We start from the raw sequence: 72,089 nt of genomic DNA, 5'->3' as shown, positions 1-72,089 counted from the left end.
CTCTCAAGCCCGAGTTATCGGGTTTGATTCCCGGCGGGGTCAGGGATTTTATCTGCCTCGTGATGGCTGGGTGTTGTGTGATGTCCTTAGGTTAGTTAGGTTTAAGTAGTTCTGAGTTCTAGGGGACTAATGACCATAGATGTTAAGTCCCATAGTGCTCACAGTCATTTGAACCATAGTTGTCTAAAACTTGTAATTATAGGAACTCTAGTTTTAAAACTAGTAGGTTCCAGGCCCATAGGATAAGGTTTGTAAAATACGTAAAAACTTGAACCAAATTAAATGTCTCTCATCAAAAAGTTTTACTATATACCTCTGTTAATATTTATCTTGTTACCGCCAAAGGTCCATATACAAAATATTGCAAAAGTCTATTCGTTATATTTGCTTCACGACTGTCAGTGTTAACACTATTTTGGCCACACGTGGCATCATCAAGATTCTTTATGCATGATGGATCTCGTATAGGTTTCGTCTTTGCTTATCTCCATGAAATGATTGCCATATCTCTATATTTCCAGATAATACATCCACCACTGTCAACTGTGTTTCATACCCTCGTGCAGAAGACACTGTTGAATAACTTCGAGGTTAGCTTTGTATGTCGGGATACAGTCCGCCATCGAAAGGTATTTGTTTTATCACTGCCGGCTTCTATATTTAAATATAAGAAAGTTACACTTTCATGCAAATTGTAGGAAACGCCGGCTACAAAGTAAGATAAACGGGCAAATTATCTCCATAATTTATCATCTGGGGTAGAATAAGCTTTGCCGTTATTGTGCGTTGAAAGGTAAATCTCTCAAATACACCCAAAGTGTTTCACTAAGCGAGTGCTTATTGGGGGCTGTTGACTTTCCCAGCTCTTATAGGTGGAACAACAACTTAACGTGGCCTATAAAACGAGGTGGAAGTAGATGTTTTCCTTGTAAACTCATTATTACCACTAATGACCGACAAAAGCAGAAGACCCATTGGGCTTGGAAAACTTAGTGCTTGGGCTTGTAGTCTATTACTTAACCAGTCGACCACACAGTTAAAACCAGTAGGTGAATAAATAAAGTTGTAGTTAGTTTACAAAAATCTAAAAGTTCCATTCAACGCCTGGAATCATCATTCTCGCCCACATAGGTGAAAATGCCAGGCGAATATTATCTCTGTTACATCTTACGATACTTGCAATGATGATCGAAGTATTTAAAACTTTCTAGAAAAATCTGCGGAAGCAGAATATTTGGAAATAAAACTTAAAATTCAACATTTCGTATTTAAATATAATAGTGATACTCTGAGAAGTCTCATGTATGTCAACTCCACAGAGAGCTGTAAACTAGCAGTTTTTTGGAGAGCGAGCACTACCTAACTCACCTGTTTGTACATGTTGCTTGCTTGGTGGCTACTGGTAACCCTGTGCCTGCCACAGGCCGCCTCGCCTTTATATACAGAGTCTGTGGGCCCGGCGCTCGTCCAAGTCACGTCCTGCGACGTCGATTACGAAGCCAAGGAGACATGAGATGGCATTGTACGAAGCCAGGAGACGGGTTCCCTGTTAGATGTAGTGAAAGGTATGGTGTATCTAGTTCTAAATAGAATATACCCAAGCGATCAATATGATATCTAGTAAATTTTGCTTACATGCATTAATTGTTAATCCTGCATCATATACGTGATATACATATAACACGTCTAGAAAACGACGCATCGTACGTAAAAAAATTTTCTAGGTGAAAAGTTAATATTAATAAAAGGACAACTGTATCTCTGTTCTTCCTTTCAACTGCCCACGTCCTAACCAATCGTCCTGTGTGGGCGGAGTCAAATCTGAGTTTTTCAAATGGAAACGCTCCCACCCCATCCACGTTTATTGTATATTCGGATTCTACGCCAAAAAATTCTTACGGTTTACAGAAAATTGTTTCCCATTCGTGCTAAATGGTACTGTATTCAACAAATAACAAGTGTGCCGGTTTCTGCGATTAAGACGATAAAAATCTGATTCTCCATTTCATTTACGATGTAAATATGAACTATTGCGTTCCAACGGTTGATACTTTTGTTTTATATATACTTTAGTACCACAAATTAGATAGTACGGTACAATATGATTAGCCATTATGGTATCTGGTTAGAAACTAGGTTTAGCATTGTACGGGAGTAGCGACCTGGCTGTACTATTTTCAATTTAGATCTCGACGGTTGTGTGTCACTGAGTCCCCTTTCCTCTTACTTTTGAGTGGCTGGTGCTAATCCGTTCGCATCGCTTCTGGCCGAAGACCAATGTGGAGGCTGCCCTTCTGGCATCGTCCATTCATCCTGTGAGCTGACAGGTGGCCGCTCCTCAGCATGGTCCGACAAGCACATGAAGGCACATGGAGTGAAGGGTTAACTAGTTGTCGGGAGCTCCAACTTCAGCCGCGTTATGGAGTCCCTTAGGCTGACAGCATTCAAGGCAGTAAAGAAAACCAATGTGCCACCGATATCTCTGCCAGGCTGGGACGAGACGAGGGGGGTGGCCGGGGAAGGGGGGGGGGGGGGAACGTATGGTCATCCGAGATGTTGAGAAGGTAGAGCCTGCGACTACAGCGCTTACAGGGTGCATTCATCTGCAAGTTGCGTCTCACGCTAGTTTCTTGAGTCCTGAGGTCAAAATGGTTCAAATGACTCAGAGCATTATGGGACTTAACTGATGTGGTCATCAGTCTCCTAGAACTTAGAACTACTTAAAAATGACTAACCTAAGGACATCACAAATACCCATGCCCGTGGCAGGATTCGAACTTGCGATCGCATCGGTTGCGCGGTTCCAGACTGTAGCACTTAGAACCGCTCGGCCATTTCAGCCGGCTCCTGAGGTCATCCTCTGATCATACAGGCGAAGGTGCTGAAGGATGCTGGCCTTGAGCGAGCGGTGCAAGCATAGCTCGCAATACGTAGCATTCTTCCCTGAGTCGCGCGTGGTCGTTTCGTTCGGAGTCGAGAAGAGGGTCTAAAAGAAATCGCTTCACCCACTCTGCCCTGGGCTTCGGTGAATATTTCTGGTCCTGCTTTATTGGGTGGGGAATTATAGGTCGCACCGCGATAGTTCAGGTATGCACTACACAAAAAAAAGTAGCTCCTTGGGTAGCAGAATGCTTGTGGAGAGCTCGTGGGCGTTTTTTCGGCGAGGAATTAGGTTGAGATTCTCCGATGAACAGCCGCCAGACTCCTCGTAGATTAGACAACAATGAGGGGATGCGTTCATTGCTGTTGACAAAAACATTGTCTCTGTTGACATCGAATTTGACTGTGATAGGGAAGTTATCTAGCTATCTGTGACAGGTCTAGGTGAAGCCAAGTTAAATTTTATGATCATATCGGCTACCCTATTCCACTGGGACGGTTTTAGATTCAGTCAAATAAAGTAGTGCTGAAATAGCCAGATCACGCAAAATTTGTTAAATAAAAATGAAAATGTTTTTCGATTTGACGCCACTTCGGCGACTTGCGCGTCGATGGGAATGACATGATGATGATATGGAGAAAATCCCAACCCAGCCGGGAGTCGAGCCCGGGCCCTTAGGGGTGACATTCTGTCACGCTGACCACTCAGCTACCGGGATGTACGCAATATTAGTTGGAGGTATATTTAACCTACCGCGTGTACACTCGGACGATTATTGATTCATTACACAGGGAGAAGATAGACAGTTTTCTTTTGAAGTGTATTCTGTAAACTAGCTTGAGCACATAGGGTGACAGCCCATAATGTATGCGAATGTTTTAAACCCTTTATCTACAAACAGACCCGACGTAATCGACGATTTCAGTACAAAGACAGGGACTGGTGACCATGATTGCCATGACAACGGCTTTGGTTACTAATGTTAATAAATCAAACAAGACACTTAGCAGAGTATTGTTGCTAGAAAGAGCAGATAGATATATGGAGGTTTTAGCATCTCCCTCGCAGGAGAGCTTCTGTAAAGACTGTAGGAGACGAGATACTGGCAGAAGTAAAGCTGTGAGACCGGGCGTGAGTGGTGCTTCGGTAGCTGAGTTGGTAGAGCACTTGCCCGCGAGAGGCAAATGTCCCGAGTTCTAGTCTCGGTCGGTCACACAGTTTTAATCTGCCAGGAAGTTTCACAATACCAATCGTTCCTACAACTACCTTACTGTGTTTTACCTGCCCACTTTTAGACGAACGTCCCTTCTGTGGTTCCCTGAAACTCTCTTACCTAAAAAACCGCCCAGTCCCTTCCACCCAGCTCCAGCTACCCGTGTAACCGCCTCCTGTGTGTAGTGGACTCCTGACCTATTAAGCGGAACCAGGAAACGCACCACCCGATCGACCAAGTCCAGGAATCTGCAGCCTACATGGTCACAGAACCGCCTGAGCCTCTGATTCAGACCCTCCACTAGGCTCTGCACCAAAGGACCAGAGTCGGTTCTATCGACCATGCTGGAGATGGTGAGCTCCACCTTGACCTCAGAAGCAAGACTGGCAGTCTTTCCCACTTCCGCTGTCCTCTTGAAACCATATCGAATTTGCTCCGATCCAAAGGGACACACGTCATTGATACCGACGTGAGCCACCACCTGCAGTTGGCTGTACCCTGTACTCTTCGTGGCATCCGGAAGCCCCCTTTCCTCATCTAGAATGACTCCCTCTGGAATGCACACGGAGTACACACTGTCTTCCTTCCCCTCCTTGGAAGCCATGTTCGTAAAGGGGCCCCATTACGCGCCTAATGTTGGAACTCCCAACTACCAACAAACCCAACCTCTGCGAACGTCCAGACCTTGCGGGCTGTGAAGCTTCCTCTGAAACTGGGTGGACGACTTCATCCGGCTCAGAGACATCGTCAGCCACAGATAACGCCCGAAACCTGGGAAAGTTTTTCGCTGCCTGCGGGACTTTGGAATGATCTCCCTCTCGACCACGGGTGAGGGGTCAACCTCAGTGCTGGCAGTACCCAGGGCGGTTACATTAGTGGACCGATCGGAGCACACGTGGGACGTGCTCGACGTCGTTCGCATCCCCCACAGTGACGCCCCTTCGCAGCAGCCTCAAGCTGTTTGACGGAAGCCAAAGCAGCTTGAAGCTGTGAGCGAAGGGTCGCCAACTCAGCTCACATCTGTACACAACAATCACAGTTCCTGTCCATTACTGCAGTTGCTACTGTTCGAAGCTCATAAAAATATGCAACAAACGAATGGTGTTCTCGCCTAATTAGCAGTGAGAAATAGATGTGCTCTCTCACTGACGGTCTAACCGACACTGAGCTGTTCTAACCAAACAAACAAAAGCCTGTGCGATACGAGGGTCGATAGCACCGGCGGTACTGTACACTACACTGTTCAAAAATGGTTCAAATGGCTCTGAGCACTATGGGACTTAACATCTGTAGTCATCAGTCCCCTAGAACTTAGAACTACTTAAACCTAACTAACCTAAGGACATCACACACATCCATGCCCGAGGCAGGATTCAAACCTGCGACCGTAGCAGTAGCACGGTTCCGGACTGCGCGCCTAGAACCGCGAGACCACCGCGGCCGGCAAGCTTGAATTAGGGGACTGTACGAAAATAGCATACGAATGTAAAAAAGTATTTAACGTCTGGTCCTCGGTAATCAACATCGAATCTACATAAGATCAAAACTGGAACTAACTACACAGTTATTGAAATAAAATATTGTGCCTAGTAAGCTCTCAAACACGCAACTAATTACAAAAATAAACTAGTAACTGAAAATAGGTCGCTCCTGTTTGAGGCTTGTAAAAATATGTAACAAGCGAACGGTTTAATCGCCTTATTAGTAGCATGAACTAGCGGTGCGCTCTCGATGGCGGTCTAACCAGTTTCGGTGGCTCAATACGCTACCTTCAGGCCTTACATGATGTTGAGGGTGTGATCTCCATTCACATACACAATCCCATCAGTAACCAACATCCATGACCTGCCTTCCGCAGAATACTGTAAAAGCGGTGTTCTGTTTGCAATCATCAACGAGCAACTACCAACTTTTACGTAAAAGACAAGGCTGCAAAATTACTCCATAGCTAACAATACCGATGTTTGACTAAAGGGGTCTAACATCATGTCACAAGGTACTTTCTCGTAAATCAGAAGGCACCACTACTTATACCCTCTATTCTGTGAGTAGAAACAATTATTTTGTTTGGCACTACTCTGAATAGAAAGTAGGTAGTTCAATAAAGTTAATTTATGCATATTCCCGTAACTCTTCTCCAAGTCTAAGAAGAGCGCTTTGAAATTAGTAACAAGTTACTCTCGATTTTTCATCTTCCTCTGCCTCAGCTAAAAGCATGGACCCTTTTTCGCAAGGAAACGGTGCCCCCCTCCGAGGAAACTGCATCGTTACCTAAATATTCTGGAAAATATTACTGTGCCAAAGTTCAGGACACTTCCCGACCTCCAGCGGCCTCGCTATAGTATGCCAGCTTGATGTGTTGTTAAGTCGACCATATCGACTTTCATTGTTCTGTGCGTAGCCACTCATCTGCAGTACGATTCGAGATTACAATTGTTTATGAAATCGGTCACGTGCAAAACAAGTACGAAGGGGTAACCAAAAAGCAAACGTGCAGTCGGCGGAGCTTGTGTAGTAAACAGTTCTGCCGTTAGGCGTATATAGCGCAACTCAGTTCAGTGAGGCCTGTGTTTTCGACCTGGGTTGTTCTGTTCATCTACAGTGTTTGTTTTTGCTTGCACTGTTTTGTTCTTGTTTCATTTATTATCGGGGCATGTTTAAATGAACAATGTGCAGATGTGAAATTTATGTTTTTTCCTCCGTAAAACTCTTTAAACTAGCATCTCTCTCATCTGCTGGTGTTGATTTTGGTATTACTGGTAATCTTATTTTATTATTTGTAGTGAATGAAAATGATAAAGCCGATTAGTGCATTCTTTGCTCAGCACTGGATTGAATCGAGACTTAATTTCAAAACTACGGCGTTTCCTATACAAAAATATTGAATTGGTATGAAAGTTTAAAAATCAAATCGAATAAATGGTCGCATGTAACTATGAAATAGTAGTTCGAACTGATAAGGCAGAGAATACACAACGCCATTAGTGTTAGCTGTGCAGAGTCTTCATTAGTTAGCATTACAATATTTACGTTCATGATGAATTATTTTAAGTTTTCGAGGCAATATGCACGAACATCTAGCATGCTGCATTAGCTTGGGTCATCAACTTCAGTTAATTATTAGAACGAAAATCCTTTCCAAACTGCAGATTTCTACTTTTTTTTCGTTTTTTGACTAGTTTCGGGCCGAGACACATTTTCAAATCCTGATGAGAAATCAGAAAATATCATTTCCGAAGATGTCAAAAATGTGAACATTTACAGTGCATCTTTAGTTCTTCGTATGTTTTAATATCCGTAACTGATTTATCAGTTTCTGAATAAAGAATTTTTCATTTTACCGAAGAAAAGTTTGTTTAAGTTTAAAGTAGACCTGTGGTCTATACACGTCATATGCAAAATATAGAAGCTCGATGTGCCCTTCCCCATCACAACGGCATTTGAACCCGATGGAACCAATGTAGCGAGCGAAACGCCAGCTGTCGCGTGGGGGGATGGAGAGAATAATATGCCACTATCTTAGCAACACAGTTCGTTCATCATTTCCTTTTCAACTGAATTTATTGGTCTTAAGCTTAAACCACACAGCTCTCTCACAATTACATAAAATATGCAGGTGTTGACAGAAAATTATTGTCATGATATTTATTTACATGCACATGGAAGTCGCAGATAAAACATACGTAGTTACAGACCACTGCTAGCAGAACTATTTTGTACAGCCGACTGTCAGCGATATGGTGGCCTTGGATGCAAATACCTGCTGCAACAGTGAATCTATTCATCTCGTAGAAAATAGTGGGATCCTGTCACACTGGCAAACCCCAACGGAAGTTTGCAACGGATGACCAAGCTGCACCGGTTCTTGTAAAAGGATTACGGTACTTCCAAGTAGTCTGGATCACACAAAGGAAAGGTGATCTGCGTCCTCTTCTTCTCCACAAGAGCAGAGAGTTGTCCCTATGATGTACAGGCTGTGAGATGTTTACGGAAACATCCGCAGTTAAATTTGAATCTATTAGAATGGCGAGATGCGTAACCAAAGAAATCCACCGATAGTCGATTGTTGCGTACTTCTTTCCTTTATGTCTTGTTACAGCTCCCCCTAGTACCACGGAAATTATTCCCGCTATGTCTTAACATATGTCCTACCATCCTGTCCAATATCTTTGTCATGCTTGCTAGCAGTTACATTCTTGGGTGTTTCTGTGGAGAATTTCCTCATTCCTTATAGTCTATCTAATTTTCAACATCTTTCTGTAGCACAACTTCCAAACGCTTAATTTATTTTCTATACCGATTCTCCCACTGTTCTCCCTTTCCCTGTGCAAGTCTGCTTTTATGTGCCACCTGCTTGCCCTTCATGGGCTAGTTTCTTGCCAGGTCAGCAGAATTCCTTAACTTCGTCTACTTCGTGACCACCTGTTTCGATGTTGAGTCTCTCGATACTCTCATTTCTTCTACTTCGCACTACTTTCGCATTTACTTTGATTATTTTCAATCAACTAGTTTCTTTTTGTATAGTAATTAACCTTTACTTCTGCCGAAGAATGCCACCATAAAGAGCCACTTTTATTCCGGCAGAAGCCTTATTAAAACGGGTTTGACACGTTATTTTGCGTTAAGCGCTGCGTCTTACTCTGATGGAGGTAACCTGCCGATGATGACAGAACAAATAATCAGCGGCTTGAGTATACAAAAGCAACCAGTCATGAAAATAAACATAATGTATGTATAATATACTAACTGATCATGCAATTCATCTGATGTACGAAAGTCAGTTAACACCAACTAGTTTCTCCCCTCCCCCCACCCCAAAATTTTCAAACAGAAGACGAGGAATTACAATGAATGATCAAATGCGTGAAAGTGTATGAATATTATAACTTCCAACGCCAGTGGACAGCTATTGTATAGGAAGGAACAGGACACAATATTATTGGAGAAAATTCACCAAGGGAAATCAAAGAGAAAAGAACCTTTTACTCTTCTCCTACTGCTTTTATGAATTACATAGAACACCACGTTTCAAAATTACATTATAATGAGATATACATTTTTTTTAAAAAAATCGCACTACGAAGAAATTATCCACATGGGACGGAAATCGCTGGATGTGACAAAAATGAATTTATAAAAAGAATCACTCCTTAGTGGTTTGACGAGGCCTGCAGGAATTTCTGTCCTATGCCAGCCTCTTCATCTCAGAGTACCACTGGCAACCTGCGTCCTGGATTTTTGCTATTCTCGGTTTCCCTATACGGTTTTCATCCTTTACAGCTCCCTCTAGGAACATGAAAGTTATACCACCATATCCACATATATCCTGCCATACTTTCGCTTCATCTTGTCAGCGTTTTCCATAAGATTCTTTCCTCGCCGATTGTCTAGAGAAACTTCTCATTCCTTACCTTATGTGTCCACCTACTTTTCAAACATTCTTCCGTAACACCAAATCTCAAATGCTTCTGTTATCATTTGTTCCGGTTTTCCAAAGTCAGTGTTTCACAAACATAAAAAGTAGTGCTCAAATAGACATTCTCAGAAATTGTTTAATCACACTAAAACCTATGTTTGATGCTAGTAGACTACATTTAGCCAGAAATGCCGTTTATGCCAATACGAGCCTGCTTTTTTCAGTACTCTTTGCTCTTTCCGTCGTGGATTATTTCACTGCCTAAGTAGATGAATTCCTTAGCTTAATTTGCCTCTTGATCGCAAATCCTGATGTTTCCTTGCTGATATGATTTCTGCTACTTCTCACTATTTTCGTCTTTCTTCGATTTACTCCCAACCTATATTTTGTACTCATAAGACTGTTCATACCATTCAGCAGATCATGTAATTCTTCTTCACTTTCAGTGAGGATACCAAAGTCATTAGTGATATCTTTTCACTTTGAATTTTACTTCTACTCCTGAACCTTTCTTTTGCTTCCCTCTTTGCTTCTTCGATAAGTATATTGAACAGTAGGGGTGAAAGAAAACATCCCTATCTTATACCTGTTTTCATCCGAGTAAGACGTTCTTAATGTTCTACTCTTATTATTCCCTCTTGGCATTTGTACATTTTGTATATTTCTCATCTCTCCTTATAGTTCATCGCCATTTTCCTGACAATTTCGAACATCTTGCACTATTTGACATTGGCGAATGATTTTTGTAGGTCGACAAATTCCATGAAGTTGTTTCGATTTTTCTTTAGTCTGGCTTTCGTTATCAACTGCAGCGTCAGAACTGCCTCACTGTTGCCTTTACCTTTCCTAAATCCGACCTGATCGCCATCTGCTGCATGTTCAATCTTCTTTTCCAGTCTTCTATACATTATACTTGTCAGAAACTTGGACGGATGAGTTGTTAAGCTGATTGTGCTATAACTCTCGCACTTTTAAGCTCTTGAAAGCTTTGAAACTGTGTGAACAGACTTCTCCGGAGGTCGGATGGTATATCGCTAGACTCGTACATTCTACACCCAAACGTGAACAGTCATTTTGTGGCTGCTTCCTATAACGATTTTAGAAATTATGATTGAATGCTTCTGCCTTACACGATTTTAAGTTTTTCAAAGCTCTTTTAAATTCTTATACTTAATCATAACTTGAATAGTAATTTTGTTGCAGCCTCCTCCAATGATTTTTGAAGTTCTGATTGAATGTTATCTATCACTTCTGCCTTATTCGATTTTAAGTCTTCCAAAAGTCTTTTAAATTCTTATATTGAACCCTATATCCCTACTATATTGACTCCTGTTTCTTCTTGTATTACGTCATCAAACAAGTATCCACCTCATAGAAACCTTCAGTGGACGCTTTCCCCTATCCGCTCTCTCTTCCCTGGATTTAACAGTGGAATTCCCATTGCACTCTTAATGTTACCAACCTTGCTTTTTATATTTTCATGCTGAGAAGTACATGTACCGACAAACAGATGATTACAATCTCAAATAAACTGCTTCATGTATTCAATAGGAAGAGATTCACAAATTGAGCTGGGCAGCTTAGGCCCTTATACAAGTAATTATTCGGCTTGCACTTGATTGGAAGGGTTGTTGGACGTCCTCCTGAGGAATATCATGCCAAATTCAGTCCAATCATCAAAATCCCGAGCTGGTTCAGTGGCCCTGCTCGTAATGCTCCGAACATTCTCAACAATGGAGAAAACCGAAAACATCGCTAGGCATGATTCGGTTTCGCAAGGACGAAGGGAAGCAGCAGAAACCCTTGCCATTACCTTGCTGGAATGTAAGCTCAGGATCGCTTGCCATGAATTGCAACAAAACGCTCTGTAGAATATCGTCAACGTACCACTGTACTGTAAGGGTGGCCCGTATGATTACCAGAGGAGGGGGGTAGAGAAGGAGATAAGTGTTTTAAGTCAGACCTACCAGAGAAATCCTATTATTAACAGAAATGGCCAACCAGACCATTATTCCTGGTTGTCGTACCGTATGGCTGGTGACAAATTGGTAGCCCACAACTGTCTAGGGCCTGGAAATAGAATCGTCTTCACGGATCGAGCTACGATGGCCAGCGAAGACGTGTCTGCAGACGCTTTGGACGCCGGTAGGACAATAACCTGACACTGACCATCAAACATTCTGGGTGGTGTCTGTTAGTTCCAAGCCGTGTATCCCTACCACTTTCGCGCAACGACGCTCTGAGCGTTTTTTTTTTTTTTTTTTTTTTTTTTTTAAGGGAAATGATTATTTTGAACCTGGGACCTGTTGCTGGTAAGGAGACGCCAGACCACACATGACATGTAGGGTGAAGACATCGAAAAAGATATGATTGTCGGAAGGACAGACTCAGCACACAGGAAAGTCAAAACAACCTTCTGGTGACATTAAAAGCAACGGTGGTAACATAAAGAGTGCAACGGTAATTTTTAAATGCAGAGGAGAGGGCAGATAGAAAGAATACGTTGAAAGCCTCTATGAGGGTGAAGATTTGTCTGATGTGATACAAGAAGAAACAGGAGTCGATTTAGAAGAGATAGGGGATCCAGTATTAGAATCGGAATTTAAATGAGCTTTGGAGGACTTACGGTCAAATAAGGCAGAAGGGATAGATAACATTCCATCAGATTTTCTAAAATCATTAGGGGAAGTGGCAACAAAACGACTATTCACGTTGGTGTGTAGAATATATGAGTCTGGCGACATACCAACTGACTTTCGGAAAAGCATCATCCACACAATTCCGAAGACGGCAAGGGCTGACAAGTGCGAGAATTATCGCACAATCAGCTTAACAGCTCATGTATCGAAGCTGCTTACAAGACTAATATACAGAAGAATGGAAAAGAAAATTGAGGAAGCGCTAGGTGACGATGGGTTCGGATTTAGGAAAAGTAAAGGCACGAGAGAGGCAATTCTGAAGTAACGGCTAATAATGCAAGCAAGGCTAAAGAAAAACCAAGACACGTTCATAGGATTTGTCGACACGGAAAAAGCGTTCGACAATATAAAATGGTGCAAGCTGTTCGAGATTCTGAAAAAAGTAGGGATAACCTATAGGGAGAGACGGGTCATATACAATATGTACAACAACCAAGAGGGAATATTACAGTGGACGATCAAGAACGAAGTGCTCGTATTAAGAAGGGAGTAAGACAGGGCTGTAGCCTTTCGCCCCTACTCTTCAATCTGTACATCGAGGAAGCAATGATGGAAATAAAAGAAAGGTTCAGGAGTGGAATTAAAATACAAGGTGAAAGGATATCAATGATACGATTCACTGATCACATTGCTATCCTGAGTGAAAGTGAAGAAGAATTAAATGATCTGCTGAACGGAATGAACAGTCTAATGAGTACACAGTATGGTTTGAGAGTAAATTGGAGAAAGACGAAGGTAATGAGAAGTAGTAGAAATGAGAACAGCGAGAAACTTAACATCAGGATTGATGGTCATGAAGTCAATGAAGTTAAGGAATTTTGCTACCTAGGCAGTAAAATAACCCATGACGTACGGAGCAAGGAGGACATCAAAAGTAGACTCGCCATGGCAAAAAAGGCATTTGTGGCCAAGATAAGTCTACTAATATGAAATAAGGGCCTTAATTTGAGGAAGAAATTTCTGAGGATGTACGTCTGGAGTACAGCATTGTATGGTAGTGAAACATGGACTGTGGGAAAACCGGAACAGAAGAGAATCGAAGCATTTGAGATGTGGTGCTATAGACGAATGTTGAAAATTAGGTGGACTGATAAGATAAGGAATGAGGAGGTTCTACGCATAATCGGAGAGGAAAGGAATATGTGGAAAACACTGATAAGGAGAAGGGACAGGACGATGGACATCTGCTAAGACATGAGGTAATGACTTCCATGGTACTAGAGGGAGCTGTAGATGGCAAAAACTGTAGAGGAAGACAGAGATTGGAATATGTCAAGCAAATAATTGAGGACGTAGGTTGCAAGTGCTACTCTGAGATGAAGAGGTTAGCACAGGAAAGGAATTCGTGGCGGGCCGCATCAAACCAGTCAGTAGACTGATGAAAAAAAAAAAAAAAAAAATGCGCGGCAGCATACGGCGAGTCATTCTACTGCTTGTCTTCGTGCTTACCAAATCCTGTCTCGAGCAGCAAGATCACGTGATCTCTCTATAGTTGAGAACACTTGGAGCACTGTGGGCAGAAGCCCTCTGACAAGCTCGGGATATGCTGAGTTTCGTCCCATTCGCATAATCCTTCGTGGTACGTCGACCTTCCTTGGTTTAGAGCGTATTTGGAAAGTATCAACAGATGTTAGCTTTATCAGTATGTCTAGTGATTTAAGATTTAGAGTTTAAATGATAAGTAAAACATCCAGATTAGTTCAGTAAAAGAGAGTTGAGATGTAAAACAAAGGAAGTCATTGATTCAGAACTGGTCAGCGCAGGTATAGCGTGCTTTCGTAAGAGGTAAAGAGGAGAGGTTTTTACATATTGATTGTTATCGGTTAGTCTCTACTCATAGTGTTGATAACAGCCATTGACCCCATTAACATTAAAAGTGACACTAACATACAAAAACATTGTTACTTTTATTCTATTTTCATGCTGTAATATGGCACCAAATCTTAAACCTGACAATGGCATAGAAACCGAAACTGCAATAGCGCAGAAAATAGTTCCTAGTTAAAAAGCCAATATTTTATTTAAAGAAATCCTGGAGTATATACAGTTAATCCATTCATAGCGAATAGTTTATTTCATTCAGACATTATAGCTCGTTATGTATTAAGTTTGAGAGCTCTAGCTTCTTCATCTTAACTGATAACAGAAGTACTTTGGTAACTGTGTCGTTATTTTACTAATATAACGATAAGACAGAATGGTCTATTGTCGCAGACATCTGGGAGTAAAAACATTTAAAATTACGCTTACGGAAAAGGTGTATATGTTCGTGCCGTTACTTGGATAAAAGAAAGAAACAAAGCCGGTTGTAGGAACATTCCATGCATCCTTGAATGATGCGCAACATTAAGTACTGCAAAAGAAACGCTGGTTGGGATACTAATGGATATTTCCCATTCAAATTTCAAGGAGCATACAACTATATGTTAAATGTTTTTGTAATTAGTTTTCTTTCTGTCTTTTAGACAAATCATTCCGCAAAGAGTGTAACTGTTTCCTTATTTTAGTTTTAATTTCCAAGTCTTTTTTTCAGAAAGCATGAAACATCAAACAGTTCAATATCGTTCGGTATTCTGTTGCTTTCATCATTGCGCTGATTACTTTCAGACTTGTTTTCCATCTGTTGGTCAGTTTGATTAAAACATTAGTCCATGTCTCATCCTTTGTTTGGCTACGAAAATTTTGCTTAGAATTCATTGGTAAATCTTTTGGAATCCTGTTTTGGCTCTGCTCTCATATGTGGCCATTAACAAATTTTATGTGAGTTCTGTAACTTGGTTCTAATTTTAATGGCTTAAAGACTATGATTAAAACTCCTGACAAACTATAACTATTTATAACATTATGTTCATCACAAATTTTTTGACAATGTAGTCTCTATGATAAACGAACATATTCTTCATAGTGGGGCCCCATCGATAAATTTATCAAAGGAATCTGGAATTTTTCCACTAGCCTTCTTTTTTATTGCCCCACAGCTGTCCGAACCATTAACAACAACAAACATTATTCCATTCCATTGTGGCAGGGTGCTAAAGCATCCACTTTCCAAATATTTCAGAATAAAAACTTACACATTTGAACCAAAAGGAACGGAGACTCCTACTACGAACACGTGGTCATTTATGTAAAGATGACACTTTTCTTTGTTCAGGCTAGGTTATGGCCTAAAATCGGGAACAATTAGAGGAACAAAGTATTACAGCCCAAGTGGAAAAATGGCGCATTGCTTTAATTACCTAATCAAACTGTAAGCTGTGGCCTGCCGCGGTGACCATGCGGTCCTAGGCACTTCAGTCGAGAACCGCGTGACTGCTACGGTCGCAGGTTCGAATCTTGCCTCGGACATGGATGTGTGTGATGTCCTTAGGTTAGTTAGGTTTAAGTAGTTCTAAGGGACTGATGACCTCAGACGTTGAGTCCCATAGTGCTCAGAGCCATTTGAACCATTATCTAAGCTGTGTTCAGTTAATCAATGTGTGGCGCAATGGCGGCAAGAGACAGAGAACAGTTTCGAGTCCCGGTATAGCAGATAGCAGCGGAGAAGTATGTAGGCTAACATCTGCATTACGCATTTGTGGCCATCTAAAATTGTTTCCAAATCAAAATTTCGTACGCTTTTTGTTTCGAAGTTAGTAAGTATTTAAACTGTCATGTACACAGAATGTTATGTTGCAAGCATAGGTATATGGAATTTTATTTCTTTTTAAAATGATTCAGGTGCCACTGATGGTGGGCCTTATGCCGAAAAATCGGTTTTTAAAATTAAATATTTTCACTTGCAACCTAGATGAACAGCAATACCTCTTTTAAGAGATATTACCCAAGCTTTAAGGTACAAGTGTGATGGAAACCATAGAATAAAACCTCAAATATAACATCATAATAGATTTATTTCATTGAGTATCACAATATACGCCATTAACGCTGCCGTCTTTGATAGTTGGCCAAGTTCATCCCAGGATGGCTGCGCTGTAGGCGGCATGGTACGGGGCAACGTAAGCTCCTGAGTAGGGTGCGGCGTAGGCCACGGGGGCTGCGGCAGCGGTGTAGGCGACGGGGGCAGCGACTGCGTGGGCGGTGTAGGCGGCGGGGGCGGCGGCCACGTAGCTGGCCAGCAGGCCGGGGGCCGGCTTGGGGCCGGGGGCGGCCAGGCAGGCGGCCACCACGGCCAGGACGACGATCACCTGCAGGTCCAACACAGGGACTAGCGTAAACACTCTGTTCTTGTGAGCGTGCACTGATATTCACTCATGGAGATACATAGCTATGTAAAACTTGCCCTTAAAGGAAATCCAGTATTAAAACTAGTAAGTTTCAGACCTATAGAATGGTGTTTGTAAAATACGTAAAAAACTAAACCAACTTAAATGTCTCTCATCAAAAAAAGTGTTATTGTCTACCTCTGCTAATTTATATCCTGTTACCTCCAAAGGACTATATACACAATATTGTTATAATCTATTAGTTATATTTGATTCGTTGATGTGCGAGAGTTCACGACTGTTAGTGTTAACACTATTTTAGCCCCACTTCGCATCATCAAGATTCTTTATGAATGATGGATCTCATATAGGTTTCCTCTTTGCTCATCTCCATGAAATGATTACCATATTTCTATATTTCCAGCCAATACGTCCACCACTGTCAACTGTGTTTCATACCCTCGTGCGGACGACACTGTTGAATAACTTCGAGGTTAGCTTTGTATGTTGGGATACAGTCCGCCATCGAAAGGTATTACTGTTATCACTCCCAGCCTCTGTATTTAAATATAGGATAATTCCACTTTCATGCAATTTGTAGGAAATGTCGGCTACAAAGTAAGGTAAAAGGACAAATTATCTCCATAATTCATCATCTGGGGTTGAATAAACTTTGTCGTTATTGTGCGTTAAAAGGTAAATCTCTCAAATACATCCAGAGTGTTTCACTGCGCCTGCCTATTTGGCGTGTTAAGGTGTTGCCATACCCAACTCTTGTATAAACTTTCCCAGCTCATAATAGGTGGACCAACAATTTAACGTGGCCTCTAAAACGATGTTGAAGTAGACGTTCTACTTGTCTACGCATTACTATCGCAAATGACCGACAAAAGCAGAAGACCGTTTCGGGATGGAACACCTAAAGCTTGGATCTGGAGTCTATTACGTACCTAGGCAACTACACATTTCAAACCAATAGGAGGATAAATAAACTTCTAATTAGTCTACCAAGATCTGAAGTTTCTATTCAATGCCTGGTGTCATCACTCTCGCGCACATAGGTGAGAACACCAGACGAATATTGTCTCTGTTACATCTTACGATACTTGCAATGATGATCGAAGTATTTAAAACTTTCTAGAAATATCTGCCGAAGCAGAATATTTGGATATAAAACTTAAGGTTCAGCATTTAGTACTCCAGTGTAACACACACAGTCTGAGAAATCTCATGTATGTGAACTCCAGAGAGAACTGTAAACTAGCAGTTTTAGGAGAGCGAGTACTACCTAACTCACCTGTTTGTACATGTTGCTTCCTCGGTGGCTACTGGTAACCCTGTGGCTGAAACACGCAGTCTCACCTTTATATACAGAGTTTGTGGGCCCGGCGCTCGTCCAAGTCACGTCCTGGAACGTCGATTACGAAGCCGAGGCGACATGAGATTGCGGCGTACGAAACCAGAAGACGGGTTCCCTGTTAGATGTAGTGAAACGTATGGTAGTTCAAATTAGAATATTCCCGCGATCAATATGGTATCTAGTAAACATTGCTTAAATGCTTTAGTTGTTTAGTCCTACATCAATACGTGACATACATACTGCACATCTAGAAAACAACGCATCGTACGGAAAAAAAGAAATTCTGGGTGAAAAGTTAATATTAGTAAAAGAGACAACTGTTTCTCTGTTCTGCCTTACAATTGGCCAAGTCCTAACCACTGGTACCGTGTGGGCGGAGTGTAATTTGATTTTTTGAATAAAAACGCCCCCCCCCCATCCCATCCACGTTCATTGTATACCCGGATTCAACGCCAAAAAATACATACGGTTTACAAAAAAATTGTTTCCCATTCGTCGTAAACGTCAATGTATTCGACAAATAAAACGTGTGCCTGTGTTGGCAATTAAGAACATACACATCTGATTCATCATTTCATTTACGATGTAAATATAAACCATTGTGATGCAACGGTTGATATTTTTTGATATATATTTTAGTACCACAAATTAGGTAGTACAGTACAATATGGTTAGCCAATATGGTATCTGATTAGAACCCACGTTTAGCATAGTACAGGAGTAGCGGCCTGGATGTACTATTTTTCTATTTCCATGTTTGTGTGTCAGTGAGTCCCCTTATCTCTCACTTCTGAGTGGCTGATGCTAATGCGTTCACATTGCTTGAGGCCGAAGGCCAATGTGGAGGCTGCCCTTCTGGCTTGATCCACTCACTCTGTGAGCAGACAGGTGGCCGCTCCTTCAGCATGGTCCGACAAGGAACATGGAGTGTTGGGTTAAATGGTTATCGTGAGCTCCAACTTCAGACAGTTTTTGGAGCCCCTTAGGCAGACAGCATTCAGGGCAGGAAAGAAAACCAATGCACACTCGGTCATCAGCAAGTTGAGCCTCACGCTTGTTTCTTAGGTCCTGAGGTCATCCTCAGATCACACAGGCGAAGGTAGTGAAGGATTCTGGCCTTGAGCGAGTGATGCAAGCATAGTTCGCAATACTCGCAATACATAGCTCTCTTCCCAGAGCCAACCGTGGTCGTTTCATTCGGATGAGAGGAGTGTCTCAAAAAAAGGCTTCACCCATTCTGCCCTGTTCTTGGCTGAAGATTGTTTATCCTGCGTTATTGGGTGGGGAATTCTGGGTTTCACCTCGACAGGTCAGCTGTGCACCACACACAGAAAGCAGCTACTTGAGTAACGGGTTACTTGTGGAGGACACTTGGTCGCTTTCTCGGATAGGAATTAGGTTGAGGCTCTCCGGAGAACAGCCATCAGACGACTCGAAGATAAAGAACTCTTGCGGTGTTCAGAGTAAAAACACTTCGACTATAAAAATTTTATGAGTATGTTCATGACAAAGGTACCTAATTTACTTCCCTCTATAAAACATATCACTCTCACATTACTCTCGTGGCCAAGACATGGCTGTAGCCCAAAGCAGAAAGCTCTTAGACATTTAGCATTTGACGGAACAGTCATCGAAAATACAGATTAGACATCATAGAAGGGGGTGTATTCATTGCTGTTGACAAAAACATTGTGTCTTTTGACATCGAATTTGACTAAGACAGGGAAGTTACCTGGCTATTTGTAACAGGTCTAGGTGAAGGCAAGTTAATTTTCATGTTGATACCAGCCACCCTATTGTGCTGTGACGGAATTAGTCAGTCTAAGAATGTAGTACAGGAATAGCCAGATAATGCAAAATTAGTTGGAGGTATATTTAACCTACCGAGTGTAGTCTGGGACGACTATGGAATCGTTACACAGGATGCAGACAGACAGTCTTCTTTTGAAATGTTTTCTGTAAACTATCTTGAGCACATAGTGCGTCAGCCCATAACGTATGGAACCTAATCGACGATGTCATTACAGAGACAGGGTTTAGTGACCATGACGTTATCACAGCGACTTTGATTACTGAAGTTAGTAAATCCTTTAAGAAGGCTTCCAGAGTATTGTTCTTAGAAAGAGCAGATAGACATGGCAAGGTGTTAGCATCACACTTACCCAATGAATTGACGCCATTTAGTTCCAGTTCGATGGACGTAAACGAATTATGAGCAAAGATTAAACAGATGACGTATCGTACTCAGGAAACGTATGTACTATGTAAATGGATTAAGGACAGGAAAGAACTTCCGTCTTTTGATTCGAAAATTTCTGAGCCAGCAAAAGCAGTTGTACTCGAGGTTCAAAAGAGAACGATCAAATGACGGCAGTAAAAAGTTAATAAAAATTCGTACGTCTGTAAAAAGAACTATGCTTGAAGATTACAAGAACTACTACGGTCATACCTTAGCGAAAGATTTTGCCGAGGACCAGAGAAAGTTCAGGTCCTAAGAAAATCGCTAAATGGGTCTAAGGGTACTCTCCAATCAATCGTTGACCACACTGGTGTGGCAGTAGAAAGCAATAAAAGTAATGTCGAATTTTTAAGTATCGCAGTTAAGAAATCCTACCAACAGGAGAATCGTGTAAACATACCGTCGTTTGAGTACCGCAGTGACGTCTGTATGGAGGACTAAGTAATAAGAATCCCTGGTGTTGAAGAAAGTGTTGACAGCAAGTAAGTTGCCAGGTCCAGTAGTAATCCACATAGCGTTTTACAAACAGTACGCTGCATTTATTGTGAATCTCTCACCCACTGCATAGTCCCATTCGACCGGTACAAAGGCGCAGGTGACTCCTGTATATAAGAATGGTAAAAGGACTGATCTAAAAAATTACAGACCAACTTCTGATCGCTGCACAATTCTTGAACATATTTTCAGTTAGAATATAATACATTCCCTTGAGAGGGATAAACATCTGTCCACAGTTTAGCAGAGTTTTCGAAATCATCGCTTGTGTGAACTCTGCTTGCCCTTTTCTCACATGTCACCCTACGAACTATTGATGGGGGCAACAGGAGAATTCCATATACCTAGATTTCCGTGGAGCATATGACAGAGTGCTACAGTGACGACTATTAACGAAGGTGCAAGTGTGCAAGTATACGGAATAGGCTCCCTGTTTTGTGAGTGGCTCGAAGAACTCTTAATTAACGGAACGCAGTGTTCCGTTCTCCATGGTGAGTATCATCGCCAGGAGTGTCGCAGGGAAGGGTGGTAGAACCGCCGTTATGGCGGTTATGATTGATAAGTAGGAGTCTGCGGCTATTTGCTGTTTTGTGTGGGAAGGTATTGTCACCTTGATTGAATGCAGGAGGATACAAGATGACCTAGACAAATTTATATCTGTGTAAGTAGGCTGTTTAAGTTTTTTTATTGGTAACGCCGCCGCCACGTAGCGCTCTGTATGAAGATCACTGGCTGTGCCATGTGCAGTCTGTGGCTGGTTTGCATTGTTGTCTGCCATTGTAGTGTTGGACAGCGGCAGCTGGATGTTAACAGCGCGCGTAGCGTTGCGCAGTTGGAGGTGAGCCGCCAGCAGTGGTGGACGTGGGGAGAGAGATGGCGGAGTTTTGAAATTTGTAAAAGTTGGTGTCATGAAGTGATATATATTATGACTACTAAGGTAAATACATTGTTTGTTCTCTATTAAAATCTTTCATTTGCTAACTATACCTATCAGTAGTTAGTGCCTTCCGTAGTTTGAATCTTTTATTTAGCTGGCGGTAGTGGCGCTCGCGGTATTGCAGTAGCTTGAGTAAGGAAGATTTTTGTGAGGTAAGTGATTTGTGAAACGTATAGGTTAATGTTAGTCAGGGCCATTCTATTGTAGGGGTTACTGAAAGTCAGATTGCGTTGCGCTAAAAAAATATTGTGTGTCAGTTTAAGCACAGTCTTGTATAAATTTTTCTAAGGGGACGTTTCAGCTAGTGTCATGAATGACAGCTAGATCGAAAAATAGATAAATCTTGTTAATACAGATGAGTGGCACAAACAATCCCACAGTGTTGGAATGCAGCATTGGTTGGGTGCTACTTAATTGTCTATGGCAATATGGGAGGTAGTAGAGAAGGCGAATTATCAATTTATGTTTATTGTAAGAATTTTGGGAAAGTGTGTTTCGTTCGTAAAAGAGACCGCGTATACTACACTAGTGCGACCCGATTGTTCGGTATCCGCATCAGGACGGATTAAAGGACGCGATCGAAGCAATTATCGGGTTGCTAGATTTGTTACCGATACGTTCGAACAGCCCGAAAATTTTACGGAGATGCTTTCGGAAGCCAATTAGGTATCACTGAAGGGAAGACGACGTTCTTGTCGAGGTAAGATTAGAAACTGGATAATCTTTTGTTTCGTCGGTCTCAGTTGTAATAATATGCAATTATTCCTTCATTGGTTACTGTTTTGCGGCTGATACTCTCACTCTCAAACCACACACCTAAAATTAAAAAGTACATGTCATACAACAATGTTTACATGGAGTTTGCGTCTCCATATTACAAGCACATATATACTTATAGACATACCTTCTTATTAAACGTAACTATTCATAAAATATGGTACCAAAAGGCACTAATAACTTCTGTACAAAACGTCAAACAGTGGGTAACAAGCACGCTTACTGACATTAGCCTATGTATCTACTATTGCACCTAATACAACAAAATTGTCAAATATTACTTTCAGTAGTCAACAAGACATATGGCTATCCATTAGTATTCTATGGTGCTGCCGCACCCATTGTCTTTTATTGATAACATTTTAAAAGAGAGAAAACTATAAATTTTGTACCATTAGACAAATTGTTAACAATTAAGTTTTAAAAAATAACATAGTATTCAGAAGAAAATATGATTTTTACGTTACAGGGAATGTTAAAGATTTTGGTTTACAAGGCAACATAGGATCCACAATAACATACGACTCTGCGTACCCTCCTCTGTACAACACTGTATTTTCAGTGAGATTTTCACTTTGCAGCGGAGTGTGCGTTGATACGAAACGTCGTGCCAGATTAAAACTGTGTGCTGGACTGAGAGTCGAACTCGAGTACTATGCCTTTCGCAGACAAGTGCGCAACTTTTTTTTTTTCCTTATCTGATGTTGTTTGTAATCTTCCAGGAGTGCTAGTTCTGCAAGGGGTTCGCAGAAAACCCTCGGTGTCGTTTGGAAGGTAGGAACCGAGGCACTGGCAGAACTGAAACTGTGAGGTTGAGTTGTGAGTCGTGTTTGGGTAGTTCAATAGGTAGAGCACTTGCACACAAAAGACAAAGGTCCCGAGCTCGAGTCTCGGTACGGCACGCAGGTTTAATCTGCCAGGATGTTTAAACGCTGTATTTGTATTGCAGGCTACAGTACCAAGAACTACTACCTTCTAAACATGGAATCAATGCTAAAAATTAAAATATGCTTTTTTATTGTAAGTTGTCTATATACTGTTAGAAATGAACTGAGACGAAAGGCATAAAACGGTTATACATTTTTCAAATTACGTGAGGTTATAACAATTGTTTACAAACCCACAGTTCGCAATAAATAAAGAGCCTATTACAACTAACATATCCTATCATCTATCGTACAAGTAACTGTTAATACACGTTAAAAGATTACGCATGGACGCAACTTACGCACACTGGTAATACAACAACACACAACTCTGGCTCTGAAAGCGAGTAACCTTAAGTCCTGATGACACGACATTTTAGTGGCCAGTGCGTACCTTTTGATACAATGCCTGGGTTGTAGAACCTAACACCTTACCACGTTTTGTATCATGAGCTAAACATTTTCTTCTTAAAACAAAATCACCTGTTGCTTAGAGGATGTCAACAATAAAATATGAACGTGTTATAAGAATGTAGTGGATGTATGTATGCAATTATGCCAAAAATATTGTTGCAACTGCACTTTCCTAAATTTCAATACATAAATAAAGCTATTATATACTATGGATATTCGTGCGATATGGCGCCATATGTTATAGCACGTTGAAATGTATAAGAATAGTTATCCTTAGTGTAACATAGCCTACTGTATAGCTGTCCTATGTTTTAACACCCAGCTCGAGATGTGCGCTCAAACCCCCCACCCCTTATATTTACGGTGCTAGCTCCTATGTACCAGGAATATTACAAGTCATGTGTTGCTTATAAGCTGATGTGAATATACATTCAAATATAAATGGCTACTGTATAGAGATATTTTTACTTATTTATTACATGGCACAATCAAACAACAAAACTAGATAATAAATCACATGTAATTCAGACATGAAATTGTATTTACAATGTATAGCGTGTACATATATGCGATGTGAAACTGATAGCTTAAGTGCTGGTGAAGTGTTAAGGCATGGTCGTATCTACGGGTTAGTCTCAGCCATTGATCCCGTACCACGCAAGTGTGGCTCCTACACATACCAACATATTTATCTGTTCCTAACAAATGGAAAAACTCATACACCGTAGTAAGGGCTGCCTCGCAGTTTGGTATGGCTATATTCATTACTGTATCATAAAGAACTGCTGAGGCAATTTAAACATCAACTCGTAAAAGTATAAAATGACGTCACACACATGTGAAATTTTTTACAAGTACTGATCATCTACGAATTACACATTTTTTGTGATCCATGTCCACAGTCAGGTTCATGCAGTGGATGCAAACCCTGCACCACGTCAAACGGTACTTACAACTTGGAATGTCCAGCTCACAACATATCTTTGAGCAATAACCATCGCGTAACAGTACGTTACTTTACTATAGTATATGAATCACACTTCATAAATTGTAACATATGTTTGAGAACTTTAAAAAATCTGCTGTACCTAAATTCCGCTCGGTGATTTAACAGTTTAGCCGGATTTTTTTCCTTTACCGCATCTGCTGCCAACTCTTCGATGATATATAATTTGGCCCCGTTTCCTGCCCTGTGTAATTTGCTCGATGTATACGCTGTGGCACCTGGAATACACTCGTCAGTTCTTAACGGCTGTCCGTAGTCCTTCCTGTCCGATGGACTGATGTGCTATTTGCATCGTACCTCAAAAGTCATGACCGTCTGCTATGTGCAGAATTCATTATACGTACCACATTGTAATTTGTAGACACCAGAAGTCTCGCATTTACTTTAGTTTTTGTCCTCGGCTGGTATACCAAGAATTTGTCTTAGTGTGTTCTTTAATACACCCAACGTTCTTTACGCAATATTGCATTTGTTTGAGAATGCAGAAACAAGTTAATCTCTTTACTAAGCACACACTTCATTTATTTATGCTTCGGTAGAGATTGATTACAACTCTGGATCTGTAAGCGTTGGCAACAACTGCCTGATAGAACGTCCTGAATTCGATGCGTATCTCCGCCTCATCCAGTAGCAATTTCCATAAGCGTGCTACCATTGCTTTGAAGAACGCTATTTTGTGATGTAGAGGACGGTTAGAGTTATTGTAGGTAACCATGTCCGCATGTGTCGATTTCCTGTAAATTGTTGTTGTTGTGGTCTTCAGTCCTGAGACTGGTTTGACGCAGCACTCCATGCTACCCTATCCTGTGCAAGCTTCTTCATCTCCCAGTACTTCTGCTACCCACATCCTTCTGAATCTGCTTAGTGTATTCATCTCTTGGTCTCCCTCTACAGTTTTTCCCTCCACGCTGCCCTCAAATGCTAAATTTGTGATCCCTTGATGCCTCAGAACATGTCCAACTGACCGGTCCCTTCTTTTTGTCAAGTTGTGCCACATACTCCTCTTCTCCTGAATTCTATTCAATACTTCCTCATTAGTTATGTGACCTACCCATCTAATCTTCAGCATTCTTCTGTAGCACCACATTTCGAAAGCTTCTATTCTCTTCTTCTCCAAACTATTTATCGTCCATACATGGCTACAATCCATACAAATACATTCAGAAATGACTTCCTGACACTTAAATCTATACTTGATGTTAACAAATTTCTCTTATTCAGAAACGCTTTCCTTGCCATTTCCAGGCTACACTTTATATCTTCTTTACTTCGACCATTATTAGTTATTTTGCTCCCCAAATAGTAAAACCCCTTTACTACTTTAAGTGTCTCATTTCCAAATCTAATACCCTCAGCATCACCCGACTTAATTCGACCACATTCCATTATGCTCGTTTTGCTTAAGTTGATGTTCATCTTAAATCCTCCTTTCCAGATACTATCCATTCCGTCCAACTGCTCTTCCAAGTCCTTTGCTGTCTGATAGAATTACAGTGCCGGCAGCGGTGGTCTCGCGGTTCTAGGCGCTCCGCCCGGAGCCGCGCGACTGCTACGGTCGCAGGTTCGAAACCTGCCTCGGGCACGGATGTGAGTGATATCCTTAGGTTAGTTAGGTTTAAGTAGTTCTAAGTTGTAGGGGACTGATGACCACAAATGTTAAGTCCCAAAGTGCTCAGAGCCATTTGAACCATTTTTTTTTATTACAATATCATCGGCGAAACTCAACGTTTTTATTTCTTCTGCATGGATTTTAATACCTACACCAAATTTTTATTTTGTTTCCTTTACTACTTGCTCAATATACATGTTGAATAACATTGGGAAGAGGCTACAGCCCTGCCTCACTCCCTTCCCAACCACTTCTTCCCTTTCATGTCCCTCGACTCCTATAACTGCCATCTGGTTTCTGTACAAATTGTAAATATCTTTTCGCTCCCTGTATCTAACCCCTGACACCTTTAGAATTTGAAAGACAATATTCCAATCAACACTGTCAAAAGCTTTCTCTAAGTCAACAAATGCTAGAAACATAGGTTTGCCTTTCCTTAATCTTTCTTCTAAGATAAGTCGTAAGGTCAGTACTGCCTCACGTGTTCCAACATTTCTACGGAATCCAAACTGATCTTCCCCGAGGTCGGCTTCTACCAGTTTTTCCATTCGTCTGTAAAGAACTCGCGTTAGTATTTTGCAGCTGTGGCTTATTAAACTTTCAGTTCGTTAGTTTTCACACCTGTCAACACCTGCTTTCTTCGGGATTGGAAGTGTTATATTCATCTTGAAGTCTGAGGGAATTGCGCCTGTCTCGTACATCTTGCTCACCAGGTGGTAGAGTTTTGTCAGGACTGGCTCTCCCAAGTCCTTCACTAGTTCCAATGGGATGTTGTCTTCTCCCAGGGCCTTGTTTCTACTCAGGTCATTCAGTGCTCTGTCAAACTCTTCACGCAGTATTGGATCTCCCATTTCATCTTAATCTACGTCCTCTTCCATTTCCATAATATTGTCCTCAAGTACATCGCCCTTGTATAAACCCTCTACAAACTCCATCCACCTTTCTGCTTTCCCTTCTTTGCTTAGAACTGGGTTTCCATCTGAGGTCTTGATATTCATACAAACGCTTCTGTTTTCGTCAAAAGTCTCTTTAATTTTTACTGTAGGCAGTATCTACGTTACCCCTAGTGAGATAAGCCTCTACATCCTTACATCTGTCCTCTACCACCCCTTCTTAGCCATTTTGCACTTCTTGTCCATCTCCTTTTTGCCTGCTTTATTTACTGCATTTTTATATTTTCTCCTTTCAACAGTTAAGTTCGATATTTCTTCTGTTACCCAAGGATTTCTACTAGCCTTCGTCTTTTTACCTACTTGATCCTCTGCTTCCTTCACTACTTCATCCCTCAGAGCTGCCCATACTTCGTCTACTGTATTTCTTTCCCCCATTACTATCAATTGTTCCCTTATCCTCTCCCGGAAACTCTATACAACCTGTGGTTCTTTCAGTTTTTCCAGGTCCCATCTCCTTAAATTCCCACCTTTTTGCAGTTTCTTCAGTTTAAATCTACAGTTCGTAACCAATAGTTTGTGGTCAGAGTCCACATCTGCTCCTGGAAATGGCTTACAATTTAAATCCTGGTTCCTAAATCTCTGTCTTACCGTTATATAATCTATCTGATACCTTTTAGTATCTCCAGGGTTCTTCCATGCATACAATCTTTTTTATGATTCTTGAACCAAGTGTTAGCCCTGATTAAGTTATGCTCTGTGCAAAATTCTACCAGGCGGCTTCCTTCTTCATTTCTTAGCGCAATCCATATTCACCTACTATGTTTAATTCTCTCCCTTTTTTTACTCTCGAATTCTAGTCACCCATGACTATCAAATAGTCGTCTTCCTTCACTGCCTGAATATTTATTTTATCTCATCAAACATTTCTTCAATTTCTTCATCATCTGCAGAGCTAGTTGGCATATAAACTTGTACTAGTGTAGTAAGCGTGCGCTTCGTGTCTATCTTGGCCACAATAATGCGTTCACTATGCTGTTTGTAGTAGCTTACCCGCACTCCTATTTTTTTATTCATTATTAAACCTACTCCTGCATTCTACATATTTGATTTTGTGTTTATAACCCTGTAGTCACCTGACCAAAAGTCTTGTTCCTCCTGCCACCAAACTTCATTAATTCCCACTATATCTAACTTCAACCTATCCATTTCCCTTTTTAAATTTTCTAATCTACCTGCCCGGTTAAGGGATCTGACGTTCCACGCTCCTATCCGTAGACCGCCAGTTTTATTCCTCCTGATAACTACGTCCTATTGAGTAGTCCCCGCCCGGAGATCCGTATGGGGGACTATTTTACTTCCAGAATATTTTACCCAGAGGAAGACTTCATCATTTATCCATAAAATAATGCTGCATGCACTCCGGAAAAATGACGGCCAAGGTTTCCCCTTGCTTTCAGCCGTTCGCAGTACCAGCACAGCAAGGCCGTTTTGGTTAATGTTGCAAGGCAAGGTCAGTCAATCATCTACACTGTTGCCCCTGCAACTATTGAAAATGCTGCTGCCCCTGTTCAGGAACCACGCGTTTGTCTGGCCTTTCAACAGATACCCCTCCGTTGTGGTTGCACCTACGGTACTGTCATTTGTATAACTGAGGCACACAAGCCTCCCCACCAACGACAAGGTCCATGGTTCATGGGGAAGGTCCTGTAAATTACAAACCCTAAGCTATTCTCTTTTGTGGAGACCGTGTGATTTTCTCATCCACTTCATGTTTTATTGTGTATACAACATTCATGTGACGCGAATTATATATCGTCTTCAAACTGTCCACGGTTTGTACTGTGTCGTCTACAAAATACAGCTTCTTTGTCCCGCAATTCTTGATTCTATCGGAAAACCTTCATTTCTAGCGCCTTTGTATAAATGTGCGCCATGAGACCGCATGAACAGTTACCCATCGATAGACCGCACGAAACTCTAAATACTAAATTTCACCAACCGTGACCCGCTGCTAAAATTTACTTCCTCTGCACTCATTCTCCTATGGCGGAAGAGATTTTCTCTTATTATGCTCACTGTATCATTAGTGGGAACATTAGTATACAAATTCAAGGTGTATCATGCCATTAACACATCGACTGTTATTTGTAACTTCTTCGCATCATTCGGAAGGGATAAGCTGCTACGAACGCTGTAATATATGTGTAAACTACCTGTAAAGCATATCGTTAACATTTCTGGTAATGTAAAATTTACATTTTTTTAATTGTTAAAATTATTAAGAATAAATGACAATGGGTGCAGTAGCACCATAGAACACTAAGAGACAGACAGCCACATCCGCATGCACATATTTATGAGAGCGGAAACTAGCAAGATGTTCTGTTGACTACTGAAAGTAATATATGTCAGTTCGGGTATGTCAGTCAGGTGTAGTAGTGGACACATAGTCTGATAACAACGAGAGTACTTGTTGCCGACTGTTTAACTTTTTCTACAGACGCTATTCGTGCTTTTTGGCACCTTGTTGCATGAGCAGTTGCGATTAATAAAATGTCTGTAAGCATATAGGTACCTGTAATATGGAGATGCATACTCTATGTTTAACATCACTGTACGACATCTACTTTCAAAGATTAGGTTTGTCGGTTGATAATAGGCGTGTCATTTCGAAACCGGTAAACACTGAAGCAAAAATTACATATTAATGGAACAGGGTCGGACGAAATAAAAAAAATCCAATAGCATCATGGACATTTTATATTATTACAATTGTTGTGGTTTGTTCTCCAACGGTAGTTGCTGGCGCAAGAGTCACGGTGGGTAGATGAAAAGCCACACAGAAATCAGTCACCCTGATGGTAAAGTTCGATGGCGACCACTGAACTGAATCATTCAGATGGTTTGGGGATTCACCACAATAAACCCCGAATAGAACAGAAGCATAAAACAATATTACCATACAGCTAGGTTTCTTTCTCGTTATTTCAATCTGTAGCTATAGAATTTGGACTCTAAAGCCACATTTGTAACACTCAGGTAACGTCTGAACATCAGCATCAATGGTCAGAACACAAAGAATTACATTTACAGAATCAAATGTTTCGGTTCTCAATTGCCGAATGAGGAACACTCCAAGTTATCAACTACAGTGGCATGAATAAACTTTACGTATTTTAAGCATTGAATCCGAATTTCCAATGAAAATTCGGCGATGCTATTTAAAAATACCAAACTGACCTAGTCTACACGAGAGTGGTGGTTACGAGATAGCCATTTTTACACTGGGAAGATGTTCCCTTTGCTAATTCTAGCTTTCCATCTAGAACATTTTTATCATACGAAGCGTCATTTTCGAGAAAGGTAGTTATCTGAAGTTAAAACGACATTCTCTGTACACGTAACTAAATTAAAGGAGCCGCCGCGTTTCTCGGTGTGCGCGTGAAGGCTAGTGTCTGAAGCTACCGTAGGAATTATGATACGGTTTTCACTAATAAAATTATGAGGAAGGTTTTGTAAGTATAATTTATAATCATTTCATGCAAATTAGATGAACTTTTTCAATTTATATTCCAACACCGCCTTTTTCTATCTCTTTGTGCTAATTAATCACAGGCCGTGTTGCAGGGATTCTGGTACGCTTTTCACAGATTGGCAATGAACATTTGTGAATGTAGTCTATTACCGCAATAGCAACCAAGTCGCCATCCTGTAGACAGTTAGTGCTAACCGTGTGAAGCTGCGACGTGTTGCTAGTACTTTACTAACTGAAGATATTTAGTAGTCTCGTAATCCTCGAAGAGTATTAGCGGTGTACTGTCTGGGTTCACAGTCACGTCGACGGAATATGTAAGCGAAACGCTGCAAAGCAATATGAAATGTAACGAGCTCCAAAGTACGGTAGTAGGGAAGGCGAAAGGTCGACTTCCGGGTGTTGGGTGGGTTTCAAAAAGGTGAGATCTTCAATGCTGGCCGTGCTTAAAAACCTTGTGCCAACCACCTGCGTCCTATGTAAGAACATTTGGAGCACCTTGCATTTTATTTCCTCATGCACTAACTCAGCTAATTAGTCGTTCTCATGATTAAAGTGGGCAGATAAGTTTCGCTCATGTGGATAATAAAATTCATTGATTATATTATCTTCAAAAGTGACACTGCCCTTCAGCAACTTCATTTTTATGCTTTCTGATGTCATAGTATAGCACCAAGTATTATGCTTGATAGTGACACATACACTGAAATCCCAGTAGCACAAAAAATAATGTATAGTTAAAAATAAAATAAAAAATGTCATTTAAAGAAGATTTTTAGAGGCTACGGTGTTAACACACTCATACAGATTGATGTGAGACTTTAATATATAGCATTCATTAAGAGAAAACATGATTTTTGAGCTACGACAATGACGGCTTGGCTGCGTTGTGATGAAATATTTGGTCGTAATGCTAGATGAGTTGCACAAAAATAGAGAACAAAATCACTCTGAAGAGGACTATTTCACAACAGAGGGTCTATACAAGGGCGATGTACTTGAGAACAATATTATGGAAATGGAAGAAGATGTAGATGAAGATGAAATGGGACATACGATACTGCGTGAAGAATTTGACAGAGCACTGAAAGACCTGAGTCGAAACAAGGTCCCCGGAGTAGACAACATTCCATTGGAACTACTGACGGCCTTGGGAAAGCCAGTCCTGACAAAACACTACCATCTGGTGAGCAAGATGTATGAAACGGGCGAAATACCCTCAGACTTCAAGAAGAATATAATAATTCCAATCCCAAAGAAAGCAGGTGTTGACAAATATGAAAATTTCCGCACAATCAGTTTAATAAGCCACAGCTGCAAAATACTAACACGAATTCCTTACAGACGAATGGAAAAACTGGTAGAAGCCGACCTCGGCGAATATCAGTTTGGATTCCGTAGAAATACTGGAACATGTGAGGCAATACTGACCTTACGACTTATCTTAGAAGAAAGATTAAGGAAAGGCAAACCTACGTTTCTAGCATTTGTAGACTTAGAGAAAGCTTTTGACAATGTTGACTGGAATACTCTCTTTCAAATTCTAAAGGTGGCAGGGGTAAAATACAGGGAGCGAAAGGCTATTTACAATTTGTACAGAAACCAGATGGCAGTTATAAGAGTCGAGGGACATGAAAGGGAAGGTGTGGTTGTGAAGGGAGTGAGACAGGGTTGTAGCCTCTCCCCGATGTTATTCAATCTGTATATTGAGCAAGCAGTAAAGGAAACAAAAGAAAAATTCGGTGTAGGTATTAAAATCCAGGGAGAAGAAATAAAAACTTTGAGGTTCACCGATGACATTGTCATTCTGTCAGAAACAGCAAAGGACTTGGAAGAGCAGTTGAATGGAAAGGACAGTGTCTTGAAAGGAGGATATAAGATGAGCATCAACAAAAGCAAAACGAGGATAATGGAATGTACTCGAATTAAGTCAGGTGACGCTGAGGGAATTAGATTAGGAAGCGAGACACTTAAAGTAGTGAAGGAGTTTTGCTATTTGGGGAGCAAAATAACTGATGATGGTCGAAGTAGAGAGGATATAAAATGTAGACTGGCAATGGGAAGGAAAGCGTTTCTGAAGAAGAGAAATTTGTTAACATCGAGTATAGATTTAAGTGTCAGGAAGTCATTTCTGAAAGTATTTGTATGGAGTGTAGCAATGTATGGAAGTGAAACATGGACGATAAATAGTTTGGACAAGAAGAGAATATAAGTTTTCGAAATCTAGTGCTACAGAAGAATGCTGAGGATTAGATGGGTAGATCACATAACTAATGAAGAAGTACTGAATAGGATTGGGGAGCAGACAAGTTTGTGGCACAACTTGACTAGAAGAAGGAAACGGTTGGTAGGATATGTTCTGAGCGTGGAGGGTAAAAATCATAGAGGGTGACCAAGAGATGAATACACTAATCAGATTCAGAGGGATATAGGTTGCAGTAGGTACTGGGAGATGAAGAAACTTGCGCAGGTTAGAGTAGCATGGAGAGCAGCATCAAACCAGTCTCAGGACTGAAGACCACAACAACAACAACACAATGGTCTGCTTAGCATCTTAGATTTTTAAGCAGTTCTGGTGGGTATATACTATTCATGATTTCGAGAATCATTCATATTTGTGTCAAATATTTTTGTAACATGTGTATTTCTTACTTTTAAACAAATCATTCCCCAAAAAATTGAACAGTTTCTCCTTAATTTTACTTTTAACTTTCAAATTTTGTTCTGAAAGCATGAACCGTAATATACTTCACATTGCCTGGTTTTCTGTTGCTTTAATAATTACGCTGATTACTTACAGACTTTTTACCATCTCACGTTGTTCTATTTGAAGTTCCATTTGTCCATTTCCCACAGTTCCTTTGACTATGAAAATTCTACTTAGAACCCAGTGTGAAATTTGTCGAGAGTATTGTTTTGACTCTACTAATATATGAGACCACTAAGGACATTAACGTAGGTTGTGTAACATGGTTCTGATTATAGTGGAGTAGCGACAGTAATTAAATTGTGCGACATTGTAGAACCATTTCGACTATTGCATTTATCACAAAATTCGTGACTTCATACACTTCGCTAAAGATTGGGAAACTGTTATTTCCAGCCAGTGGTTCCGCCGAACTCTGCTCTACTCCTTTCTCATGTTAGAGAAATAGCAATATTATTAATAATAATAACAATAGCGCAAGAGTCTGCTGGGTTGGGATGCAACCAGTAACATGTTAACCCATGTTTATTTTCGTAGTAGTGCAAAGCAGTAGAACATGATCCCACTTAGTCTGCGTGCATTTAAAGTTCTTATTCATTCGATCCCCATTAGCAACGATCATAAAATTGAACCAAGCTAGCAAAACCATAGAAACGACTCAAAATTCGGAAGAAGTATTAGAACAAACAAGGAGATTAAACAAATACAGACGAAGTGGAAAAAAAGCAGCTTTAATCACCCATTCAAACTGTGAGCTATGTTCAATATAACTAATGTCCTGCACACTGCCAGCAAAAGGCAGGCAACGGTTAGAGTCCCAGTCTGGTAGACAATTAGTGAACAAGAATATAAGATAACTTCTAGATTACGCTCTTGTGGCATACTATAATTGTTCCGAACTGATAATTTCGCATGCCTTGTGCTTCGCTGTTTGTAAATATTTACACTGAGCATGTATACAAAATAATTTTATAAGCAACTGTGTGTGACACTTATTTGTATGTCCTATGTTTGAGACTCTTCTGATGATGAGCCATTAGCCGTAACACCGGTGTATCAATTACATATTCCTATATATAGCTCATAGTGAACAGCTAGCCTTCATTTCTTATATTAACCAAACTTTCAGATACGAGTGTGCTGGAAGTCATACAATAAAACCACAGATATAAGATGATAGTAGCTTTATTTCCACTGATTATCACAATTAACACAATTCATGCTGAGATCTATTGCTGGCCGCCAAGTTCATCCCAGGATGGCTGCGCTGTAGGCAGCATGGTACGGGGCGACGTAGGCAGCAGAGTAGGGGGCGGCGTAGGCCACGGGGGCTGCGGCAGCCGTGTAGGCGACGGGGGCGGCGACGGCGTGGGCGGTGTAGGCGGCGGGGGCGGCAGCCACGTAGCTGGCCAGCAGGCCGGGGGCCGGCTTGGGTCCGGGGGTGGCCAGGCAGGCGGCCACCACGGCCAAGACGACGATCAGCTGCAGGTACAACACAAGGACTAGCGTAAGCACTCCTGTCTTCTGAGCGAGAAGTCTTTAACTCATGGAGCAAAAGAGAAAAGTGAAACCACTTTGGTTAATGCAAGAGTGATATAAAAACTGTTAAATTTCCTGGTTACAAGATGAGGGTCTGTGAACTCACATAAGAAAGTAACCACAGTTAAGTGACTTTTCATCATGAAATGCTTCGTCTACCGCCGCTAATTTTTATAGTTATTCTATAGAAAAAATACTATAACTATTACTCTGCATCTTTTTCATGCAGTCGCAGGAACGAACCAATGAACATCTATCTCCTCCCTCTCTCTCTCTCTCTCTCTCTCTCTCTCTCTCTCTCTCTCTCTCGCTCTCTCTCCCCTCTATATATATATATATATATATATATATATATATATATATATATATATATATATATATATATATTCTTGGAAGCTAGGTCCCTATTAATTCTGCTATAGCCACATTGGGCAACACCATGGACCTCTATGCTCGGTGGTTATGACATGGCTTTCCTCTTTACTTATGTACATGAATAGATGTCCATTGCTTATACTGCTGTACAATATATTGATCGCAGTTAACTGTTTCGAACCCTCATATGGTAACATACTAAGGTTGAGTGATTTCAAGATTAACCTTGCTCACTGGCAGATAATCTTCAAACGCGTTTCCTGTTACCATTTCTCTTTTCATCATCAAAAAAACTTAAAATTCCACTTTGCGGCAACTTGTGGCAAAAGTCGGCTACGACGGTAGACAAAGGGGACAATAGTGTTTCTAGGTTATCAGTTGCGGTTGAATAAGCGTTACTCTTAGTTCATGCAACAAGTCCACTAAAGAGACAGCTTACACTACACTCGTTCGTCCTCTGTTAGAATATTGCTGCGCGGTGTGGGATCCTTACCAGGTGGGATTAACGGAGGACATCGAGAGGGTGCAAAGAAGGGCAGCTCGTTTTGTATTATCGCGTTATAGGGGAGAGAGTGTGGCAGATATGATACACGAGTTGGGATGGAAGTCATTACAACATAGACGTTTTTCGTCGCGGCGAGACCTTTTTACGAAATTTCAGTCACCAACTTTCTCTTCCGAATGCGAAAATATTTTGTTGAGCCCAACCTACATAGGTAGGAATGATCATCAAAATAAAATAAGAGAAATCAGAGCTCGAACAGAAAGGTTTAGGTGTTCGTTTTTCCCGCTCGCTGTTCGGGAGTGGAATAGTAGAGAGATAGTATGATTGTGGTTCGATGAACCCTCTGCCAAGCACTTAAATGTGAATTGCAGAGTAGTAATGTAGATGTAGATGTTACAAGATAAAGCTTTCAGTTACCCGAAAGTGCCTCACTAAGCATGGCAGTATAGGGGGTGGTAGGGTGTTGCCATCCCCAGATACTTGCGCTGACGTCCTCAGCCGATAATAAAAGGGCCAAACACTTACCTTGGTCTACAGATTACAGTGCAAGTGGATGTTCTTAACTTCAGAAACTATTACCATGCATTTCAGAAAATGTGATTAAGACCTACTGGGGCATCGAATATCGGATCTTTCGGCTTGTCGGCTAGACATATCAAAAGAGCCACCGAGTCCCTACCAATATTGGTTTTAACAAAAATTTGTTTAATCTATTAATAAGTCAGACTATAATTTTCTCTTTTACAGCTTACAAAAATTGCGGCGATTATTGGAATATTTAATCCATCTTAGAGGATTATGGCAAAGCACAATATTAAGAATTACACCTTAACATCGTTTCTTTAGTAATTGAAAACAATATTCTTATTCTCAGGAGTCTCATATATGTCAACTCAACAGAGAATTGGCAGGCAGTAGGTCTTCGAAGAGCGAGCACAATCTAAACTCACCTGCTTGTACATGTTGCTTGCTTGGCTACTGGTAACCGTGTGACTGGAGCTCGCCGCCTCGCCTTTATATACTGAGCTTGGGGGCCCGGCGCTCCTCCAAGTCACGTCTTGTGACGGCGATTACGACGCCGACTGCAACGTATCGCAACCAGGAGTCGGGTAGCCTGGCAGGTATCGCAAAATATCGGATTAAAATTTTAATTTTATTAGGCGACCAATATGATATTTAGTGTACTTCGTTTACGTGAGTTATTCGGTTAACCGTTAATCATATAGTAACATTCATACAGACATCTAAATATTACTAAATTATCGGGTCCCACCGCGTTTTCCAGTCTGTATGTGAAGGCTAACCTCAGGAGTTACATTAGGTGTTATGATACGGTTTTCACTAATGTCGTATTTCACAAGGGCCTTTTTTGAATATAATTTATAGATATTTCGTACGAACTGAGTTATCTGTGTAGAATTAACCTCCCGGACTGCGTGTTTCTGTCAGCTTGTGACAGGTAATCAGAAGAAGTACTCAAGGGAATTTGATTCGGTTTTCACGGACTTCGTGAGGGAGATTTATGTTTATACTCTATTAACACTACGCAAAGCATGTCCTCTGTCCGTAGGCACAAGGTACTACCAGCGTGTGGCCGGTGCGTGGACTAGTGGGCTACTTCACTAATTTAAAAAATTTTGCGTGAGTTTTAATAGTACTGCAATGTTCGAATACAGTATCACTGCTATGGCGCGTGACGTAGTCGTGTCGAATAAGTTCACGATTTAGTTTGACTAAGGTGCCCACCGGCTATATTCGATGTCAACGCGCAATAACCACACACAGACGGAAGGTGGCCGTACTAACAATGAAGTGCATACAGGGTGAACGTTAATAAAACCGACAAACTTAATGGAAGGATTCCTGAGTGTAAACTGAGGAAAGAAGGTTCTAGCAACATGTGTCCAGAAATAGACGGTATGCGTGCATCGACAACAAATCGTCCCGGACCACAGTACAGGGCTGAATCGCACCCACGTCACTACAGGTGTTCAAGCTGTCCTCTATGGGATTGCGGATGATAGGGGTGGTAGCGGCTGTCATGCAGGATGTACATAATTCTACTTTGGGTTAGAGGAAGTTATCGGGCTACTTGCTTTTAGCTTGTAGTAGAGTTCGTCTCAATATGCTACAGAAAACCATCCTCCGAATCTGATGTAAGCACTGTCAGTCGCTTCCTGCACATTCGTGTGTCTGAAAAGATACGTGATCACACAAAAGTCCAAAAAGAGTTTCAGATATTGGCTGAAGTGGTTGGTGTCTATGAGGTTACTTGTTTAGTTATGATGGTGCTGCATCTCGACTGCCAGGCCGTTCACAAACACCACCTCGGTTTGTTCTCAAGAGGACCGTACCATTCAAGTACGCCGCGTCGATCACACGGCTCGCAACACAAAAGAAAAACAACGGCATGTGGTCACAGGGTCTTTCATTCGTCATTGCCATCTACCGTGGCAACTATGCACTTCGGACACATGTTCATGGGCTTTTTTCTCCAACATTTCGAGTCAGGTAACCGTCCCGGCGGTTTGTCAGTTTTGTTAATGTTCACCCTGTATAAAGTGTGTCTGGAGGACGCATAAACCTGTGCAGCTGGTGTCGTAGTAAGGAGCAGTGCAGTTTCTCCGACGTTCATAAAGTCATGATCATTGGCTTCGGGGCAGAGGACGGAAATATTTCCTTAACGAGTACGTTTGTAAACGGTTCTTGTGCCAACGTCGTCGAAGTATACCGTGCATGCCAAAATGGTGCTAGCAGGTGGTTATGTGCCATAGGCCTTAGATGACAGGTGTGAACAATGCCTGCAAACGTGTGCACAGACTAGTAGACTTGATAGACAGACTAACCAACCAGATGAAGGTAGGGGATACTATGTGTCTCCTCATCGAGCGCTCAGCGAACGTTGCTTCGTAAAAGCATTGGCAGCATGCGCCTCGTTTACGCACCAATGGGGGCTGCTGCTCATCGGCGGCGATGCCTGGAATTTGCGCAGCAATACCTCGACTGGTCATCCTCTGTGTGGTGGCAGGGAAGACATATGACTTACGTTTTATGCTCCGTCGGTCAGATGGCCGCTTGCGTATACGGTGTGGAACCAAACACCCTGTACCAATCGTGGGAACGGTGCAGGGGAAAAGCGTACTCTGGGTGATCCCGATATTCTGGAACGCAAAATGCATGCAAATTTTTTCATTCAGCACGATGGCATCTACCAGCAGTACTGTGCCACGTGTCATACAGCTCGCAGTGTACCTGTTTGGTTCGAACAGCACCAAGATGAGTTCACCGTTCTTCCCTGGCCACTAAACTCTCCTGATTTAAAAGAAAAGGGCGAATCTTTGGGACTACCTCGCTTGAGCTGTTCGCTCTATGGATGCTCGACTGAGAAACCTAATGTAGCCGGACATCGCTCTATAGTAGACATACGTGCACACATTTTTTGGTACCTTCCAGAAACTCACTGACTCTTCCTCGAAGTCTCGCAGCTGTCTGCACTGCATAAGCTGGTTATTCAGGCTTTTGACAGATGGTCAATCTTCGAGCAACGTTGCAAAGCGACAAGAACTAGAACGCGCAATTTAGGACGGTCTGCAGGGACGACTAAAGGTCCACTACCATTTACTAAAAAATGGTTCAAACGGCTCTGAGCACTATGGGACTCAACATCTTAGGTCATAAGTCCCCTATAACTTAGAACTACTTAAACCTAACCAACCTAAGGACATCACACACACCCATGCCCGAGGCAGGATTCGAACCTGCGACCGTAGCAGTCCCGCGGTTCCGGACTGCAGCGCCAGAACCGGACGGCCACCGCGGCCGGTTTCCATTTACTGTCAGAGTCTTACGAACGTCAGATCTGCAAAGGACAACACGTTTAAGACACTTGTTCCAAACACCTGCATTCTGTGTATGAACATTTTGCACAACTTGGATCAACACTAGTTCCTCCTGATTACAACAGGAACATAAGATACAACTATATAGAAATTTTGAGTGTCTAGCCCCATTATAAAAACTGTTTGGTTGACAGAAACATTTTCGTGTGGATGAAGTTTCGTCGTTCAAAATAAATAACTATGACCCACAAACACTTCTTAATATGTAAGGATGGACAAAAAGTTTCATCTCGAAGGCCGTACAGTCAATTTCAGTGCACAATGAGTCGACCATCCCATAAGCGCATCAGGTGAAGAACCCCCTTTGTTAATACAGTATGAAGAAAGTTCGGTACTGCTTGCTGCACTTCCTCGTCCGAGGGGGATCGACGCCGTTTCAAAACGTGTTTTAAGAGATAATATACGTGATTATCACATGGTGAGAAATTACGACTAAAGATTGGGTGCTAGAGTGTTTTACCGTCATATTGGAGCAACTTCTGGCTTACGACGTTTGCGATATTTTGGCGAGTCTTATCGTTCCACTATGTTGTTTTCTGACGGGAATGCAGCCTCATACACTCTCTTTATTCTCTCATGGATGTCTACCGGTGTTTGTCCTACGACAGCCAAGAAAAGAATAACAGTATTCTGGACCTTTTTGGAAGTATTTGTTTACAACGTCATCGCAGTTCACGTTTCCACATTTACTGCAAGCGCGTTGGAAAGACACGAATTCCACACTAACCCCTTACCTACCTATCGGTTCTACACTGAAGAGTTGAAGAAATTGGTGCAGCTACCCAATATCGTGTAGCGCCGAAGTGCCGCAACACTACGTGACATTGACTCGACTAATGTCTGAAGTCTTGTGGGAGGGAATTCACACCATGAGTCCTGCAGGGCTGTCCATAAATCCCTAAGAGTAAGAGGGGGTCTAGGTCTATTCAGAACAGCGCGTTGCTAAGTATCTCAGATTTGTTCCATAATATGCCTGACTGGGGAGTGTGGTGGCCAACGGAATTGTTTAAACTTAGAAGAGTGTTTCTGGAGCCACTGTGTAGCAATTCTAGACGTGTGGTGTGTCGCAGTGTCCTGCTAAAATTGCCCAAGTCCTTCGGAAATCACAATGCACATGAATGGATGCCGACTATCAGACAGGGTGCTTATGTACATGCCAACTGTCAGAGTCGTATCGAGGGGTATCAGGGGTCCCGTTTTATTCCAACTGCACACGTCTCACACCAACACAGAGCCTTCACAAGCCTGAATTGTATCCTGCTGTCAGGTAGGGACCATGGATTAATGAGGTTGTTATCTCCATACCCGCAAACGTACTCCCAATCGTGAAACGAGTCTCGTCTGACCAGTTAACCAGTTTCCAGTCATCTACAGTCCGATGCGATGTTGACGGTCCCAGGCTAGAAGTACAGCTTTGTGTGGTGCAGTCATCAAGGGTACACGAGTGATCTTCGACTCCGAAAGCCCACATCGATGATGTTTTGTTGAATGGCTTACACTTTGACACTTGTTGATGGCCCAGCATTGAAATTTGTAGCAGTTTGGAGAAGGACTGCACTTCTGACACATTGATCGATTATCTTCCGTTGTCATTGGTCCCGTTCTTACAGGATCTTTATCCGATCTTTTGGGAATATTTTTATGTATAAACCACAGAAAGCACAAACAAAGTACACACATAAAAAAATGTTTGCATTACCTCCGTTCCGAGGGTTCCGAAAACTGTACATAAGATTGGAATAGACATCGCCATAAACATAATTTCCGCTCTTTTTATTGCTCGTGAAAAGCACACAATTCATATTGTACCACCATGCAGCGAGACCTTCAAAGGTAATTTCCGCTCTTCTTATTGCTCGTGAAAAGCACACAATTCATATTGTACCACCATGCAGCGAGACCTTCAAAGGTGGTAGTCCTGACTGCTGTAGACACTGGTACCTCCAATACCCAGAAGCACGACGTCTAGCATTCATGCATGCCTGTATTCGTCGTGGCATATTACACACTGTTGGTCCAGATTGTCCTACTCCCCAACGGCGATTCGGCGTGGTTGTTGGGTCACATCGTCCATAAACAGCCCTGTTCAATAACCCCGGGCATGTTCCATAGGGTTCATGTCTGGAGAACATGCTGACCTCTCGAGTCGAGCGATGTATTTATCCTGGAGGAAGTCATTCACATGATTTGTACGGTGGTGGCGCGAATTGTCGTCCATGAAAACGAATGCCACGCCAATATGCTGCCGATATGGTTGCACTATCGGTCGGAGGATGGCATTTACGTAACGTACAGCTCTTACTGCGCCTTCCGTGACCACCAGCGGTGTACGTCGGCCCCTAATAATGCCACCCTAAAACATCACGTGTGCTGTTTGCACTGGGACAATTCGTCCAGTCTCCTGAAAAATCAAAAGAACGAAAGTTTTCTAAAATTGACTATAGTAATCAAATCATCAGGGCAGTACTAGGCGGTGCATGTATAGCGAAAAAAGAAGGAAAGAAGACTTCAGTGAACCAGAAATCTTTCGAATTTTACGGACGAAGTAGCAAAATACGTACACGAATCTTTACAATGCCTCTATATAGTGTGCTTATGAATGAGGGGAGTTGTTATTTATTTTGAGATTAAAGATGTTGAACTATATAAGCACTTGATAATATCCATTGACTGTATTATCTTTAAAAGTGACACAGCTCTTCCGCAACTTAATTTTTACGCTGTTTGATGCCATACTAATGCACCAAATCTTATGTTTGACAATGACACATACGCTGAAATCGCAGTAGCAGGAAAATAGTTTATGCGTAAAAATAAAAAATTATGCCATTTGAAGACTATTTATAGAGGCTACGTTGTTAACACATGCATACAAATTGATGTGAGACTATAATATGTAGCATTGATTAATGGAAAACATGATATTTTGAGCTACGACAATAAGGACGTGGCTGCCTTGTGATGAAATCTTGGGTGGTCATGCTAGAAGAGTTGCACAAAATTACAGAACGAAATCACTCTGAAGAGAACTGTTTCACAATAGCTGAGTAATTGTGATAAGTACGTAGAAGAAATCGGTTGTCAGTTTATTGCTGTCACCACAGTTCATCTTGTATTCTTGCTTGGATGCTGTGTATTAAAGATTAGAAACAAAGATTAGACATTACTTTATTGCTGCTGATTTACCATCACTCATTACCATGTAGCGAATATCGTATTTCACTCAAATATAATAAAGATGAACGTATTATTTTTGTCTGGTCTAGCTTCTTCTCCTTCTCATGAGCGCCCAAAAAAATTAAAAATGTTAAATGTTAGTGAAATTGTTTATCTAAATGTAAGAGACAAAGCAATTAGAGAAACAATACGCACCTCTTTGACTGATGCTCGGAAGTATGTATATCAGAACACGATCTGGTTGAGAATTTAATATTCAATGGTCAGCTTAGCAACTTAGATTTTTAAGCAGTTCTGTAGAATATTTCCTATTCCTGATTTTCAGGATCATTCAGACTGTGTGAAACGTTTTTGTAACCTGTTGTATTTATTACTCTTAGACAAATCATTCCCTCAAAGATTGAAGAATTTTTTGTCTTCATTTTACTTATAATTTTTAAATATTGTTCATAAAGCATGAACCGTAAAATATTTCACACCGCCTGGTATCCTATTGCTTTAATAACTACGCTGATAACTTACAGACATTTTTAACATCTCACGTGGTTCTATTTGATATTCCATTTGTCCATTTCCCACAGTTCCTTTGACTATGAAAATTCTGCTTAGAACCCGCTGTGTAATTTGTTGGGAATCTTGTTTTGGCTCGGCTATTAAATGTGACCATTAACGACATTAACGTAGGTTGTGTGACATGGTTCTAATTATAGTGGAGTAACGGCTATGATTAAATTGTGTAACATGTCAGAACCATTTGACCTATTGCATTTATCACAAATTTCTTGACTGCATACACTCTGCTAGAGATTGGGAAACTGTAATCTTCAACCAGTTGTTCCTGCGAAGTCTGTTCTACTCCTTTGTCATGTTAGAGAAATAGTCATAATATTAGTAAAAATTACAATAGCGCTAGAATCTGCTGGGTTGGGAGGCACCCAGTAACATGTTAACCCTTGTTGATCTTCATAGTGGTCCAAAGCAGTCGGACGTGTTCCCACTTAGTTTGCATGAGTTTAAAGTTCTTCTTCATTGGGTCGCCAGCAGTCCAAATCATTAGTAACGTTTATAAATTTGAACGAAAAAGAAAGGGAGGTACACAAAGAGAATACGCTGCCATTTCTTTACGTATGACACTTTTCTAACTAAACCATACATAACGGCTCAAAATTCGGAACAAGTAATAGAACAAAAACGGAGTTTAAAGAAAGTGGAAAAAATGCTGTGATAGTCAGCCATTCAAACTGTGAGCTATGTTAAATAAAACTAATGTCTGACACACTGCCAGTAAAAGGCAGGCCACGGTTTAGTGTCACAGTCTGGCAGACAAATAGTGAAGAAGAATTAAAGATAGCCTCTAGATTACGTCATTGTGGCATTCTATAATTTTTCCTAAAGGATAATTTGGCATGACTGGTGCTTCGCAGTTTGTAAATATTTACTTTGTCATGTATACAAAGTAATCTTAGTAAATATTTACTTTGTCATGTATACAAAGTAATCTTATAAACAACTGTGTGTGACATTTATTTGTGAATCCTATGTTTCAGACTGTTATGATCGTGAGCCATTTGCCGGGATACGTGTGTATCAATTATACCAATTATACATTTCTATATGTAGCTCATAGTGAATAGCAAGACGTCTTTTAAGAAATATTAACCAAACTTTCAGATACGAGTGTGCTGGAAGTCATACAATAAAACCTCAGATATAAGATGATAGTAGCTTTATTTCCACTGATTACCGCAATAAACACAATTAATGCTTAGATCTATTACTGGCCGCGAAGTTTATCCCAGGATGGCAGCGCTGTAGGCAGCATGGTACGGGGCGACGTAGGCAGCAGAGTAGGGGGCGGCGTAGGCCACGGGGGCTGCGGCAGCCGCGTAGGCGACGGGGGCGGCGACTGCGTGGGCGGTGTAGGCGGCGGGGGCGGCGGCCACGTAGCTGGCCAGCAGGCCGGGGGCCGGCTTGGGGCCGGGGGCGGCCAGGCAGGCGGCCACCACGGCCAGGACGACGATCAGCTGCAGGTACAACACAAGGACTAGCGTAAGCACTCCTGTCTTCTGAGCGAGAACTCTTTAACTCATGGAACAACAGAGAAAAGTGATACCACTATGGTTAATGCAAGAGTGATATAAAAACTGTTAAATTTCCTGTTTACAAGATGAGGGTCTGTAAACACACATGAGAAAGTAAACACAGTTAAGTGACTTTTCATTATGACATAGTACGTATACCTCTCCTAATTTTTGTTATTGCTCGATAGAAAAATACTATAACCGTCTCCTCGTGGTCAGGAACTTTTTCATGCACTCGCAGGAAGGAACCGATGAACATGCCTCGCAAAGAATAAAAAAAAAAGAATATATTCTTGCTGCCTGAGTCCCTGTTAACACTTGATGTGCATGCTAATTCTGGTATAGCCACATTTGGCTACATCAAGGATTTCTATGCGCGGTGGATGTTACATAGGTCTTCTCTTTCTTTATCTGCAGGAATAGGTGCCCATTTCTTATAGTGCAGTACAATATTTCGATCGCAAACAAATGTTTCGCACCCTCTTATAGTAAGATACTGTCGATTGATTTCGAGATTAACTTTGCACACTGGGAAATAATCTTGAAACGCTTTCTCTGTTTCATTTCTCTCTTGTTCATAAAAGAAATCTGAAAATTTCACGCTCTGCGGGATTAGCCGAGCGGTCAAAAGGCGCTGCAGCCATGAGCTGTGAGGCTGGTCTCGGCGGAGGTTCGAGTCCTCCCTCGAGCATGGGTATCTGTGTTGGTCCTTAGTATAATTTAGCATAAGTAGTGTGTAAACTTAGGGACTGATAACCTTAGCAGTTGAGTCCCGAAAGATTTCAAACACATTTGAACATTAGAAAATTCCACTTTTCTGCGACTTGTGGCAAATGTCTTCTACGAAGGTAGACAAAGGGGAAAATAGTGTAGTTATCTAGTTTATGAGCTGGGGTTGAATAAGCTTTGCCCTTACTTAATGTCAGTATATAAAGCTGTCAGTCACCCGAAAGTGCTTCACTAAACATGGCGGTATTAGGGGTGGTAGGGTGTTGCCTTTCCCAGACACTTGCGCTGACGTTCTTAGCCGATAATGTCAGGGCCAAATACTTAACGTGGCCTACACACTACTGTGCATGTTTACTTTCTTCATTTAAGATATTATTAAAGTAAATGACAGAAAAGAGTTTACGAGCTACATCGGGATCGAACAACGGATCTTTGGGCTTATCTTCTAAGGCCATCAGTTCCCTAGGACTTAGAACTAATTAAACCTAATTAACCTAAGGACATCACACACATCCGTCCCCGATACAGGATTTGAACCTGCGACCATAGCAGTCGCTCGCTTCCAGACTGTAGCACCAAGAACCGCTCGGACACGACGGCCGGGCTTTCGGCTTGTCGTCTGGACATATCAAAGGAGTCACCGAATCGTTACCAATATTGGTATTAACAAAACAATGTTTAGTCTAGTAATAAGTCAGACTGTAATTTTCTCTGTTACAGCTTACAAAACTTGCAACGATTATCGAAATACTTAAACCCGCATAGAGTATATTAGGAATTACACCTTACCATCCATTCTTCAGTAATTGAAAACAATATTTTTATGCTGAGGAGACTCACATATGTCAACTCAACAGTCCGCAGCTCGTGGTCGTGCGGTAGCGTTCTCGCTTCCCGCGCCCGGGTTCCCGGGTTCGATTCCCGGCGAGGTCAGGGATTTTCTCTGCCTCGTGATGACTGGGTGTTGTGTGTTGTTCTTAGGTTAGTTAGGTTTAAGTAGTTCTAATTTCTAGGGGACTGATGACCATAGACGTTAAGTCCCATAGTGCTCAGAGCCATTTGAATCATTTGTCAATTCAACAGAGAATTGGCAGTTAGTAGGTCTTCGAAGAGATAGCACAATGTAAACTCACCTGCTTGTACATGTTGCTAGCTTGGCTACTGGTAACCGTGTGACTGGAGCTCGCCGCCTCGCCTTTATATACTGAGCTTGTGGGCCCGGCGCTCGTCCAAGTCACGTCTTGTGACGGCGATTACGACGCCGACTGCAACGTATCGGACTCAGAAGTCGGGTGGCCTGGCAGGTATCGCAAAATATACGGTATATCCGATTAAAATTTAAATATTCTTCGGCGACCATTACAGTGTACTTAGTTTATGTGCGTCATTCGGTTAATCGTTAATCATATACGTTGAAACCTATCAGTAGTAGGACGTGTACAGAAGGTTATTTCGGATAACGGTCCGCAGTTTAGGTCAGACGTATGGAAGAAAACGTTAGAAAGTAAGAACATAACACCTATTTACATATCAAGATATCACAGTTCTTCCAACCCATCAGAAAGAATAATGAAAGAGATCGGGAAGTTATGCAGAATTTATTGTCATAAAAGACATACAACATGGGATAAATATATTTTACAGTTTCAAGAAGTGATAAATGCAATACCCAATGAATCTACGATGCTATCACCAACCGTAATACTGACAAATAAAGACCCACGGAACAAAATTACCGAACTAATTACTTTTCCTAAGACGCGTAGGCTTCGACATTGTGAAATAATAGACACAGCATTAGCAAACACTAAAAGAGCTGCAGATCGGCGGAAGAAACAACAGAAGCAGGTAAGTCGACTACAGAAGTACGAGATTGGCGACAAAGTACTGATTCGCACTCATTTTCTTTCCAACAAAGGTAAGCACAGATGCCGTAAATTCGAACTTCTGTATGCAGGCCCTTACAGAGTTCGTAATATTCCACACGCTAATGTAGTGCATGTGGAAACGCTACGTAAGAAGAAATCATTAGGGAATCATCATGTATCCAACGTGAAACATTTCTTGACTTAAATTTTTGCATTTCACCTGACGAAAGGACGGCGTGACACGTAAGTATGTAACAATGGTAGTTTCAGCGCGCTTCAGTAACAAACAAAGCCGCGACACGCAGCGGGCCGCTAATATTTCACCGTACCTTAAAGAACACAGCAGTACTTAATGATGCTACGCCAGCCAAGACAAATAAAAACACGAGAAACATTTCCTAACTTAAAGAGAACATGCAGACAACGACACGACGTATGAATTTGTGCACTGAGAGCTCATAAATGAAAGAAATTTTTTTATAACGTGACATAATTACTTAAGAAAATGTCGATTTTTGCAATAGCTAAACTGATAATATAGATCGTTCATTAATCAATTATTTTAGTGGTAACATTAACATGTACTCGTTACTCCAGAATGCAGCATTGTTGTCACACGTCATCAAAATGAAACGTAGTTTTAGTTAGAATAAGGATGTGAATCTTTAGGTCACGCAGATAGCTGACGCTAATTGTCATTACAGAAATTTTATAGGTCATGCCGGGAGCTGACGTGATTTTGCAGCAGTTAATATTATGATAAAGTGTTTTATAGGTCATGCCAGGAGCGGACGAGAAGTACCAGAAGATGTTTATTGAAGTCATGCCGTGCACTGACGATAATTAATACTGAATGTTTTATAATAAGTCATGCCGTGCGCTGACGTTAATTAATGCTGAATGTTTATAACAGGTTATGCAGAGGGTTGACACAGATGCAGAAGAAGAATGTGTATGTTATGTTAGTATATAAGAAATGTATAATGTTAAGAAATAATTTTGCTAGCATGTGACACATTGCAACACTATGGATGGGGACCACACATTACAATGTCTAACCAGAATAATGTTTACCTTAATTTTCAGCTGCAAAAGAATACTTTAAATAATTTTATGACAGTAATTTTATTGTATATTATGACCTGACATTTGACGACTCATAACTGACGACTACACCCCTGAATGGAAGATAAAATTTTAGGACAGTAAGTCAAGAAATGCATTGTCAACAAAATTTATAATTAATGATGTAAGAAACTAAGATATGTAAATACAGAATAAGTAATAATGTACTTGTCTATAACAAATCTGTATACTATCAAATACTGAATAAGTAGGAACTTTTATGTCTTTTATATATGGAAATAATTTTCTGGAAGAATTCTTAAATTAAAACTACATATTGTTACAAATTACGACACAACATATTTTGTCATAGGGAAAATTATTTCGTAGTCAAATTATGGTACCAACAATGTCCGTGAACCCATTGCCAAAACAATTTTACCCGTACCTTAATTCCTGTGCATCCCCATGGTTATTGAGCACAGAATCAGTGAATTGTGAAACACGTGACTTCAACCAATGATGGTCTCGACGAGGTGTTTGCATACCTAGATGCACACCACAGCCTGATGTATGTCAATTGGTGCCTGCATACCTAGATACACAAAACAGTATGATGTACGACAATAGGTGTTTGCATACCAAGATGCACACCACCAACCTTAATGGACCATTGGAGATGGAACTTAATCCTGATGTGGCTGCGGTAACTCAGGCTATTCGACGACGTACTTAGTGTTTGGGTACTCTAAAACTACGGAGCAAGGCAATGATGGAACCACATGGCGAAACCTGGTGTTGTGCTATGTGAGGGAAAGGAACAGACTTTTGAGTGCATTCACAGACAGTTGCCAGTGCTTTGACCATGCTATCCAATTCCTTTTGTACCTTCCTTAATTGTGGTACTAAGAGATGCCAATTTGAATTAAATGTTTCATAATGTAAACTTTCAATTGCTTCATATGATCTGTATATTGATTTTCACATTTACTCTTATTCTTGTTGTTAAATTTAAGGGAACCAAATTTTACTTGATGTACAATTCCTACTAAAACGCTTTCTATTTACATATTCTCTTTATTAGAGATAGACAAATCATTTCGTATGACAGCATTTGTGTATACACTTTGTTCAAACTATTTTCTATAATCAAATTTTATACTTATGTTGAGTCCATATGACTCAACAACGTAGTAAAATTTTAAGAAAGCCGAGTAGCGGCATATGTAATTATGTAATAGGCGTATTTAAACTGTTTTAGCATGTAATTATCTGAACTGTTTCTTATTTAAATTGTTTTGTTAATTAAATTGCATTGTGTATTATTGAGAAAGAGCGGGAAACCGCGCATAGATACATTTTGAGAAAGAGCGGGAAACAGCGCGCAGTAATACATCTGTAATGGTAGCAGGGATTGTCTGCACCAAAAACCATTGTTGGCGGCGAGACCGCACTTTTGTAGCATTGAGCGTTGGAAGCGAGCAGTTGCGAGTAAGATGTGAGACGAGGCAGTCGTAGCTAGCGAGACATGAGAGGAGGTCGCTGTAAGCGAGGTATGAACTAACACTTAGAAAGAAGCGGTGTGCTCGCCAGCCACTCGCTATATGTAGCGCAATGCTAGTTTTTAAGAATTTTTGTAAAGAACTATACCCCTTGTAATTGTTTGTCAAGATCGTTCTCAGAATATAGTTAACTTCTACCAGATTAAATGCATTAAGAATTTTCTATCCCAAAATCATTCACGTAAATGCTTTACGGAATTTATTGTTATCTTAAAAGAAAAGTCTAAACTGAGCTTCAGCTTTTATCAAATCTAAATTAACTTCAACTTAAAGAATTCCAGTCACAAAGTATTATGAAACTCCACCAGCAGCTTATAATTATGTTAAAGAGAAGTAAGTATATTCATTCCACAGTTTGCTGTAGCAGTCAGATGGCGATCCAGTATAAATAATTAAAGGTAAGAATCAGTCTTAATAATTTCAGGTAACGACTGAGGGCCACGGCGACAACACATTTTATGTTTCGTCGTAATAATCAGCAGGTAGTCTTGACAGAGCAGCAGTTAAAAGATTTTAAGAGACGCAGCGTTCAGTCAGCAAGCAAACGTTCATCCAATATTAGACGGCCAAGTGAAACCTTCCCGTCTAATATTGGATGAACGTTTGCTTGCTGAATGAACGCTGCGTCTCTTAAAATCTTTTAACTGCTGCTCTGTCAAGACTACCTGCTGATTATTACGACGAAACATAAAATGTGTTGTCGCCGTGGCCCTCAGTCGTTACCTGAAATTATTAAGACTGATTCTTACCTTTAATTATTTATACTGGATCGCCATCTGACTGCTACAGCAAACTGTGGAATGAGTATACTTACTTCTCTTTAACATAATTATAAGCTGCTGGTGGAGTTTCATAATACTTTGTGACTGGAATTCTTTAAGTTGAAGTTAATTTAGATTTGATAAAAGCTGAAGCTCAGTTTAGACTTTTCTTTTAAGATAACAATAAATTCCGTAAAGCATTTACGTGAATGATTTTGGGATAGAAAATTCTTAATGCATTTAATCTGGTAGAAGTTAACTATATTCTGAGAACGATCTTGACAAACAATTACAAGGGGTATAGTTCTTTACAAAAATTCTTAAAAACTAGCATTGCGCTACATATAGCGAGTGGCTGGCGAGCACACCGCTTCTTTCTAAGTGTTAGTTCATACCTCGCTTACAGCGACCTCCTCTCATGTCTCGCTAGCTACGACTGCCTCGTCTCACATCTTACTCGCAACTGCTCGCTTCCAACGCTCAATGCTACAAAAGTGCGGTCTCGCCGCCAACAATGGTTTTTGGTGCAGACAATCCCTGCTACCATTACAGATGTATTACTGCGCGCTGTTTCCCGCTCTTTCTCAAAATGTATCTATGCGCGGTTTCCCGCTCTTTCTCAATAATACACAATGCAATTTAATTAACAAAACAATTTAAATAAGAAACAGTTCAGATAATTACATGCTAAAACAGTTTAAATACGCCTATTACATAATTACAACGTGATATTCAAAGAGACATGTAAATATTACTAAATTATTGTGTCCCACCTCGTTTTCCTGTCTGTGTGTGAAGACTGATCTCAGGAGCTACATTAAGTGTTGTAATACGGTTTTCACTAATGAAGTAATTCACAAGGGACGTTTTTGAATATAATTTTTAAATATTTCGTACAGAATGAGTTACCTTTAGCTAAGTAACCTCCCGAAACCCGTGTTTCTGTCGGTCTGTGAAAGGTAATCAGAAGGAGTATTGAACGGAATTTCATTCGGTTTTCACTGACATCGTGAGGGAGATTTATGTTTATACTGTATTAACAATACGCAAAGAGGTCCTCTGTCCGTAGACACAAGGTTCTACGAGCATGGAGCCGGGGCGTAGACTAGTAGGCTAATTCACTATCTCAAATATTTTTACGTGAGTTTTAATAGTATTGTAATCTTCGAATACAGTATTACTGCTACGACGCGTGACGTAGTAATGACGAATAAGTTCACGATTTAGTTTGACTAACGTGACCACCGGCTACATTCGATGTCAACGTGCAAAACCGCACACAGACGGCAGGTGGCCGTACTAACAATGAAGTGTATACAAGGTGAACGTTAATAAAACCGACAAACCTAATCGAAGGATTCCTGAGTCGAAATTGAGGAAAAAAGGTTCTAGGAACATGTGTCCAGAAACAGACGGTATGCGTGTATCGATATCAAATCGTCCTGGACCACAGTACAGAGCTGCATCGCATCCACGTCACTACAGATGTTCAAGTTGTCCTCTATGGGATTGCGGATGATAGGGATAGTAGCGGTTGTCATGCAGGATGTACATAATCCTACTTTGGGTAAGAGGAAGTTATCGGGGTACTGGCATTTAGCTTGTAGTAGAGTTCGTCTCAATATGCTACAGAAAACCATCCTCCGAATCTGATGTAAGCACAGTCAGTAGCTTCCTGCACATTCGTTTGTCTGAATTGATCCGTGATCACACAGCCCGCAAAACGTAAGGAAAGCACGGCATGTGGTCACAGGGGCTTTCATTCATCAGGGGCATCTACCGTGACAACGATGCATTTCCGAACACATGTCCATGGGCTGTTATCTCTAACTCTTTGAGTCAGAAATCCGTCCCCGCAGTTTGCCGGTTTTGTTAATGTTCACCCTGTATAAAGTGTCTTTAGGACGCATATACCAGTACAGTTGGTGTCGTAATGAGGAGCGGTGTAGTTTCTGTAACGTTCATAAGGTCATGCTCATTGGCTTTGGGGCCAAGGGCGGAAGTATTTCTTGAACGTGTACGTTTGTAAACGGTTCTTGTGCCAACGTCGTCGAAGTAAACCGCGCATTCCAAAACGGTGATAGATGAAGGTTATGTGCCATAGGACTTAGATGACAGGTGTTAACAATGCCTCTCCCAGCGGTCCGCAATGCTTAAGCTGGTTGTTCAGGCTATTGACAGATGGTGAAGTCAATGGACAGTGTACCTTGGCGTAACTTTGCAGTGCGATAAAATATGGAACTCGCAAGTTAAAGACAGTCTGCAGGGAAGGCAAAAAGTCGACTTCTGTTTACTGGGAGAGTTTTAGGAAAGTGAACTCTTCAAAGGAGACCTCTTTTAAAACACTTCTTCGAATCACCTGCAACATTTTTCATATCTTGGATTATCTAACTATATTTCGTCCTCATTACAACAACCCCCCCCCCCCCCCCCCATGAACCACGGACCGTGTCGTTGGTGGAGAGGCTAGCGTGCCTCAGCGATACAGATAGCCATACCGTAGGTGCAACCACAACGGAGGGGTATCTGTTGAGAGGCCAGACAAACGTGTGGTTCCTGAAGAGGGGCAGCAGCCTTTTCAGTAGTTGAAAGGGTAACAGTCTGGATGATTGACTGACCTGGCCTCGTAACAATAACCAAAACGGCCTTGCTGTGTTGGTACTGCGAACGGCTGAAAGCAAGGAGAAACTACAGCGGTAATTTTTCCCGAAGGCATGCAGCTTTACTGTATGATTAAATGATGATGGCGTCCTCTTGGGTAAAATATTCAGGAGGTAAAATAGTCCCCCATTCGGATCTCCGGGTGGGTACTACTCAAGAGGATGCCGTTATCAGGAGAAAGAAAACTGGAGTTCTACGGATCGTAGCGTGGAATGTCAGATCCCTTAATCGGGCAGGTAGGTTAGAAAATTTAAAAAGGGAAATGGATAGATTAAAGTTAGATATAGTGGGAATTAGTAAAGTTCGGTGGCAAGAGGAACAAGACTTCAGGTCAGGTGACTACAGGGTTATAAAGACAAAATCAAATAGGGGTAATGCAGGAGTTGTTTTAATAATGAATAGGAAAATAGGAATGCGGGTAAGCTACTACAAACAGCATAGTGGACGCATTATTGTGGCGAAGATAGATACGAAGCCCACACCTACTACAGTAGTACAAGTTTATATGCCAACTAGCTCTGCAGATGACGAAGAAATTGAAGAAATGTATGATGAAATCAAGGAAATTATTCAGATAGTGAAGGAAGACGAAAATTAGATATTAATGGGTGACGGGAATCAGAGTGTAGGAAAAGGGAGAGAAGAAAACGTAGTAGGTGAATATGGATTGGGGCTAAGTAATGAAAGAGGAAATCGTCTGGTAGAATTTGCACAGAGCACAACTTAATCATAGCTAACACTTGGTTTCAGAATCATGAAAGGAGGTTGTATAAATGGAAGAACCCTGGAAATACTAAAAGGTATCAGATAGATTATATAATGGTAAGACAGAGATTTAGCAGGGCTGTCCATAGATCCGTAAGAGTACGAGCCGCTGGAGATCTCTTCTTAACAGCGCGGCGCAAGGTATTTCAGATTTGCTCGATAATGTTCGTGTCTGGGGAGTTTGGTGGCCAACAAAAGTGTATAAACTTAGAAGGTCGTTGCTGAAGCCACACTGTAGCCACACTGGCCGTGTGAGGTGTCTCATTGTCCTGCTGAAACTGGCCAAGTCCGTCTGAACGCACAATGCACATGAATGGGAGCAGGTGATAAGACAGGAGGCTTATGAACATGCCAACTGTCACACTCGTATCTAGAAGGATCAGGGGTTCCATATCATTATAACTGCACACGGCCCACACCATTACAGAGGTTCCACCAGCTTGAACAGTGCCCTGCTCTCATGTAGGATCCATGGATTCATGAGGTTGTCCCCATATCCCCAAACGTACGTACGCTCGGTACAATCTGAAAAGAGACTCGTCTGACCGGTTAACCAGTTTTCAGTAACCAACAGTGTGATGTAATGTTGACAGGCCCAGGAGAGGCTTTGTGTCGTGCAGTCATCAAGGGTACACGAGTGGGTCATCGCCTCCGAAAGCCCATATCGATGAATGGCTTACACGCTGACACTTATTCATGGCACAGCATTGAAATCTGGAGCAGTTTGCGGAAGGATTGCAACTCTGTCACGCTGAACGATTATCTTCAGTCGTCATTGGTCCCGCTCTTACAGGATCTTTTTCCTGTTTTTATTTTTGGAACACTTTTATGTATGAACCACAGAGAGCACAAACAAAGTAAACACAAAGAAACATTTTGAATTACCTCGGTTCCGAGGGTTCCGGGACCTGTACAGAAAATTGGAATAGAAACCTACATAAACATCACTTCCTCCATTTTTAATTCTCATGAAAACCACACATTACATGATGTACCACCACACAGCGAGACCTTCAGAGGTGGTGGTCCAGATTGCAGTACTCACCGGTACCTTAAATACCACGCAGCACGTCCTCTTGCACTGATGCATGCTTGTATTCGTCGTGGGGTACAATCCACAAGTTCATCAAGGCACTGTTGGTCCTTCCAAATTGCATATAAGACAGTGAAAACACTCCAGTCGCACTGAAGGGGACTTATACGTGATTAACTGTCAGATATCAAGATTGTTTTTTTCTTACGAAATGCTCTGTACTTTTCTGAACACGAAAAAGTTTGCTTCCAGGAAAACGGACTACAGAAAGTACGAAAATTAAGAGGAATTTAATATGTGTGTATGCGCCACGACGTCCCATGAAACGCAGTCAGCTCCGTTAAAAATAAAGTTTTGCTCCTATTTGTCCGTTTTCAAGACTTTATAGCTAACATTTTAGCTAACCCGCGAAAGTTGCTAGGTGGTAGCCTTTAAATCGACCGCAGTCCGTTAGTATACGTCGGACCCGCGTGTCGCCACTATCAGTGATTGCAGACCGAGCGCCGCCACACGGCAGGTCTAGAGAGACTTCCTAGCACTCGTCCCAGTTATACAGCTGACTTTGCTAGCGATGGTTCACTGCCTACTTACGTTCTCATTTGCCGAGACGATAGTTTAGCATAGCCTTCAGCTACGTCATTTGCTACGACCAGGTAAGGTGCCATTATCAGTTACTATTGACATTGTGAATCATCTACCGTCAAGAGCGACGTTCATCATTAATGGATTAAAGTTAAGTATGCCACCAGCTACATCCGTTTTTCTAAATTCTAATTTCCTTGTCCTGTTCCAGACCTCACGCCGGCGTGCAAGAGCTAAAACGCGTGCATTTCGGCCTCCTCTAGTAACACGGTGTTGGCTATCCTGCCAACCACAACAATAACCCTACCACTGAACTGTTCACAGTAACAACCTCTCTGCCGTACCTTCGTATTCATAACGAATTCTAATCCCGTTATAACATTTTCAGCTGCTGTTAGTATTACCCTATACTCATCCGAGCAGAAATCCTTGTCTTCTTTCCATTTCACTCTTCTAACCCCTACGATATATAGTCTGAGCCTTTGCATTTCCCTTCTTCTAGCTTCCCTACTACGTGCATGCTTCTGATATTCCACGCCCCATCTAGTAGAACGAGGTCCTTTCGTTGGTTATTCAATCTTTTTCTAATCGTCACCTCCAGTTTGGCAGTCACCTCCCAGAGCTCCGAATGTGGAACTATTCCGGAATGTTTTGCCAATGTAGAGATCATCAAGACACTTTTAAAATTACGAGCCTGTGGATATATGCTATATGTCTTTAAGGCAATGCTGACTAATCAAAATTTATGCGGTGGTGCATTCCGAAGCTGGGGCTGAGGACATTTTAATTGTTAATCAAATATCTTTTTTAAAGGGCGGCAGGGCGGCTGGTTTCGAAATAGATACCAATTGTATTTTTGAACAATCCAAGACGCAATCAATTTTTGGTCTCATGGTCACGTTTTTTTTTTTTCCAGGCTATGAGTAGAGTGGTTAGTTTTGAGCCCTTGGAGACAGGGTGTGCAGGGGCCTGGCCACGAAGCCTCACGAGGCCTCATACTTCCTGTCCCTGAACCGCTTCCTCAGATTTCGTTTCTTTTTCCTTTCATTGTTTATTTTTTTATTTTACCGAAAAAAGCCTAAGTAAACAAATCGTCTTCATTTGTACAAGCATAAATACAATAGAAAGGCCATCCTTCCGACGGAATTAACACGAAAACATTACGCTCAAACAGGGCGAGCAATAGTATTTATAAACATGGTGTGGATAAAAACAATAACAATAACACTGAAGTAAGCTAAGAGGTGGGAGGCCATAGACAAAGAGGGATACGATAAGACTTGCAGGCATTTGCTCGGCATATGGAAAGGAGGTAGAGTGGGTAGGGGTCAACATTTGAGACCTAGCCACCGTGTCCTCGGCAGCGTTACGTGGAAGAAGCACCCGAAAAGAGGGCAGAAGCCAAGGGGTAAGGAAGAGTAGAGTTTGGGGAATGACCAGTGTGCTCCGTTACAGTACGTGAAAGCAACACTTTCCTGTCGATTACGGTATAGAAATGTAGCGCGGAGAGTCACATCTGCCAGGCGGGGGTGGGGGGGGGCGGGGGGGGGGGGGGGAGAATTCGACGTGTGGCACCATCCAGCTGTTGAAATGCGTTGATGTAAAGATCGCGTGAAGGAAATTGGCGAAGAAGGCGCGGTAGCGCGGTCGGTGCTCAACTTCACTGTAGGAGTTGGGAAGTACTACCAGCAGTCAAGGCGTGATTCATCGCCATCGTAAGTGATCGTCCAACGCTTGACCCATACAATCGCATGATTTTTGGAGAAAGTATGGATAAAATTCCATAGGTCAATCGAAACCGGCGGGACGCGGAGGTAACAGGCAACGAACCGTCGAGCCAGTTTCGAGACGTCACTGATAGCAGCCGAAGTCAGTTGGTGGGCATCGTCATTCACGAGGTGGCAAACTTAACAAAGTTGAGTGTCCGTTTGTTCGATGGCGTGAAGACGTGGATTTGTGGCGAATTTTCCACATGTAACGTGGTACGATTGAGCCGTGCATGGCTCGCCGTCACACTGTTTGGTATTTTACGCCCTGTTTTAACGTATTTCCATCTCACCACGTTGATGTAAATTACTGGCGTTACTGAGTTGCTGTTTTTCCTGACCGTCATCGGCGGTAGTAGCGCTTATAGATGTATCCCCTCTGATAGGATCTTTTCTCGTCTGTTGTGACATCCCCGGTTGTCATCTGTAGTGGAGTCGGTCGGGACGTGCGAGGAGGAGAGTTCACGGGGGCAGTTCGGGTCGTGACTTGGGCCCTGGCAATCAGTTGCATCGCGTCTGGAGCGCAGCCCGGGCCAGCCAGTCGCCGGCTTGCAGCAGCAGTGAGCCCTGCGTGGACATCACCCGCCCGACCGTGGCTGCCACTTATCACTTAAGCCGGGCCTCACTTTTAGTGGATTGTTGGTCGATTTGTTGGTACGAGAACATCTCTGTGCGGAGTAGTAGACTGGGCAGCTGGCGGTCTCTGCCCAGTGTAGGAGTCTGTCTGGAGCTGTCCGATCGGTACGAGCATCGTCGCTCGCCGACCCAGGACATGAAAGTTGAGTGGTTTTGACCATTACGTTGCTGGTTACGGCGTTGCTGCTGTGGAGGTTTTCCTGTAAGCAACAACGAGTGAAGTGTTCTAGTTACCTGCCCTGGCCACTTATGTAGTTTTTAAGCAGTGTCTTTTCATCACATGTCGTTACTGCCCAACATGGTGTTTAGTTTTGTCAGCTCAGTTCACATACGCGTTTGGTTGGGGATATTGATAGTTGTAATTTTGGGGCCTTGAATTCTCGTGTACTCCGTAATGGGAAGCAAGAGGTTGCTCCGTGACTGTCACTTGGTTGGGTTCACACGAATTAAGTGTACTTGGACTCACCATCTGTCTCGCCTAAGTGAACGAGGTCAGACCGATCCACAGGAGACTCCTGAGCCGGCCGGGAAGGCCGAGCGGTTCTAGGCGCTACAGTCTGGAACCGCGAGACCGCTACGGTCACCGGTTCGAATCCTGCCTCGGGCATGGGTGTGTGTGATGTCCTTAGGTTAGTTAGGTTTAAGTAGTTCTAAGTTCCAGGGGACTGATGACCTCAGCAGTTAAGTACCATAGTGCTCAGAGCCACTTGAACCTTTTTTTTTTTTTTTTTTTAGATTCCTGAATGCCGTTCTCTTAATTATCCTTTTGGCAGTGTTAGTTATGTGTCTTCAGTCCTGGAAACATGTTTTCTGATTTTCCTGCAAGTCCAAACATTATCTATCACCTTCTGCTCTTGAAAGGTTGTTGTAATTTTCTCTGAAAGATTTATTGTAGCCCATCCGCCGTTGGTGTTGCTAAAAGGAAATTTTGATACTTAATGAATTGTTTTACCGATTGTTCGAATATATATTTCCTTAATTTGCAGAATTCAACTTGGCGGCCTTCAGCCATCTCTTTCCGTGCACCTATGGGCCATCAGCCGTGTTAGCATCTTCAAACATTGTGGCCTTCTGCCTTCAGTAAACATCATAGTATATTTGGAATTTTGAAGATTTAATCCGGCGGCCTTGAGCCACTCAGCATGCTTATTTCATGTATGTATACGATTTATCTAGTATAATTAATTGTGTGTCATTTCTTTTCAAAATTGAACGTATTCTAAAGCATCTGTTTGGAGGCCTTCAGTCGCGAAGCGAATTTATTTCTTTCAAAAGTGTATTTCTAAACTAAATGATAAAAACTTACAATAGTGAAATTAATGCGACCGCAACTCCCTTGGCCCTTTCCGCAATCCTAATTACCTGTTAGCCCTGCCTGATTTGGCGGGCGTGTCAACGATGTTTCCAGGATGCTGGGGGGAAGGAAACGCTAATGGACATGACGCTAAACTGTTGGACATCGCGTCGATCGATGTTTGAGTTAGATATTGTTGCTAGCTGCATAACGAAGCATTGGTTTCTAGAAATCTTGGGTTGGAGGAAGACGTGTGCTCGGTAAGTGAGCGTGAGCATAACTGGATGATGAAATCAGAAATGTGCGTCAGAAGTTACGTGATGTGGGCGACTGGTGTGGGAGGCGTTATGGTCGCGGGAGTAAGAATTTCCAGGAAGCTGCACGTAAGGGAGGGGCTCCGTTCCACTGCTTGTGGTGAACAAGTACAAAGACGCCGCTAAGGGTCGCACACTGACAAGGCCGAGGTCCCTCGCTATGGGTGGGCGGGGTCGGGGGGTGGGGCGACGGAGGGCCTTTCTTAACGTGAGCGTTTCGTAACGGACCTTTAAGAGCTTACCGACCGTAAGAAGGTATCCTAACGCGGCCCAGAGGCTACGTCCAATAGTTGATGGGGTGGGAGTACTCGTGCGATGTGGACCATTCTGGACACCACAAGCTGATTGAGGTATTCGACTCGTTGTAAAGAATCGAGTCAGATGAGATAACGTTGTCGCACCGATGTGTGGACAATCTTTAAGTTTCGCCGAACATTGATGGCAGCGGAGCGGCGCACGGTGGAGCGAGAGTTCGTAGTAAAACTGAAGTGCTATCAGGTGTTCCCCAGGGAAGCGTCCTGGGACCTCTGCAGTTCCTGATGTATATAAATGACCTGGGTGACAATGTAAGCAGTTCTCTTAGGTTGTTCGCAGATGATGCTGTAATTTACCGTCTAGTAAGGTCATCCAAAGACCAGTATCAGTTTCAAAGCGATTTAGAAAAGATTGCTGTATGGTGTCGCAGGTGGCAGTGGGCGCTAAATAACGAAAAGTGTGACGTGATCCACATGAGTTGCAAAAGAAATCCGTTGAAATTCGATTACTCGATAAATTGTACAATTCTCAAGGCTGTCAATTCAACTAAGTGCCTGGGTGTTAAAATTACGAAGAACTTCGGTTGGAAAGACCACATAGATAGTATTGTGGGGAAGGCAAGCCAAAGGTTACGTTTCGTTGGCAGGACACATAGAAGATGACACAAGTCCACTAAAGAGACAGCTTACACTACACTCGTTCGTCCTCTGTTAGAATACTGCTGCACGGTGTGGGATCCTTACCAGGTGGGATTGACGGAGGACATCGAAAGGGTGCAAAAGAGGGCAGCTCGCTTTGTATTATCACGTAATATAGGAGAGTTTGTGGCAGACATGATACGCGAGTTGGGATGGAAGTCATTAAAGCAAAGACGTTTTTCGTTGCGGCGAGATCTATTTACGAAATTTCAGTCACCACCTTTCTCTTCCGAATGCGAAAATGTTTTGTTGAGCCCAACCTACATAGCTAGGAGTGATCTACAAAATAAAATTAGAGAAATCAGAGCTCGAACAGAAAGGTTTAAGTGTTCGTTTTTCCTGCGTGCTGTTGTGGAGGGGAATGGTAGAGAGATAGCATTATTGTTGTTCAATGAACCCTCTGCCAAGCACTTAAATGTGAATTGCAGTGTACTCATGTAGATGTACATGTAGACACCAAGGTAACGTACGGTCTGTAGACACAGGAGACACGTGAAGTCGTCGTGTGAGATGCCGCGTCCATTCGGTGTCACCGTGGATTTAGTCACATTCATGTTACTGCCTGCTACAGTTCCGTTGATATCTAATGATGAACCGTGTATGTTTCATTCAATGAACGGAGCAAGTGGAGGAGGTCGCTCCCATACGCAAGACACAAGAAAGTGTTCTCTCACAAAGTGAGATCAGAAAGTTGGTTCGTCAGACTACCGATCAGTGCCTCCAGGTTTATGGAATAGGGCTGTGTCGAATGCGACCAACCCTGCCTTACAGAACGCCGGATGGTCTCTGGTCTCATCACGGGGCCATTGACCTACATCACGGTGGTATGGATAAAGGCGGGTGGAAAACACATTTGGCTCATTACTGAGAACAGAAAACGGTGCCGGACCTTATCGAATGCGCTGTAAAAATGAATGGCAACCACCTAGGTGTGGATTCAGCATGCCACTCTTCGTGCAATTAAATCACTGCATTCTCTTGTAGCCGTTTGGATTTTAACTGGGCAACCCGGAGTTGTCTGTTCTGGAGATAGAATGCTAGGCAGGATATTGCGGCATCGTGTCGCCAGTAATCGTGCAAAAATTTTGTAGTCTGCGTCAAGTAGAGTTACGGGACGGTAGTGTACAGTCGTATTTCCCGGTGTTGCTTTGTAAATGGGTATAATAATTCTCGTGACCAAGAACGGCGGCGTGGCGTTCCCCATCGTCAATAGTTCATGAAGCTTAGTCGTCCATCGTGACGCCATTAACGCAAAGAAAGTAAGACAAAATTCTATCGGCTCTCCGTCGACACCAGGTGACTTATTCAGAGCACCTTTGTTTGATTGCATTGTGGAATTCGTCACACGTAACCGGCGCCATCAGCTTGTCGGTGATGGTGCGAGTTACATTTGGTAACACAAAATGCTCAGCGCGGTTGTTAGTAATCTCTTCCTGGTACGTTGTGCGATAGTGGTCGGCAAAAGCATTGACGAATTTGGCCTAGAATGTGACGTGCTGGGCATGACAGGTGTAGATTTCGGTGATGAGTTGTTGTTGTTCGTGTTTCCTAGCGGAGTTCAAATGATGCATGGTGTGGTGTTCCTGTTACGCCGAGTGTTGACGCCGGGTGCGCACAATCAGCCCTGCAATCTACGGTAAAAGTTTCAATTTATGCGTTAATCCTGCTGCGCTCCCTCTAGGTTTCAGGGGTGGGCGAGTGGGCGTCCAGGCCACGGAGAACGGTATAGATATAGTCGGTAGTGTGTCGGCACCACGTAACTTCTCCCTTGCCGTACTCAATCAAGGTGCGTCGAATGAATGGCAGGTTTGGCACATTCCAGCCAGCAAGTCAAGGTTGTGCAGTATTCAGGTAAGCGACCTTCACAGGTGGGCCACGTCTCGGTATCGCGTTGAGAGAAATTGGAAATTTGTTGTAAGGACTTATGGGACCAAACTGCTGAGGTATCGATCCCTAAGCATACGCACTACATTATCTAACTTACGCTAACTTACGCTAAGAGCAACAAACACACCCAAGCCCGAGGGAGGACTCGAACCTCCAACGGAGTAGCCGGACGGCCCGTGAAAAGGCGCCCAGACCGTGCGGCTAACCAGCGCGGCTGCGTTGAAGAGATTCGGGATATGAAGATGGGAGGGGTTAATCTTCCACGGTGCTCTACTATGTCAGACCACTTGTTGTGGGAGGACAATATAGCAGATGTAGGCACAGTGGTCCGAAAAGGCCAAGTGCATCTTAGACTGCAGGTGTGAGTTCCCGGGAGACAGAAATCCTATCTAGGGGGCTAAGGGAGTGACTGGTCTGTTAAGTATGTACAGGTGCGTCAGCGCGCAAAACATCCCAAGTGTCGTGGAGCCACAGATCATGGACAACAAGGCGCAGTTCTTGACAGTTGTAGTGGATAATTTGATCCTTAGGTTGCAGGATCAATTACCAACGTATTAAATAGGGTGTAAGGCATAGGTGTAGGCTTTCGCCCCTGTTATTTAATCTGTACATCGATGAAACAGTGAGAGAAATAAAAGGAAGCTTCGGAGTGTAACTAAAATTCAAGGTGGATGGATATTAATTGTAAGATTCGTTGATGACATTGCCATCCTCAGTGAAAGTGAAGATGAATTACGTGTTCTGCTGAATGGAATGAACAATCTAAATAGTATAGAATTGGGACTCACAATAAATCGACGAACGACGAAAGTAATGAGAGTTGGCGTTTGGATTGTATGGTAGCGAAACAGTAACTGTGGAGAGAATCAAAGCATTTGAGATGCGATGGTGCGGACGAATGTGGATAATTAGGTGGACTGGTAAGGTAATGAATGGTTAGGTTCTCCGAAGAATTGGAGAATTCTCTCCTGTGATAGGCTTTTCATCTCACAGTGCACAGTTGGAAGTGCTACTGTGAGATGAAAAGCCTTTCACAGGAGGGAAATTCGTGGTGTGCTGTATCAAACCAGTCAAAAGACTGATGATTCAAAAACACATTTTTTAGGAGAGTTTTAAGTGATACTTTTGGCTACGAAGCTTCGTCTTGGCGCCGCTTTAATGAAATCTTGGGTCGTCATTTAAGCTAATTTGCACGGCAACGGGAGTACAGAATCACTCTCAAGTGGAACTGCACTGTTTCACCCTAGATGTCTAGAAGTGATCACTACCTATACGAAATCCGTGATTATGAGGGTAGCTGTAAGGGGCGTTTAAAGAAGAACATAACTGCACAAGATACATTTTCTACACGAAGTGCGTACCAACATTCAGAGTTTTACAAATGAATCGATAACTGACTGTATACTGCTTTGCACTGAAAGCTACAAGTCTGTAAACCGTTTCTGCAGCTGCAAATGACATGTGGCTGCTCTATACGTTGCTTTACCATCATTCATTAACAGATGGCGATCAGTGTGTTTCGCACTGTGATTATAGATATTTTTGTAATATGTTTGACCCGTCTATCTTCTTCTTCTTATTCTTCTTATTCTGAACTCTCACTAGATGTACGTCGCTGATTGTGACATTGTTTTACGAATGAAATGGCCAAACAATACTCTATGACAATTCTACTGTTATCGACATGAGGCTGAAGTAATAAATTAAAGTAAATTCTTGTCACTTACCTGTCTATTATGTACCGAAAGTAACAATCAAAGAAGATCAGACAAACTTTTCTCGACCTTTAAATGATTTTCTATATACAGAAAAATGAAGCGCCCAATCAAAATTTAAAAATTATTGGGATATTAGAATTGTACGGAATATTACTGTATATTTTCTGTTCACGATATCGTTCATCATTCAGAGATGAGTGAAGTGGTTTGCTTACTACGTTCACACAATTAAATTCACAAAGTATTTAACAGTATTATATATTTCTTGGATAACTAAGACGATTACTTTCAGACATACACTTTGTCTATCCCATTTGCTTTCTTCAATAGTAGACCTTACGTTGGTCAGCTGTATAGCCTCATTTAAGCCGTTTTCCACCGTTTGGGTATGAAAATTCTTACAAGAGTCCATTCTTTTGAGTGTTGCTTTAAGTCCTCTGAAACATGGGTCCAATAAGGACTGCAATAGGAGTTCGATACCATCTTTCAGATTTGTAGTGGAGTACTGTGGAGTACTGTGATCGAGAAGTGTGGAAAGTTGAAACTGTTTTAAATATTGAGTTTATCACAAATTTCCATGGTAGCGTATACACTATCAGAGATTCGAACTATGTGTGATCCTCAGTCAGTTTTTCACGTCAACTCTGCACTGCTTTTGGAATCACGTTAGACCAAAAACACAGGTTACCTGTTAAGTAGGGAGATGACCATAGCATGGAACAAAGTATATGGATCTAAATGGGGGGCCGTAGGTATAAATTTATGGAAGCAAGACAGCGTTAAAAGTTCTTTCTTATTGGTACATCAGCTTTCAAACGAACAACAACAGCTATATTTTTAACAAAAAAAAGTTGCCATTTCTGCACGTATGCCAGTTTTCTAGCTTAGTATTAGAAGCCAGAAGTAGTTGTTGAACGAAGAAGAAATGTAAATAAATACAGACTAAGTGGAAACATGCCACATTACTTTAACCACCTCATAAATCTTTGTGCTGCATTCAGTTACACAAATGAATGGCGCACGCAGGCAAAATTCAGGAAACACTTTTGAATCCCGGTGTGGCAGATGGTATTGAGCATTACTTTGGTAGCTCCTGGTTTACATCTTTCTATGTTTCACTCACAACTCAACACAAAATTTTGTATGCTGGAACTTCGCAAGTTTTAAGTATTTCTACTGTTATGCATACAAAATGTTCTTGTGTTATAAACAACGATGTGTACACATTTATTTATTTCTTCTATACTTCAGATGCCACTGAAAATGTACTACACGCCAGAATACCAGTACGTCAAATATTTTTGCATACAGGTCATGGTGAACAGCTCAGTGGTAGCACACTGGACTCGCATTCGGTAGGACGACGGTTCAATCCCGCGTCCAGCCATCCTGATTTAGGTTTTCCGTGATTTCCCTAAACCGCTCCAAGAGAATGCCGGGATGGTTCCTTTGAAAGGGCACGGCCGACTTCCTTCTCCGTCCTTCCCTAATCTGATGAGACCGATGACCTCGCTGTCTGGTCTCCTGACCCAAACAACCCAAAAAACCATGGTGAACAGCAAGACATCTTTTAAGAAATACTACCTAATCGTTGAGGTACAAATGTGCTGTAATTCATACAGTAAAACTTCAGATAAAACATCATAGCTGCTTTATTTCCATAGATTGTCACAGTAAACACAGTTAATGCTGCTGTCTTTCATTGGCTACGCAATTCATCCCAAGATGGCCGCCCTGTAGGCAGCGTGATACGGGGCGACGTAGGCAGCAGAATAGGGGGCGGCGTAGGCAACTGGAGCTGCGGCAGCGGTGTAGGCGACGGGGGCGGCGACTGCAGGAGCGGTGTAGGCGACGGGGGCGGCGGCCACGTAGCTGGCCAGCAGGCCGGGGGCCGGCTTGGGGCCGGGGGCGGCCAGGCAGGCTGCCACCACGGCCAGGACGACGATCAGCTGTAGGCACAACACAAGGACTCGGTAAGCACACTGCTCTTGTGAGGGAACAGACATGGAGCAGAGCAGGAACGCAAGATTTATGTTTAAAGAGAAGTGAAATACTAAAAGTGTTAAATTTCAGAACAAAATCATGAGGTTATTTAAACACAGGTAACAACGTGAACACAGTTCAATGATAATAAAATTTTATTTTTGTGCAGGTCTACAGCCTCAACGTGTCTTGAGAATGAGAAAAGGCAGAAAAGAGCCAAAGACCTACTGGTTGGCTTGTAGCCTGGCGCTTACGGGGTTAGCTACTGAATCAAAAACATAGCGTAATAAATAAACCTCCAATTGCTCATAAACTTCTAAATGTAGCATTCAGCCTCTGGTATCGTTTCTCGCACCCACAGAGGTAAATAAAAAAGCAGAAGAATATTTGTTACATCTTACGGTGCTGAAATATTTAAAACATTCCAGTAGATTCTGCGGAGCAGAATATTTGGAATTACACCTTAAGATTCAACCTTTGGTGCTTGAAGATAATTCTCGTATTATAAGATGTCTCGTATCTGTAAACTGCACGGAGAATTGTTGACTAGTGTAATTTTGGAAGAGAGAGCACAACCTAAACTCACCTGTTTGTACATGTTGCTTGCTTAGTGGCTACTGGTAACCCTGTGGCTGCAACACGCCACCTAGCCTTTATATACTGAGATTGTGGGCCCGAGCGCTCGTCCAAGTCACGTACAGCAACGGCGATTACGAAGCCGAAGCGACATGTGAAATGCAACGCATCGAACTCCAGGGACGTGTTCCCTCTCAGGTACCGCAGAATACTCGTATATGACGTATCTGATTTAAATATAATTATTCTGATGCGATAAATATTATATGTAGGAAGCTTTACTTACCAACGTTAATCGTTTAGTCATAAATCCAATACGGATATACCTATAACTATATACATAGTAATGAATTAAATTTCTCGACGTACTTTTGTGTCCGTAGACTATGTGGAGGCAAATCTGACATACAACTGACAGAAATTTGATACATTTTCCACTAACGTAATGATTCATGTGGGAGTTTTGTGAATACAATTTGTAAATATTTCTAGTAAACTGGGTGAACGTTCACGAATTAAAGTGTCACATCGCGTTTTTGTGGCTGCTTGAAAAGGTGACTACGAGAAATACTGTAGGGATATTGACACGGTTTTCACTGACTGGCGAGTAATTTTTGTGTATGTAGTCTATTACCGCTACAACTAACAAGTTGTGTGGCTTTAGATACTTCCAATGTGAGTGCACTAGTTTCAACGACCGAAACAGTGTACAAATGCGTTTACAATACGACGCTGTGTCTGTTATACCATCCATTAGGATTATTTAAAACTCCACTGTTGGGTACCGTCGATATTTGAAGGGCAATGAATCTAAAGACTAGAGAACGCAAGTCACTGATCAAATAATACCATATAACAGTTACGACCAGGAGATCGATTAAACACATAACTGAAGTACTACCTGCCAAAACGATAAACGGCATTCGTTGGAATATTTACAGATGCAGCACATGGCTGTCCATATTTTACAAACCAGTGAATGCTGTGTTGTGGAACATCCTTGCTTTATTCGCAGTCAAAGTGCGAGTCTGGAGATTCAATGAAGTGATTAAAACGAAAGGGAATGGACCAGTGTGAATACATGACAGGGGCAACATGTGGACATGCTACATTGACTTCGAAGTACCCTCTGCAACCACACTATCAAATGATACGGCAGGATCATTAACATCGTATCTGGACCATTTCCACGATTATTTTTTTTGAAAAAAGATGTATAAATTGGTGCACGTAGTTGTTGGTAGATAAGAGTGGAGGCCAATGATGAAATATCGATAATGTGATGTGGCCTATGGTTTGTCAGTTCTGAAGCGTGCAAAATCAACATAATATCTGCAAAGAGCTTGTACTATCTAAAGAAATGCGCATTCAGGGGTTGGCAGTATATGGTTGCCTTTGGTGTCGTTGTCGGTAATGTAATATTCTTGTTGGGAAACATTCTTCTCTTAGATTGTAGTCTTCGTATCTTTCCAATGAATAACAAAGTAATTTATTTAATAAAATGGCAGCCAGATAACCATATACAGTTGCTTTGCTTAACATTTTAAATTTATACTTACATTTTACATTTATGTATATTCATTTATCTATTTCACTCTTTTACTGCAGAGTTCTATGTGATATCATTCACATGCTTCGTTACACAGTTCACATGCGCATTTTGGAGGTGGGTCGTGATATGTATTGTTTTTGCAAAATTAGATGATGAAAGCTGTGAATAGAAAATCTAGTTACGACAAGTCGCATCTCAAAGTTTGGTGCTGTCCATGAACGGTTCGTCATTGCTTAGGTAGCATAGAACTCTGACCATACTTTTTCTCGTTGGTCCTCCATCATCTTCAGTTGATTTCTGGCAGCCCTGGTGTGTGGCATCATATATCGAAGTTTGATGTCTTAAATTAGGAGTGTCTCTCTCGCTAGCAGGTGCACTAGTCTGGATCTTATTGTTCTTGAGAGACCTAGTGTTCTTTTTAGATAAGTCGATTTTACCTTTTCTAGCATTCCTAGAATTTTTCTGGTAGGTGGTCCCATATAACCTCCATCCCATAGGCCAGCACTGGCAAAATTTTTGCGTTGAATAATTTCATGGCTGTTTCTAGACTTAGTAGGTGGATGTTTTTGATGACCTCTTTTGCTAGTATTGCTTGGGCTGCACGTTCTGTTGTATGTTTTGTGAAGCATTTGGTTGTTGGTTGCAATGTCACCCCTAAGAATTTAAAGTTTTATGAGATTTTTATTTTTGTAATAACAAAGCAATAGACCATTGTCACCTACATGCGCACAAAGGACAGAATTGGAAGAGCTTTCCATGCACTCTTAGGTCATTTATCCACTTATACTCGTTTCAGTATGGATGTTGCTTGGACTCACTGCTGCTAATTTCTTTGCAGTCTGGCGTATAAACGTTCCGTGAGCTTTCCGCAAGCAAATTGTAAAGTTTGTTCACTAATCTACCACCAGTCACACCGACACATCTATTGTGTAACTGGGTGTGATACTATGGACAGACGGAACCAAACCAGCTGCTGATATTTCGCCTCTGTGTGATAGTCTTGAAGAAGAATTGGCTCTGATCACTATTCCATGGGTTTGACTTAACTATATTTTTGTCTTTGAGCAATATGTTAACATCTGCCGCAAATGTTTCTGCTCTCCTCCTAATAATGTGGTCTTCATTAATCACTTTGCGTACCATGACCGCAGTGATACGCCTAGACGAAATGTTAGATACTTCCTTGAAGCAATTAAGGAATGTATATAGGCCCTAAAACTGCCCAGAGAGCTGCCCTAGCATGTTCCAGGGACCACGATTGAATGTTCGAGTAGTGAACTACTGAATCACAGTCTCTGGCTTCATCAAACTGTGCTCTGACAATTTCTCTTACATCCTCCATTATTTTGATGTTTTGTTTGTCTTGGAGTGGTCTGAGACTCGCCTTTTACGCGTCTCATAACCTGAAATTATAATACAGATGGATTTCGAACGCTGGCAGCTATAAAGGTTCATAAGGTCTCTCTCTAAGAAAGGAAACCGCGATTTAAATGATTCTCACAAATACTGCCCAAAGTTCGGTCATGAGTACCCTCTAACACACTGGATCGTGACACCTAAGTGGGTGTGAGTGCGTATTCACTTTGATTTGGTGGTCCTTAATTTTTTGGCGAGGAATTTCCGGAACTCTTGGAAGTTTCATACCCATGGGCACTTTCTTCTCCGCCGTCAGACTCACAATCAATATTCCTATCCAATGCATCAGTATGCACTACTGTTAAATACCTACAGGATTTTGACATTATGATGTCACATATCATGCATGTAAACGTGTCGTCAAGTCCAATTATATTCGCATCATCCAGCAGGTAAGTTTGATGCATCTTTCCGGGCAGCTGGCTCACAGCCTACTCATATTTGACGTCAGTACGTGCACTTCGCTACCGGCCCCTGCAAGTGGTCACGCTCGTACTGTCTGTACAGCTACAGATATTACGCTGACCATGAGATGGCGCTAGGGGCCGTACACGCAGTTTTAAAAGTCACTGATTTTGATAATTATTTTAACAGGTAAAACACTACCTTTCAAATGCGTTCTAGTCGATTTCAGCCGTTCAACTGAGGTACGTACCTTGCCAGTGTCATCGTGGCGTCGGAGCGTCGGGGAGAGTGGAGGGTCATTAGTGCTTTGCTAACTCAAGGTACACATTATGAGTTTTAGTAGGCCTGTGATGTTCGAATAAGATATTAGTGGCGTGCTATTTGACATATTCATGCCTATTAAATGTATAGGAGTAACGTCAGAAAGTAATTTAAAACAGAACATGCACGTGAAGACGTTAGGTGGGAAGACGAATCATCGACATAGGTTTACTGGGAGAATTTTAGGAAAGTGTGATCATCAAAAGAGACGGCACACAGACAATCAGTTCAAAATACACTACTGGCCATTAATACTGCTACACCAAGAAGAAATGCAGATGACAAACGGCTATTCATTGGACAAATATAAAAAAAACTGACATGTGATTACGTTTACACGCAATCTGGGTGCATAGATCATGAAAATCAGTACCCAGAACAACCACCTCTGGCCGTAATAACGGCCTTGATATGGCTGGGCATTGAGTCAAACAGAGCTTGGATGGCGTGTACAGGTACAGCTGGACATGCAGCTTCACCACGATACCGCAATTCATCAAGAGTAGTGACTGGCGTATTGTGAAGAGACAGTTGCTCGGCCACCACTGACCAGACGTTTCTATTGGTGAGAGATCTGGAGAATGCGCTGGCCAGGGCAACAATCGAACATTTTCTGTATCAAGGAAGGCCCGCACAGGACCTGCAACATGTGGTTCGTGCATTATCCTGCTGAAATGTAGGGTTTCGCAGGGATCGAATGAAGCGTAGAGCCACGCGTCGTAACACATCTGAAATGTAACGTCCACTGTTCAACGTGCCGTCAATGTAAACAAGAGGTGAGCGATATGTGTGACCAATGGCACCCCTACCATCAAGCCGTGTGATACGCCAGTATGGCGATGAAGAATACACGCTTCCAGTGTGCGTCCACCGCGATGTCACCAAACACGGCCCTCATGATGCTGTAATCAGAGCTTTGATTCATCCGAGAAAATGACGTTTTACCATTCCTCGTTGAGAATACCATCGCACTCCTGTCTGTGATGCAGCGTCAAGGGTAACCTCAACCATGATCTCCGAGCTGATAGTTCATGCTGCTGCAAACATCGTCGAACTGTTCGTGGATATGGTTCTTGTCTTGGAAACGTCCACATCTGTTGACTCAGGGATCGAGACGTGGCTGCAGGATTCCTTTACAGCCATGCGGATAAGATGCCTGTCACCTCGACTGCTGGTAATACGAGGCCGTTGGGATCCAGCACGGCGTTCCGTATTACGCTCCTGAACCCACAGATTCAATATTCTGCCAACAGCCATTGGATCTCGGCCAACACGAACAGCAATGTCGTGATACGATAAACATCAATCGCGAGAGGCTACAATCCGACCTTTATCAAAGTCGGAAACGTGATGGTAC

The 72,089-nt window shown here is 42.0% G+C and overlaps 4 protein-coding genes across 4 annotated transcripts in view; all 4 read right to left on the bottom strand.

Moving 5' to 3' along the window:
• Window positions 1–1,407, bottom strand: part of LOC126281699 (vitelline membrane protein Vm26Ab-like) — a 1,827-nt gene extending 420 nt beyond the window's left edge. Inside the window, exon 1 of the mRNA XM_049980872.1 lies at window positions 1,369–1,407. Coding sequence (XP_049836829.1) covers window positions 1,369–1,380 — 12 coding nt within the window. The 5' untranslated portion in view covers window positions 1,381–1,407. The remainder of the gene's footprint in view (window positions 1–1,368) is intronic.
• Window positions 1,408–16,128: 14,721 nt separating this feature from the next.
• On the bottom strand, window positions 16,129–46,765 carry LOC126281701 (vitelline membrane protein Vm26Ab-like). Its single transcript, XM_049980875.1, has 2 exons — window positions 46,748–46,765; window positions 16,129–16,396 (listed from the first exon to the last, which is right to left on the bottom strand). The coding sequence occupies exons 1-2, from the start codon at window positions 46,757–46,759 to the stop codon at window positions 16,163–16,165; spliced, it is 246 nt and encodes an 81-aa protein (XP_049836832.1). The 5' UTR covers window positions 46,760–46,765; the 3' UTR covers window positions 16,129–16,162.
• Window positions 34,479–36,723, bottom strand: LOC126281698 (vitelline membrane protein Vm26Ab-like). The gene is made up of 2 exons (XM_049980871.1): window positions 36,679–36,723; window positions 34,479–34,791 (listed from the first exon to the last, which is right to left on the bottom strand). Exons 1-2 carry the CDS (start codon window positions 36,688–36,690, stop codon window positions 34,558–34,560), a joined length of 246 nt encoding a protein of 81 aa, XP_049836828.1. The 5' UTR covers window positions 36,691–36,723; the 3' UTR covers window positions 34,479–34,557.
• Window positions 46,766–66,116: 19,351 nt separating the features above from the next.
• On the bottom strand, window positions 66,117–67,092 carry LOC126281702 (cuticle protein 21-like). The gene is made up of 2 exons (XM_049980876.1): window positions 67,049–67,092; window positions 66,117–66,428 (listed from the first exon to the last, which is right to left on the bottom strand). Exons 1-2 carry the CDS (start codon window positions 67,058–67,060, stop codon window positions 66,195–66,197), a joined length of 246 nt encoding a protein of 81 aa, XP_049836833.1. The 5' UTR covers window positions 67,061–67,092; the 3' UTR covers window positions 66,117–66,194.
• Window positions 67,093–72,089: the final 4,997 nt, after the last annotated feature.

Source organism: Schistocerca gregaria, chromosome 7, assembly GCF_023897955.1.
Source record: "Schistocerca gregaria isolate iqSchGreg1 chromosome 7, iqSchGreg1.2, whole genome shotgun sequence".
NCBI lineage: Eukaryota > Metazoa > Arthropoda > Insecta > Orthoptera > Acrididae > Schistocerca > Schistocerca gregaria.
Note: the sequence above shows the minus strand (reverse complement) of the source record. Positions and strands in the feature narration are given on the sequence as shown.